The 72,089-nt window shown below is 46.7% G+C and overlaps 1 long non-coding RNA gene across 2 annotated transcripts; it reads right to left on the reverse strand.

The window, feature by feature from the left end:
- Positions 1-29,905: 29,905 nt before the first annotated feature.
- LOC109741742 (uncharacterized) lies at positions 29,906-32,792 on the reverse strand. 2 transcript variants are annotated; one of them, XR_002227675.4, is made up of 2 exons: positions 30,368-32,792; positions 29,906-30,219 (listed from the first exon to the last, which is right to left on the reverse strand). It is a non-coding gene; the product is annotated as an uncharacterized lncRNA (long non-coding RNA). The 2 variants fall into 2 exon arrangements; XR_002227676.4 differs by having other exon boundaries at positions 30,310-32,792.
- Between the last annotated feature and the right edge of the window lie 39,297 nt (positions 32,793-72,089).

A 72,089-nucleotide genomic window follows, 5' to 3' on the forward strand; every position in this document is an offset into this window, starting at 1 on the left:
CCACGCGGATGTGATCCGGAAGTCCACCGACGAAGAGGCTGGCCCGCTGCTGCGCCGTCACGCCCGACGCGTGGCATGCCAGGGCCTGGAAATGGTCGGTGAAGTCCTGAACCGTGGAGGTGAAGGGAAGGCGGCCTAGCTCTGCCAGGCGGCTCCCGCGGATCGGTGGCCCAAAACGAAGGAGGCAGAGCTCGCGGAAGCGCTCCCAAGGGGGCATGCTGCCCTCGTCCTGCTCGAGGGCGTAGTACCAGGTCTGTGCCGCGCCGCAGAGGTGGTAAGAGGCGAGCCAGGTACGCTCCGAGACGAGGGTGCGCTGCCCGCGAAAGAACTGCTCGCACTGGTTGAGCCAGTTGAGGGGGTCCTCCGTGCCATCATAAGTGGCGAAGTCCAGTTTGGCAAACCGCGGTGGTGTCTGAGTCGGAGCACCGTGGCCGACTGGCTTGGAGGTGCGAAGCAACGAGGATTGGGGCACCCGGTCAGCATGGCCACGGCCCGTGGAGTACCCCGCCGAGCCGGAGGGATCGCCGAACTCCAGAGTGGGTGCCGGTGGGTATCCAGCCGACGTGTAGACGGGTGGCGGCCATGGTCCGGTCAGCCAGGCTGGTATGGGGGACGGTGGCGGTGGGAAGCGCACTTGCTGGACCGGTAACACCTCCCTGCGAGGGTGACCCAGGCCCCGTGCTGGGCGGTGGCGGGGCCGGCAGCTGCGGCGGTATGGACCCGGGTGGCGTGGGGGGCGCAGCGAGGGCCGGGGCCGGCCACTATGGCCATTGAGGCGCGGCAGCGGGCGGCGGTGAGACCGGCAGCTGGGGCTGCGGCTGCCCGGACCCGGGAGGCGTCGGGGGCGCATTGAGGGCCGGGGCCGGCCACTGTGGACATTGAGGCGCGGCAGTGGGCGGCGGTGGGGCCGGCAGCTGGGGCTGCGGCTGCCCGTACCCGGGAGGCGTCAGGGGCATGGCGATCGCCGGAGCCGGCCACTGCGGCTAGTGAGGGGTGATGGCGGGCGGTGGCTGACCAGGCCAGTGGTGGTGTAGAGGCCCGATTGGCGCCGTGGTGGCCGCGTACCAGGGCAGGGCGGCTGGCCCAGTCGCGGCGGCCGGTTACAAGGGCGGCGGTTGCCCGTAGGGCCCGGCCAGGTAGAGGCGTATGCCCTGGACGGCGGTGACGAGGTCGTTGAGGACCCCGGTCATCTCCGCCGGTGAGTAGATGGCGACGACCGGAGTGGTGGAGGGCGGCGGCGTCTGGCCGGCGGAGGCACCGGCGGTGGAGTTCAGCGGCGCGATGGGGAGAGCCAGCGGCGTGGTGGAGAGAGGTAGCGGCGCGATGGTGACGGGCAGCGGCGGGTTAGGTGGTGGTGCAGACATGATTGGAACCGAGCTACCTGATATCAAATTGGTAGGAGCTAGGATCCTACCTGGTCTAGGGCGTAGGTTGTACGGGAAGGGGGAGGGTTGACGGAGATGCGATCGCGGCTGCCGGCGGTGGGGCGCCGTGGCGCGATGAAGAAGAGGTGGCGGCGGCTAGGGTTAGGTCTCCCGGCTCCCTTCAGGAAGCCGAGCAAATAATGATTGCTTCTTGCTTGATTAGATTGATACATCTCCTCTCCTTATATAGAGAGGTTTACTTGACTCCTAAGCAAACGATCCTAATAACGATAAGATAATTGGGCTAAGCCCCTAATAACAATAAGATAACTTGGGTCACAACCCACTGGGCTAAGCCCCTAATAGCGACCTCTTCGTCGATGGACTTCAAAGGACCTCGATCTTGTCCGCTGCGTCGGGGATCTTGGGCATGATGTTTTCCCCGCGGGCAGCGACCTCAAAGTCTGCGACATCGGCGGTTGGGGGGGCGCACCCCTCCTCGTCATTCTCCATTGGAAGCCCTCCACTCTTCTCTGTGCGGTGCAGACCAACAGCCGTCCGGCGGGGAGAAGGCAGGGTGTCACCAACAGGAGCGCACCGCGTAGCACCACTGCATTCCGCCGGCCGCCGCGAGGGCGTCTCTGCTGGTCGCTCTTGCAACCACTTACAGGTAGCCATACACATGCACTCCTTTTGTCCAGATGGTGTCCATTGGATCCAGGTGGCTGTACACATGCACGTCCGACGTGTGGATGGTGTCCACTTTTGTTAAAGGGTCCAAAATAAATCGTCACAGTCCATTTCAGGTTGAGAGTAATGAAACAAGCCGAGATGTAAAAGGCTTGTTTTTAGGTGTTAGGTTTGTGTTGCGTCGAGTCATGGTTATAAGTTGGTTAGGCTACAGCTCGAGGACAAGCTGCATGTCCAAGTGGGGTGTAGTGTTAAGAGTATGTAATGGGCCTAATGGCCTGGGCTGGCGGTATAGCCCGTTAGTCTTAGGGTTAATTAGAGATAAGGGTCGCTTACTTAGGGGTCAAGTAAGCCTTGCTTGGGAGTCAAGTAAACCTCTCTATATAAAGAGAGGAGATGTATCAATCTAATCAAATAAGAATTAAGAAGGAAATCTCTTCCCTCTTGCCCGGCCGTGGGCAAAAAGGCCCCCGTCCGGCCCTCTCGCGCCCTCCTTCTAGCAGCGCCATAACAGACTACATACGGAGCAAAATGGATGAATCTACCCTCTAAAATATGTCTACATATATCCGTATATTGTATTCCATTTGAAATGTCTAAAAATACTTATATTTAGAAACGGGGGGAGTACATGACACAGCTAGCCTCTAGATTGTCTATAAGCTAGAATTAGGCATGAATCATCATAAAGAGAGTTTTAAGAACCCAACAAATGTTTGAATATTGTAGAACAAAAGCAATTTGCATGTAAAGAATGGGGGCACAACACAACAGATGCATCATAATTAGCCAACGCCTTATCTTTTATTTAAGTGCACCTTCAAGTCTCTTTTTCTATGACAACGAGTATAACTAATTTTCAGAGAATATTTCCATGGTTGCAAATATTCATATACACTACTGGAATCAGCTAATTTGCCATCTGCCAGCTCTTTGCCGTCTGCTAGCTGATGGCAAAGAAGCTCTTTGCCATCAGCTACCAAAAAGCGGACGGCAAAGAAATGGCAGACGGCAAAGAAACTCTTTGCCATCTGCCAGCTCTTTGCCGTCTGCTAGCAGACGGCAAAGAATCTTTGTCGTCCGCTGGCGGACGGCAAAGAGGGAGGTGGCCCCCACCCCCCGCCCGTTTGAAAAAAACATAACGCCCCACCTCTTTGCCGTCCGCCAGCGGACGGCAAAGAGGCAAAAAGGCGGACGGCAAAGATTGGCGGACGGCAAAGAGCCGACTACCTAACGGCCCGTACCCCCCCTCCCCGCCCGTTACTCTCTGTTCTCTCCTCTCTCTCCTCCCCGACGCGCCCCGCCACCGTGCACATCCCGCCCGCCCGCCGCCGCCCCGTCGCCCCGCCACCCGCCGCCCCCCCCCACCCCTCCGCCCCCCCCCCCACCCCTCCGCCCCGTCGCCCCCCCACCCGCCGCCCGGCGCCGCCCCGTCACCCCCTCCGCCCCCACCCCTCCGCCCCGTCGCCCCCTCCGCCCCGTCGCCCCCCACCCCTCCGCCCCGTCGCCCCCTCCGCCCGGCCAGCGCCACCCAGCCGCCCCTCCGTCGGCGGCGCCCCCGCCGCCCCTCCGTCGGCGAGCGCCCCACCCCTGCCGCAGGTGAGCCCCACATTTTGCATCTCCTTTTTTTCTGTTTTTTTAGTTTAGTTTAGTTTTTTAGTTTTAGATTACTTTTAGTTTAGTTTTAGATTACTTTTAGTTTAGTTTTAGATTTAGTTTAGTTTAGTTTTTTAGTTTTAGATTTTTTTTTCTGTTTTTTACTTTAGATTACTTTTAGTTTAGTTTTAGTTTTGTTTTAGGTTACTTGGTGGTAGGTTTAAGAAGAAGAAGAAGAAGAAGAAGAAGAAGAAGAAGAAGAAGAAGAAGAAGAAGAAGAAGAAGAAGAAGAAGAAGAAGAAGAAGAAGAAGAAGAAGAAGAAGAAGAAGGAGAAGAAGAAGGAGAAGGAGAAGAGAAGGAGAAGCAGAAGGAGAAGGAGAAGGAGAAGCAGAAGGAGAAGGAGAAGGAGAAGGAGAAGGAGAAGGAGAAGGAGAAGGAGAAGGAGGAGAAGGAGAAGGAGAAGGAGAAGGAGGAGGAGGAGGAGAAGGAGCAGGAGGAGGAGGAGGAGGAGGAGGAGGAGGAGGAGGAAGGAGGAGGAGGAGGAGGAGGAGGAGGAGGAGGAGAAGGAGAAGGAGAAGGAGAAGGAGAAGGAGAAGGAGGAGGAGAAGAAGAAGAAGCAGAAGAAGAAGAAGAAGAAGAAGAAGAAGAAGAAGAAGAAGAAGAAGAAGAAGAAGAAGAAGAAGAAGAAGAAGAAGAAGAAGAAAGAGGAGAGGAGGAGGAGGAGGCGAAAGCTAGAGGAGAGGAGGAGAACAAGAAAGAGAAGAAGAAATAGGAGAGGAGGAGGAGGAGGCGAAAGCTAGAGGAGAGGAGGAGGAGAAGAAGAAGAAGACCACCGACACCCTGACCCCGACCACCGACACCCCGACCCCGACCACCGACACCCCGACACCTGACACCCCGACCACCGACACCCCGACCTCGACGTTCGACACCCCCACCCCGACGCGACACCCCCACCCCGACATGACACCCCGGCACGACACCCCGACAGGACACGACACGACACGACACCCCGACCCCGACACCGACACCCTGACACCACACCCACCCTTACCCCGACACCGACACGGCACCCCGACCCCGACCCGGCACCCCGACCCCGAGACCCCGACCCCGAGCCTGACCCGACACCCCGACCCCGACACCGACACGGCACCCCAACGCCGACCCGGCACCCCGACCCCGAGACCCCGACCCCGACCCCGACCCCGACCCCGAGACCCCGACCCCGAGCCTGACCCGACACCCCGACCCCGACACCGACACGGCACCCCGACCCCGACCCGACACCCCGACCCCGAGACCCCGACCCTGACCCCGAGACCCCGAGCCTGACCCGACACCCCGACCCCGACACCGACACGGCACCCCGACCCCGACCCGGCACCCCGACCTGGCACCCCGACCCCGAGACCCCGACCCCGACCCCGAGCCTGACCCGACACCCCGACCCCGACACCGACACGGCACCCCGACCCGACACCCCGACCCCGAGACCCCGACCCCGACCCCGACACGGCACCCCGAGACCGACACGACACCCCGACCCCCGCACCTCCCGAAAAGGTGTTCTTTGGCCTTCCAGAAGCCGACGGGGTCATATATTTGTGAATTATTAGTTAGGTCATATATCTTTCGATTTTGTTATGAAAAACATCATATATAATTGTGTTGATCGGGTAGTTTTAAATGTGCAGTTGTTTCATCACTGCGAGGTTTGGTGTTCGACGACCTTCTTCGTCAGCGCGTGGTCTGAGGTCTTCGATTCCAGACGCACCTCTCCGCCGAGCGTTGCTGGACAGTATGTCCACACCGCCGGGCCCTTCTTCGTCGACCGCGGTGCCCATCAGGGGACGAGGTAGGAAGAGAGGAGGTGGGGCACGTGGTCGCGGGAGAGGAGGTAGGGTGACTGCTACGGCGCCTTCCTCGCCGCCACCCCCAGCTGTTTCACCCGAGCACGTGACTGCTAGGGTGGACTCGTCCGAGGAGGAGGCTACACGGACTCCGGTCCACGAGCCTCCGGTCCACGGGTCTTGGGCCCACGAGCCTCGGGTCGACTGGCCTTCGGCCCACGAGAGTTCGGCCCACGAGACCCCGGAGGAGCACACGTCCGGATGGGGTACCTGGCCGAATCAGCCCGAGGAGCCGAGTGGCCATGCTGATGATGGCGGGGAGCCGACTGATCTTGAGGAGGAGGGTGGCACCGTCTACCAGCGTGGTGCTACACGGCTCCCGTCCGTGCCGGCGACCCGCGAGCAGAGGTGGTTGATCTTCCCTGATGGGGAGAGGTACGTAAGTGCATTTAATATTTTTGTACCTTCTGCATTCACGTTTCTTCAAATAACTAATGCGTTGGCCTTGTCATGCTGCAGGGGTTGGGACCACCATCATAGTGTCCACCGGCCCAACTCCGTCCTTGGAGTTCTTTGCCGGCAAAACTTCCCGGGGTTTGTCACGTTGCCTGGTGAGGGTCGGCTTCTAGAGCTTGGGTTGAGCTGGGAGCACTACGTGGCTGCCCCGGCCCCGCCGGATGTCATTATTGACAGTGTCGTGTGCGACACGAGGGCAGACATGGTGATCAGGACGTTCTGGGTAATTTCTCCTTTACACATTTCAAAACCTTCAACTAGCTAGTTATTAATTGTACTAATCAATATTGTCTCATTTGATTGCAGACATTCTACAGGTGTGAGGAGGGATACGAGGTGGACGCGGCAAATGTTATCCAGAACGTCTGCAAGCGCCTACTCCAGAACTTACGGCACGAGGCTCGGGTGCAGGCTGTTCGAGACTACTACGCCTTGCGTGGTATCAAGAAGACCAAGCCGGCGTGCCGCGATAAGTTCCTGAGTAAGGAGCAGTACATGAAGGTAATTCTTAAGGCCTTCTACTTAAGTTCCTTCATTTAGTAATTCTTAGCCGTAGCGCTCAAGTTTCTATTTGCTAACTTAGGCGCCTCCGAGATGGTGTGCGGATCGGATGGATCGTTGGGAGGTGTTGATCGATGAGTGGTGCTCACAAGAATGGCTAGCCCTCCACAACCAGGCCAAGGACAAACGTGCCCAAATGGAAGGTGTGCCACACCATCAAGGCAGCTCCAACTTATATCAGTTCGGGCGCAACTGGGTATGTGGTTTGCTTCATGATTCATGCAATTCATTCATCATGCTAGCTTGACCCTTTAATTACTAATTTTCATTGTTTCTCTCTTTCAGGCACGCTACAATAAGGCGGATAAGGTGCCAGAGGTGTACGACCTGTATGCCATGGCCCACACTGGCTCTTTCAAGAAAGTCAAGGCTTTCTCTCAGTCTGACCTCGATGATGCAAACAACTTCACCAACATCTCCTCCCACAACAAGCTCGTGAGATATAGAGATGAGGGGAAGGCGAGGAAAGGGGAGGACTTTAACCCGAGCCAGGGTCCCATTGATCCAGAGCTGGTGATGATATCTGGTGGCGGGAGGTCACATGGCTCCATAGCCATTGGAGATGGACTTATCCGTTGTCCTAGCACTCTCCCGGAGATCAAGGCGCGCCAGTCGAGCTCCGCTCCTGAGATAAGGCCTCGTGAACGGCCAGTGCAACTCGCCATCAAGGTTAGTGATACGTACTCAGTTATCTTTCTCCATTACATTGTGTGCGCTTCCATCAATGATTACAAATGGTCATGTGAGTGGTGTTGCAGGCTGCTATACAGACTGAGAGAGATAGAACGGAGAAACTTCTGGCGGAGGCGGCGGAGAGGCAGCGGGAGATGGAGGAGAGGACGAGAAAGATGATGGAGGAGGAGAGGGCACAGAATGACATGCAGGCAAGGGCCATGTACGAGCTCCTTGTGGTAAGTTTCTTCTGCAGATTACTTGCTAGTCTTAACATTTGAGTCTCATTACTAACTAGTATGACTCTGTTCTGAAAACCAAATGTGCAGTCTGTGTGCGAGAAGTCCGGTCAGCCCGCTCCGCCGATGCAAGTGATCGCTCCTGGGAGCACGGTGAGTTTAATTTGAATGGACATTACTTGCTAGTCTTAACATTTGAGTGTCGTAATGCTAACGAGACATTGGAAATGATCTTTGGTGCAGCTTAACTCCCGAAACGCATCGCACGATCCTTCTCCAGGTAGCGGCACTAGCCACCCCGCTCCTACACCTCCCTGATCACGGTAAGTTTCTCTAGTGTTTTGCTTAACAAATGCATAAAGACCTAGACTTAGCTTTATTTCCTCCAATATGCTTACCATAATGACCTAGAGTTAGCTTCTTTTCCTCCAAAATGACCCATTTTACCTAGGTTAGCTTATAAATGATGCAGTTCATCCAAGTTAGCTCAAAAATGACCCATTTTACATAGATTAGCTCCTAAATGATCCATTTTACCTACGTTAGCTTTAAAATGGCCCATTTCACCTAGGTTAACTCCAAAATGACCCATCTTACCTAGGTTATCTCATAAACGATCCATTTCAACTAATTTAGCTCATAAACGATCTATTTGACCTAAGTGAGCTAAAAAACGATCCATTTCACCTAAATTAGCTCTTAAATGATCCATTTCACCTAAGTTAGCTCAAAAAGATCCATTTCAACTAAATTAGCTCATAAATGATCCATTTCACCTAAGTTAGCTCAAAAACGATCCATTTCAACTAAATTAGCTCAAAAATGATCCATTTCAACAAAGTTAGCTCAAAAAGATCCATTTCAACTAAGTTAGCTCAAAAACGATCCATTTGACCTAAGTGTGCTAAAAAATGATCCATTTCACCTTAGTTACCTCAAAAACGATCCATTTCACCTTAGCTAGCTCATAAACGACCCATTTCAACTTAGTTAGCTCATATATGATCCATTTCACGTAAGTTAGCTCATAAATGACATACTCTTCTTGTTCTAGTCTTCTTCTTGTTCTACTCTTCTTGTTCTAGTTTTCTTCTTGTTCTACTCTTATTGTTCTAGTCTTCTTATTCTAGTCACCTATTTCTAACTTTCTTATTTTGCCATTTTGCAGATTTCATTATGTGCTGGATGGAGTGCTTGTTCTACTCTTCTTGTTCTTGTCTTCTCATTCTAGTCACCTTAGCTATGGAGTGCTTGTTTATGTATGGATGGAACTTGTTTATGTATGAATTGATGGATGGAACTTGCTTATGTAATATGTACGGATGGAACTTGCTTATGGACTTGCTTATGAATGCCTGTGAAATACATGAACTTGCTTATGAATGCCTGTGAAATATATCTATATGTCATATATATTTGCTGTGAAAATTGTTGGATTTAATAAAAAACAGAAAAAAGAGCCAATATGCAGGCTCTTTGCCGTCTGCCACCGACGGCAACGGGCTCTTTGCCGTCTGCCGCGGACGGCAAAGAAGCCACGTGGCAGCCAACTGTGCTTCCTGGGAGCTGGCCCATTTGGTCAGTTTGCCTACAGTGGCAGACGGCAAAGACTTTGCCATCAGTGGCAGACGGCAAAGAACCTGCACTTTGCCATCAGCGGCAGACGGCAAAGAACCTGCCATCTAGTGACGTGTAGATGACATCATACGGCGAACGGCAAAGACCAGAGAAATTTTGCCGTCAGCGGCGGACGGCAAAGGTCTGCCGTTAGCCACTTAACGGACTGACAGCGCAATTATTGCCGTCTGCTCTCTTTGCCGTCCGCCGCAGACGGCAAAGAGCCTTTGCCGTCCGCCGCCAGGAAGCAGACGACAAAGCAGCTGTTTACCGTGGCCTACTTTGCCGGAGCCTTTTGCCGTCCGCAGCTGACGGCAAAGGCCTTTGCCGTCCGCCGTTCGAGCCTTTGCCGTCCGCCGTGGCAGACGGCAAAATAGCTGTTTCCTGTAGTGATAGAACTAATTGTCAGTTAGAAGAACATATAACCATAGTTGGCAGTAAGAAACAAAATAACATTCAAATATGTCAATCAACAACAGTCACAACTAGCAAGATATAAACCCTGAAACACGGAAAGCCCTTGGATAAAAACAAAGAGCATCAGGCTACACTTTCAATGGTAATTCAACACTATAGCCCTAATTATTTAGAAATATATAAGTGCAATCACTGCTAATTCATGCAACTGCAATCACTGGCCGCCAAAAAATAGTTCATACAATTTCAATAAGAAGCAATAATTCAGTTAATAGAGTGTAAAAACAACTCATTGGCTAAAATTTCTAGAGAAAAAAGGCCCACTAGTAGAAAACAGGGCTTTGGTTCGGGTAGGGCAAGCCCATTAGTCCCGGTTCAGTCATGAACCGGGACCCATGGGGGCATTCGTCCCGGTTCGTTAGCCCAGGGGGCCGGCCGGGGCCTCGTGGGCATTGGTCCCGGTTCGTGGGGAACCATTTGTCCCAGTTCTAGGCACGAACCGGGACCAATGGGCCTCGCTCCTGGCCCACAACCATTGGTCCCGGTTCGTGGCCAGAACCGGGACAGAAGGTGGAGCTTTAGTCCCGGTTATAGCCACGAACCGGGACAAATGAGTTGCCTATATATACCCCATCGCCATGGCAGAGCACTCCACAGTGCTCTGTTTTTTCTGGCCGGCGTGGGGAGGGCATTTGGGTGCTCTAGCTCACCTCCTATGCACATGAGGTGTTCGATGAAATGTCTGAGCCACACTAGTTAATCTTTCTCCTCTCGAAACTCGACCTTCGAGCTCCATTTTCCCTGAGATTTGTCTAGGTTTAGCGGTCCGTCACGTCCCGTCCCCGTATTCACCGCCGTCGATCGCCCGCGCCGATCTCGTCGCCGGCAGCACCGTCGTGAGCCTCTTGTTCTTATCTTCTTTCTAAAAGAAAAAAATTCTTACTTCAGATAGATACTTGTCTAATTTTCTTACTTTTATTATTCCTTGTTATTATATAGTGCGATGGTTTTGGTATCCGCACCCGTCGGCCCTCGTCCTGTCTATGATTCGGATGTGGTATATATTATCTTTTGATAACTATTTGGTTCATTTATTGTTTATGACAATTATGCCGACCAACGTGACATAGATTTTATTTATCTAGGAGGTGGTTGAACCGGAAATTCCAACCGACCCTATTGTCGAGAGGTTAAATTTAGTTGAAGAAGAAAACAATTACTTGAAGGAAAAAATAAAAAAAATTGAGGAGGAGAAGATGATATTGGAGTTGCATGTTGCGGATGTCGTCGATGATCACAAGATCAAGATGGATGCAATGCGGTTGAATATTAGAAAGATTAGAAAATATGCCATTCATACCGAGGCTTGGTATCATTATGCCGTTGGATCAGTTGTTACCTTGGTTGCGATTATGATCGCATTTGTTGTTGCATTGAAATGTTTTACATAATTTCAATGTATGGTTTAATAGATGCTCTGGAGAGCTATATGTTGTTCAATGATAACTATGTATGTACTTTGGTTTTAATGTGATGATGAACTTCTATTAATTTGGTCACTTATCTATTCATGAGAGGGTTGAAAAACTATGGAGTTCAAATAAGTTCAAAAAAATGAAATCCCTTTGTAACAGACGAGTTTCCATATGAAACCCTGATACTTCGAAAGAGATTGTCCGTTTTGTACACGAAGTGCATCCAGTTTTTGCCGTAACCCTCTCTACTTTCTTGCACATGCTATGTGGGTGAAATGATGATACCATGCCAACTTTCAACCTTTTCAGAGTTCATTTCAAATGCTTTTCAATTTCATGGTCTTATAGCTCAAAATAATCAGTAAATGCATGAAAAATAACAAATGAAGTCAGAAAGGGTTGGAAATTGATGATGTGGCTTTGAATGGTGCATTTTGAACACAGAAAAACTATGGAGTTCAAATAAGTTCAAAAAAATGAAATCCATTTATAACAGATGAGTTTCCGTATGAAACCCTGATACTTCGAAAGAGATTGTCCGTTTTGTACACGAAGTGCATCCAGTTTTTGCCGTAACCCTCTCTACTTTCTTGCACATGCTATGTGGGTGAAATGATGATACCATGCCAACTTTCAACCTTTTCAGAGTTCATTTCAAATGCTTTTCAATTTCATGGTCTTATAGCTCAAAATAATCAGTAAATGCATGAAAAATAACAAATGAAGTCAGAAAGGGTTGAAAATTGATGATGTGGCTTTGAATGGTGCATTTTGAACACAGAAAAACTATGGAGTTCAAATAAGTTCAAAAAAATGAAATCCCTTTGTAACAGACGAGTTTCCGTATGAAACCCTGATAACAAAAATGAAATCCCTTTGTAACAGACGAGTTTCCGTATGAAATCCCTTTGTTTCAGAGTTCATAAATAACTTTTTTGTTACAAACTTTAATAGCAAAAAGAATATTCATAAAATAAAATAAATAAGTAATTTGAAACAAAATAATATAAACTGTAAAAAAATAAGTAGAAACAAAATAAAATAAACTTTAATAACATAAATAAAATTTATGAAACTAAAATTATCAAAGTATTTTCTGTTCAAAATCATTAAAAGCAAAAAGAATTTTCATAAAGAACTTTTTTTGTTAGAAACTTTAATAGCAAAAAGAATTATCATAAAATAAATAAGTAATTATAAACAAAATAAGATAAAATAAATAAGTATTTTGTTGTAAGTAGAAACAAAACAAAATAAATAAAGCAAAAAAGAAAACAAAAAAGTGGAAAAAAATAAAAAAAATGCCACCTACTGGGACACCACGGCCTGAATACGACTAGAAACCCATCCATGGGCCAGGATTCAGGCCCGCAGAAGGCCCAGCAGGCCCACAGGCATAGCGGTGTGAGATTTGGCCCATAGGCCTGCAGTACTGAGGAGTTCAATGGAGATGGCGCGGCGGCGCTTATAAACAGGTGCGGCCGCTCCTCAGCTAGCGAGGTGGGACTAAACATCCCACCGCACCGCGCCAGCGCAAGGCCTTTGGTCCCGGTTAGTGGCATAAACCGGGACTAAAGGGGTGCATTGGTATCGGTTCTTGGCACCAACCGGGACCAATGCCCCCCCTTTAGTCCCGGTTGGTGCCACCAACCGGGGCCAAAAGCACCCGCTTCCCGCCCTTTGGGCTGTTGAAAACTGACCTTTGGTCACAGTTGGTGGCACCAACCGGGACTAAAGGGTGCATTGGTCCCGGTTTGTGCTACGAACCGGAACCAATGCTCTGGGTATATAAGCAGGACTTGTGAAAACTTTCACTTCTCATCTCGCAGTTGCCGCCCCGACGACGCCGACGACATCGACGCCGCCAGGCGGCCGCCCCCGTCCGCCGTCTCCGTCGTCGCCGCCGCCCCTGCCCCGACGTCGACGCGCCCTGCCCCAACCTCGCCGTCGCCGAGCCCTGCCCCGACCTCGCCGCGCGCTGCCCCGACCTCGCCGTCGCGCACGCCGAGTGCCCTGCCCCGACCTCGCCGCCGCTCGCCTGCACTATGAATAATAAAAAAGAGGAGAAGAAGAAAAAATAGAAAATAATATTCTATTTTTTCTTCTTCTCCTCTATTCCTTTCTTCTTCTCCTCTTTTTTTCTTCTTTTTTCTTCTTCTTCCTTTTCTTATTTTTTATCGCGTATGTCGTTATTGATATACCCCCTCCCCGATAATTAACTTCGACATGAGGGGGGAGGGGGAGGGGTCGCCGAGGGTTCGAGGGGCGAGGGTCGGGAACTAGCTAGGGTAGAGGGTCGAGGGTCACCGAGGGGTCGAGGGGTCATCGTATGTCGTCGTTGTCGATATAACCCCCTCTCGACCGTGATAACTTATACCACGGGAGCACCCCCCGGCCCTCTCGCTCGACCAAAACTCTCGAGGACACCCAAACCCTAGAAAAAAACGATGTCGGTCTCGTACCCCCTCCCGCCGCGCCCCTACACGACAAACTCTCTCGAGGCCACCCAAATTTACCAAGTTAAAAGAGCGTTGTCGTCGAGGTCACCCCAAACCCTTGAAGCGTTGTCGAGGCCACCCCAAACCCTTGAAGCGTTGCCGAGGCCACCCCAAACCCTAGAGAAGCAGCGTCGAGGCCACTAATATGATTCCTTATTGTGATTAGCTAGCTAGTTCTACGTTTGCCACTAATATATCCATCTGTCATGTTTGAATAATAATTGCCATGTTGTAAATATTTGCAAAAACTATGGACCCTCGAGACGAAGCAACAGAAGCGATGTTGGGGGACATAATCGCAAAAGGAAGTGATGCCGTCTTGTCGTATCTCAACGACACCGATGGTCTGGAAGGACAGGGTGAAGAAGAAGACTATGATTATGATGGCTCCGGTGACCCAATGCCGGTACAAGAAGGAGACCGTGATGACGGCTCCGGTGACCGAACCGATTCCGGCTAGGTATATATATATTGGTTAAGCCTGTGCTGACTAGCTAAGTGATGCATTCATTGTTTTCGTATGTACACATATTAATTAACTCTCGTCTTTCTTCTTTTTTCTAGCCCTCCGGATCGAGCACAACTTCGGTAAGGAGACGAGGCCCGAAGAAAACGTTGCGCTCGGATGAAAGGTTTGAGATCACAGTAATCGCGTGCGATGGCCAGCCGATTGAACCCATCCGGACAAAGGATGCATTTGCTGCTCAGTGCGGGGTTCTTGTTAGGGACAAGATCCCGATCAGTATCCACCAATGGTTAAAGCCTAAGAATGAAGACCCTGAGGTGTCTTATGTCTCCGATATGCAGAAAGAAGATCTTTGGAAAACGCTTAAGGCAAATTTCACCCTGCCGCCAGAGGAGGATCCGGAGAAGCCAGTTAAAGAGCAATTGATCAAGTCTCATGCTCTTAAGAAGATGGCAGAACTATTCACGAGGTGGAAGAATGAGCTGAAAACATCGTTTGTCGACCAAGAAAAGACACTAGAATTCAGAGGAAAGTATGAGAAGATCAGAGATCACTGGCCCGCATTTGTGGCCCACAAGACATCGGACAAGAGTAAGAAGATGTCAGCGACAAACAAGAAAAATGCTGCGAAGAAGAAGCATCACCATCGCACGGGGTCAGGTGGCTACCTCAAAGCCCGACCTTTGTGGGACAAGGCTGAGAATGACCTGATTGCTAAAGGGGTCGAACCAGAGACATTGAACTGGCCAGACCATTGCCGGACTTGGTTCTTCGGGGTTGGCGGAACCTTGGACCCTGTAACAGGGAAGTGCGTTTGGACGGACGAGCAACTGCGAATACCCGTCACGAGGCTTCAGGAGTATATCGAGGCGGCACAGCAAGGGACGTTCATTCCAGACAGAGAGAAGGACGAGCTCACAATGGCCCTCGGGAATCCTGAGCACCCTGGGCGGACACGAGGCACGCCAGGCTCCGTCCCGTGGAAGGCTGGGTTTCCGGACGTAGGGGGTTACAAATGCCAGGAGAGGAGGAAGAAAGTGGAGCATAGCCAACTGCAGGCGCTGCACGCAAGGGTACAAGGGCTAGAGGAACGAGAAGCAAATCGCAGCAAACGACCTGCCGAAGCTTCCCCTGAAGCTACCCCGCCATCTCAGCGGAGAAGCAGTGTGGCTTCCACCGAGCAGCTTCAGCTGGAGCCTGTCTTCATGGCTCCTGCTAGCTACCCCGTGGATGCTATCACAGAGTCTCAACATTGCCACCTTATGACACAATGGATGAATTTGAAAGTCAAGGCGGCTGTTGGCTCTGTTTTACCTACTGAACCTGGCGCAACCTACCACTGCCGGTCAATTCCAGAAGGATATGCTAGGGTGATAGTGGATGAAATAACATGGATTTGAGGACCTCCAGCTTGACCACCCTACGGGTGAAGGGGAGATTCGGCTGGGTTCGGCTCTGAAGACTCCATGCCTATGGCGGAAGGAGCTCATCAACCTTCCGAACTGGACGCCTCCGCCTCCTCCTCCTCCTCCGACGAGTCAGGGCACTCCGCCTCCTCCTCCGGCGAGTGATCAGGGCACTCAGCCTCCTTCTCCGGCGCGTGGCGGCACTCTGCCTGCGCCGGCGCGCCCGAGCAGCCAGCCTCCTCCTTCTCCGCCTCGTCAACAAGGGCGGAAGAGACCCGCCGCCGCTCCGGCTGCTCCGGCGCGTTGTCCTTCTCCTCCGCCTCGTAAGAAAGGAAAGACAGTCGCAGCCGCTCCGTCTGCTCCTTCGTCTAGCAGTACAGCCAGAGGCGGGAGGCAATACAGATTTGGTCCTTCTCTGAAGAGTCCAGATAAGTTACCATACGAGAGGAGCCTGGAGGAAAACACGAAGATCATGCGAGCCGAAGTGAAGAACTTCTTTGAAGGGGTGAAAGCACAAAAACATCCACCTCCAGAGGAGAAGATAGATCCGGTGAAAGCGAAGCGTACTCTGGCTGCCCTGAAGAAACCACCAAAGTCTCCGCCGGAAGGCAACTATGAGCGCATTATTAAAAAGTCATTTGTCGAAGCGGAGCGGTCGGGAAGTACTGTCAGTGATCAAAGGTTAGCAGAACGACGAGCTGGGAAAAAAATTGCCCAGCTCGGCGAACAAGCGAACCAATCGCTCCCCCCGCTCCAGGTGTCTAGCGATATCGTCGCTAATGATCCGGGTGGGATGGTGCCCGGTTGTAACAATCTTGGAGATTACCTGCCCGACGATGTACATTATGATTTCTTGGAGGTGGACGAACACAAATACGTGTACGGGAAGCCTCTCGTCAAAGATGAAAGATCTCTAACAACGATGATGCGAAGATTCCATGATTGGTACATGAAAACCTGCAGAGAGTCTGAGGGGAGGAATATTTTGACGCTGGGAGTTAGAGAGGAGCATGACCTCGTTGGAATTGAACTGTTGAATGTTCCATTTGAGGAGTTCTTCGCGTTTTTCAATCAAAAGGCCCTAGATAAATTAACGATCACTTGCTACTGCCTGTAAGTAGTACTACTTCTGTCATTAAGTCTCTATATATAGGTCAGCTCTTTCATTGCATGTATTTTTAATTATCCTCACTATATTATGCAGATTGAAGATCGCCGAATTGAAGAAAAGACAAATCGGTGATATTGGGTTCATTAACACAAATCTCATAGATGCATATATGGTTGAATTTCAGCCCAGAGATACCGAGGCCAAGCTGCTACAATCGTTTGTATTAAATCAAAACAAAGCTATAATACTCTTTCCTTACAACTTCAAGTGAGTGTTACGTCTTGTGCATATTCGGTTTCCCTTATTAGTCGAGGTTATAGTAATGTAATTGATGAGTTATACATGTGTGCGCAGCTTCCACTATATTCTCCTAGAGATTAAGCTTGAGCAGGGACTAGTAACCGTCTTAGACTCGAGACGAAAAGATCCCCAGGAGTATGCGGACATGATTGAAATTCTAGAGAAGTAAGTTAAATCGATCATTATCGCACCATATCGGCAACTTCGTTCATTTCCTGATATCAAGTAATTGTTTTCTTTGTCTGGCAGGGTTTGGAAAAAATTCACCTCAAAAACTCTGGGACTGCCGAAGAAGCTGCAATTTAGACACCCGAAAGTAAGTACTATAGTAGCATGTTCCGCGCATCTCCTAGTGATTCAAGCGCTAGTTTCCTCGATACCATTTAGCATGCTTGCTAATTATCAGTTTGATTGACCTCTATTTCTTGTAAAGTGGTTGTGGCAGGAACAAGGGAATGATTACTGTGGATACTACATTTGCGAGTCCATCCGCCACACGACCTGTGAGCGGGGCTACTCTGACAAACAATATGAAATGCGTAAATAATAATATTCACAATTTTATTTTATTACCATCATTTGTGTTGAGTTTCATTTATATATATGTATTGACCCCCTTCTTCAAATTAGATATTTCGGATGCGGGATGAACTCCTACCACCAGATCGTATGCGAGCAATTCAAGAGGAATTGGCGGCATTCTTTCTTGACCACGTGATTGCTAAAGACGGAGAATACCATGTGGACCCTGAGTTCATTTGGAATTAGGAGATTATATTGTAAGAGATAATTATATTGTATATATGTAGCAGTAGCGTCGGATAGATATACGAGAACTTGTTGTTCTACCAATCTCTCAGAGAAGGAGAGGTGGTCGATATCACTTCTCTCTGTATGCATATGTTCATGACGATCTTCTGTTTCCTTCATTTGCTTACTAGCTAGCGTGTCTAGTCCTCTCTATACGTATAGTACGTAGCGTCGACCAAGCACGGAGATAAGAGAGGACACTTCTCTCTATTAATTAGCTAGCTAACACAATAAATGAAACACCTAAATTAACCCCTCAAAACCCCGTAAACCCCCCCTTTCAAAAAAACAAAAACCCCAGCCCCTAAAATGCTGACGCGTGGATGCCACCAACCGGGACCAAAGGGCCTCCTGCCTGGGCTCGCCGCACCGGCCATGTGGAGGCCCATCTGTCCCGGTTTGTGTAAGAACTGGGACTAAAGGTCTAGGGCATTAGTACCGACACTTTAGTCCCGGTTCAAAAACCGGGACAAATGGCCCTTACGAACCGGGACAATAGGCCCTTTTTCTACTAGTGGCCCCTCGTCGGCTGTTCCGTGGTATATGCTTAACCACTGCGGTTGCCTAACAATGTTATACATGTGACACATGTCCTGGGCACCCTGTGGCGCGTCCGGTCAGCCGGCCTTCGGGGCCTTTTCTCGACTGGGCCAGGAAGAGATTCTTCTTAGTGCAAAAGCGTGGGGGCTGTCTTCCCCCCACCAGACGAGTTTTTAAAAACAAATCATTGGCTACACTCATCTGCATGGAGGAGGGGAAGAAGTCGCAAGATCACCAAATCATATCATGAACCACCATATCATGAGCCACGACAGTTACCTAGAAGCAAACATTACCAACAAACCACAGGTATAAGAGAATTGTAAATATCAACCTCCATTTAGGTGAAATACATGCAATTCGCATGGTTACATTGTAATGGTAGAAGAAATTGCTTTATGACTGTCAAATGATATGATATTACCCAATACGATATGAATTATATTACCTAACATAGACAAAGAGAATGAACAAAATAGAATTATATAACTAAAAAATACTGATACCCAATTAAAAGGAGCATGATGATACCCAACATACAGACCAAAATATATTTATTAATTTGATCACCAAATACAATTTAAAAAGAAGTGTAACTTTGGTGGTATAGGACCGTGAAAACATTGTGCTACCACTAGAAGTTCATTGCAAAAAGAAGAAAATACAAATTACTTCCTCCGATCCATATTAATTGTCACAGCTTTAATACAACTTTAGTACAAAGTTGTAGCAAAGCTGCGACAATTAATTTAGATCGGAGGGAGTACTAAATTTCACAGACTAAAACACAAACAAAAGGTAGGTAACTTAAGAAGGATATGAATGTAAAAACATTATGCTATGAGTAGAAGCTGAAGGTGCCAAAAAGCCATAAAGCCCACACAACAATCAAACGAGATAAAATCCAGCCTAACATAAAAATTCCAACAAACGAATAGACCAATATATAGAACATAATTATAACAAATAGACGAACGTAACTCTTGATAGTACAAAAACTGTAACTCAACTAATCTAACCTAGTTACTCCACACTACAAAATAATACACACAAAAAAAAAAGATTACATCAAGCTCTAGATCTTTATAAGTCTGCAACTCGGGTGCTTTCTATCTCAAAATATTATACTCTAACAATAGTGAACATTGCTTGCATCATAATTACAACACACAAGCTTCACGGATTACATGAAAGAAGAGAACAAATTATGGAGGAAAAAAGGTAAAACAGAAATAAAAGGTTGTAATTGCTTATTCGTTACAGTATAACCGATGAATAATTGATAGCGTCCACATGTCAAAAGGAAAATATAGTATCCCGGAACTTTACTGATAATCATAGTCTACAACAAAACTAGGAGCAAATTTACAGCAAAGCTTCCAGCACAAAAGACTGCAATACTACTGAACTGTAAAGCACTATGAGATACCATGTAACTGATCATGAGTTACATGATCAGGAGTTACATAGTAAGTCATAACTAGTTACGGCACAAAGGCTGGACCATTACACTCTAATTGATAATGACTTATAGTGAGAATTGATGGATAAATGCGTATATCTATGAACCTTAATACAAAATATATCTTTGTGCCAAAAAATAAAGCAAATTACAATAAGGCTTCCAACACAAAATACATGAAAGTAAGCAGGCCACTCTGAAACTCCTACAATTTCAAGATACCAGATGGGCTAGTTCAAAAGTCCGGTGCCTTGCAAGGGGGAAGACTGAACTAAGATCAAGAACTAAAAGCTACACGGTAATCCAAGTGGGAGCATATAAGCTACACCAAAAACTAAGAATGATGAGTAACAACATTCACTCAGGACTAATGCCAACCCTAAGAGGACATAGCACGCATGAACTCCATTCTCTACATCATCAGCGAAAAAAACAGGTTAACGATCCCCCAAAATACAGAGCACAACCACGTACCCTAAATGAACAGCAAATTAACCATTCACTGGGAAATCTCACACCTACATCTACAGGACAGGAGATCTACAAAATTTAACAGCTACATCAAAAGAGAAAAAGTGGGCAGCCACAAGACAGAAACTCAATAGAGAGCTCGACAGCTCCCAAGGAAGAAGTCCTTAGGCAGAGGATGAGAGAGAGCTTGTTGTTGCTGGGCCACTCAGGGTCATGTGGATAGACTGTCAAAACTTATGCTTGTTAGACTGAGGGTTTGAGGCCAGTTCCTACAAATTGACATATGTTTATTGGGCATAACTAAACCAGTTTTAATACATGTACCTAGTGTAGACCATATATCAAAATTCAGTTTTGCTAAAGCATTAAAATTTGGGTGTAGAGAAGTACTGTACTACTTTCAAAACAAATTGGGAATATACTCAAGTCAAAGAATCTCTTTTGCAAAATACCACCAACATTGCCTTTTGCATAAACTGTAAAGAGTGGATTTACATAAACTGTAAACAACACGATCTCCAGTGATTTATTTATGCTACCACGGACGAATACGCAATACCCTAAGTGAAATTTTAGGGGAAAGAAATTGGGAGTGAATCAAGTAAAATTACCTGGGTGCAGCTTGCACGGATTCAGGGGGAGGTGCAGAGGATCATATTCAGAGAAAGAGGTGCGCCGACGGCTTGCCGCTGCTAGCTGCGTGCGGTTGTGGGGCCGCGTGGTGCGGGGCCGTGGGTCGGCTGAGTTGACGTCGTCGTGTTGCTTTGTGCCGGTGGGAAGGCCGGCGGTGGAGGGCGGCCGATGTGTGCCGCTGGCCGGCGGCTGTTGTGCCCTCTGTGACGGTCTGTCGGGGGCGGCGGCGGTGGCTGCGTGCTTTTTCTTTTTCTGAGAAAAACGAGGGCTGCTGCTTGCGCAGGAGTAGTTTTTATGGGAGGTGCTTATCTAGGAAATTCCTAATTGACGCTCGTTGCGTCAAGTTGTCCATCCAACGCATAAACGCTTTTTTTTTGAGACAAACGCATAAACACATAGGAACGAGCGAGCCAGCAACGTAGTGGCCCGGCCCATTTAGCAGCCTTAGCGTAGGTTTTTCGGTACTGATTTCTGGAAATCCCTATCCGCCGCTCGCTGCGGCAAACTGTCGGGCTACCGCACAGGGCAGCGATGCGAGGGACAAACATGGGCCGGCCCACTTGGAGATTGACACAGGTGCGGCCGACCGGTTTTACGAACCTTCTAGAAGATTCCCTAAACCGGTTTTTTTTTCTGTGTTCTTTCCTTTTCAGTTTTATGGCTTTCTATTGTGTTTTATTTTTCGTTTGTCCTTTTCCTTCTTTTTCGTCTTTCCATTTTCTTTCTTCTGTTTCTGATATTTTTTTCTTTCCTTTACTTTTCCTTTCTCTTTTTTTCAAGTTTATTTCCTTCACAAAACTGTACACAAAAATGAAAAAAAGATAGCATTTTTTAAAAGTTTGTTCAAAGTTTCAAAAACTATGCCTTTTTTCAATTTTTTGTTGTAATTAGAATTCAAAATTTGTTCGCATGTTTGAAAATTTGTCCACAAACTTAAATATTGTTCTGGTTGTCAAATTTGTACACAAATTAAAATATTGTTCAATCTTTTAAAAAATGTAATTTCCAAATTTTGTTCAATCTTTCAGAAATTTTCCTCATTTTCAAATTTTTGTTCAGAAATTTCATAAAAGTTTATAATTTCAAAAATCATTCGCTTAATTTTGAAACATGTTCTAAATTTCAAAAAGTGTTCGCTTTTTAAAATTTTGTTCACAAACTAAGAAATGTTCGGTTTCAAAAACATGTTCCGTTTTCAAAATTTGTTAAAATTGTTGAAAATATTAATATTTTAAAATTTGTTCACAAATTAAAAATGTGTTCGCGTTTTCAAAAATTTCCATTTTCGATATTGTCCACAAAATTTGAAAAAAATTCCCGTTTTCATAATTTGTTCACAAATTCAGAAAACTTCCACGTTTTATTTTTTTTGCACAAATTCAAATAAATTGGGAATTCTAAAAATTCGTTCCTCTTTTTCTAAATATGTTCACAAATTCAACAAATGCTCAGGTTTCCAAAATTTCTTCACAAATTAAAATAATTTCAGGAATTTCATAAAATGACCATGTTTTCCAAAAAAATTCAGAAGTTCAGAAAATGTTCCTGTTTTTAAAAATGTCAGTTTTCAAAAAATTGTGTTCAATAAACAACTCAGGTTTTTTTAGAAAAAATTTACTTTCAAAATTTTAAATATATGTTGGATGTGTGCTTGATGTTGGTTCTAAACCATTTACACTGCTTCTTGGTAGCTCAACCGGTTAGAGTGCGTGATCTGTTGCGTTAGATCGTGTGTTCGATCCCATCGTATGGTGTCTTCCTTTTTAGCTACTACTAGTACAATGCCCGTGCGTTGCACCGGGCGGTAAAATGGGCATAACCTGCTTCATGTGCCATTGTGCATCATTTTTATATCCATTTCAAATACATGTTGATAATATGGTTAAACGTGGGAATTTCCTTATTTTTAATAAAAGTTAACGATTTAGCAAAAGAGCCCGTGCCTTGCAACAGGTATGAAATAAATTTCAGTGTTTGCGTGATATTTAAGAGTTTATCTATCATGGTCAAATACTGAACTCTATCTCTCAATCTGTTATATTCTTCCTCGTCTTATCATGAATTCATATTTTATACTTGACCACTTCAAAGATAAGACGACCCATTAGTAAAGAGTTATGGCTACTTCCCTTGCACCATCATCAGGGCTCGAATAGGATCAAGATTAGGACATGCAGAGTTGCGGGTGAGATGATATGACGGAGGTGGAGATGATATGACACGAAATAGGACGCAGCCCCTCCTCCAGACCCAGGTCCAGTAGGATGCATCATTGTCATACTCTCGGTTAAACGTGGTAATTTCCTTATTTTTAATAAAAGTTAACAATTTAGCAAAAGAGCCCGTGCCTTGCAACAGGTATGAAATAAATTTCAGGGTTTGCGTGATATTTAAGAGTTTATCTATCATGGTCAAATACTAAACTCTATCTCTCAATCTGTTATATTCTTCCTTGTCTTATCATGAATTCATATTTTATACTTGACCACTTCAAAGATAAGACAACCCATTAGTAAAGAGTTATGGCTACTTCCCTTGCACCATCATCAGGGCTCGAATAGGATCAGGATTAGGACATGCAAAGCTGCGGGTGAGATGATATGACGGAGGTGGAGATGATATGACACGAAATAGGACGCAGCCCCTCCTCCAGACCCAGGTCCAGTAGGATGCATCATTGTCATACTCTCTCAACTCTTCCTCCCTCCCTCCTCTCTATCTCATCAACGGCATGAGGAACATCCAGACTCTAGGAATATATTGATGACCAAGTAGTCCATAGGTGAGCCCAAAATATGTTTTCCCTTAAGAAATAGTATTTCTTTTCAATGTTTTTTTGAACAAATCTTTCCAATATTTCAGTCACACATCTTTTAAGTACTGAAACTACTAATGTATTCATAATTAAGATTAAGATATGGCAGGCTTAAACAGCAGCCAAGTAAATTGTATGCTAGCAGAGATCGACATCTAGCTCTACGCAAAAAAAGAAAAAAGAAAAAAAAAAAGAGAGATTGACATCTAGCAGCAGTGACATCGCATCATTTAAGAAAAGCAGTAGCAACAGGCACTCAATCCCACCGAGAATTCCCTTTCCACCACTCAGTTCTTATCTTCTCCATACATCGACCCAGCACTCTGCCTCCATCTTCCTTCTCATGCGCCCAACAGCCACCACCCAACACCAAAGTTGCAATGGGAGAAAAAACATCACACGCTTCTGACCCAGTAAGCGTGACATAAGACCACCTTGCACACTCGGTCTACATTCTCTATTTCAATATGGCATCCCACCCGTGTCGCGACTTATATTCTATGTCCCTCCATGCGTGTGTGATGTAGTTGCAATGAATGACAACACATTAAGAGCTAAAGTGATGAAGATTATAAATCTTATTTGCGATACAAATACCAATGTTATGATATATAAATTTGCTCATACATTTTTTGTTTTGAGAGCTCCTAGTGCATATTAGATCTGTTCAAATGAGCGTCCCAGTATAATCATTAGTGAATAAGAGAATAATATAAATTTGCATAAAAGTTTACTAACATAGCCATGGAAAACAACCATATATCAGCCGTTGCATCAAGAAAGAAGTATTGAACTGGCCATGAGACATGATAAAAATTTGGAGGTTGCTAATAATGTATTCTAATTATATTCCTCTATATATTCATTTCCCTCTCATTTGAATATCACAGATTGAAGAGGCAACCCTACCTCAACTTAGAAAAGAACCTGACCACCTGATATTATCAAGCGCACTTCTCAAGGAATCTGTCTCAGTCTGGTGCTTGAAGAATTCTTCATGTTTTTTTTCTGGAAGTCAGTCTTTTCGCCCTTTTTTTGCCGAGTAGGATGCTGAAGAATGTGGTTTTGATCCTTTTGCTGCTGCTTCAGAGGTGCTGGTGCTACTCCTTGAACCTTTTTTTTTTTTGCGGGAAGCTACTCCTTGACCTGATATGATTTCAGATTAAAGCAAGATGAGCTAGGCCTAAGACGGTAAGACCTGACAGACACCTTCTACCACTGGACTAAGAATTCGGTATTTCTCTATAAATAATCAAAAGATAAACATTAATCAACATCAATTGAACATAAACATCAACTGTGCTCAATTCTGAAGATGTATGAAAATAACTAAATTTACCTTGGCAAAGTACCATACATCAGATGGAGACTCGTTCAGAGCAGGCCGTGGTTCCAAGCTTCCGGCTGTGACTGGCGAGAGCGACGGTATGGGGGCAGGAACTTGAGGGACATGCAGAAACCTTGTGCACCCTCACCGAAGTCGCGCACTTGCTGCGTATTGGAAACAACGTCGCCGCTGATGTTGTCCACAGTGACGAACCTCTTCCACCATGTAGATGGCGATGCCTCAGGGTGGACGTACCGAGCGGGCCTTACAAATAAAGTTAAACCTCCATTTCAAAACACCCGATTCAGAACATTTTGCTTTCTTTATGAAGGTCGGGTTTCAAAATCCTCAACAATGATCGATTAAGTGTTGTCATCCATTTTCTGCACACAAAAAAAGTTAAACCTCACACTGTTAGTTTGTTGAAACAACGTTGCAAATTGTGTGAACGTGTAATCAAATATGGACTTCAATCAAACAGTATGTATTAATCTTGACAGAAACTATCTATTAATTTGGAAAAGCTAATTATAAATGCACATGAGTGAGGCACTCTTGCTCAATTGATCTACCAGCTTCAGGCTCCTCCTCTGCTGCCATCTTCCGTCCTTTAATCTCCTCTTTAACAGCTGTTACGTCGTCCATCATCAGTTCTCAACCTGAAGAATGCATCAAAAAAAGTTATGAGTTTCGCACATTACAAAACTATAAGGATGGCTTGACTGAATTAATCAAAAAAAGTTATGTTTAGTGTTTTGACAGCAAGCCGTACACAAAGAATTAAGAAGCGCATGATTTATTAACATTTAACAAAGTAGCAACAACATGATTTAATAATGATAAATAGGAATTTTCAGGTTTCGATTCAATAGGGCGCGAATTAACAAAAGAGCATTGTGCAGCACACTTTTAGAACTACAATGAAAGCTATTCGACACCATTTCAACTGCTGTCTTCTAAGGATATTTCCCTTTTCTGGATGTAGGAAATAATCCTGCACACACTATTAGCTTTACTACGTCTCATTCACTCTGCTGGATTTTGGTTCTAGTGATGTAGGAACTGTTCACAAACAAGTATATGAGAAGCAAGCTCGGCTTTAGCAAAGAATATTAAAAACTTTAAAAAGCAAACAATACTGCATCACAGGAAGTGGTACTGGAACTTATCAGCCACATCTGTCAAACTGCAAACAACATTGCTGGTTACCTATTACTTATTCTCGAAATATCAAACAAAAATTATATGATGATACTCATATCTATTAGTCAAACTTTGGGCTATTGCGTAGTATCATGGTTCAGTTTAGCCGCTTCAGATCACAGGAGAACAAACTGATTGAATTTTGGCTGCTGTGTCGTAGCATGGTTCAGTTTTGACTGAATTTTGGCTACTGTGCAGTAGCATGGTCAAGATTAGACGCTTGACCAAAACAACTCCAAAACAATATTGCTTGAGCAGTTTGAACCACGTACCTTGGCTACACAGGCGGACGTAATTCCGGCGAAGTCGGCAATACGGAGAAATTCAGAATCAGCATACCCACAATAACATAATACAAAATATATGATGCAGGCAAGATGCTGCTGCAGCTGAAGCTGGCAAGAGAAAATAATTCTTATGAATTAGTGAAGTAAACACATATCACTCAGCCATGCTAAACCATTCGCAGAAAACAAACTCTTAGCTAGACTGATAAACTGAAGCAATCAGCGAATTACGACAGAACCAATTTCAGTCACCAGCAACATATGGCTCTACTCCACAGTGTTATCTGGTACAAGAGAAGTAATTGTAAGTTTAGCAAGGTTCTTTTGCGAGGATTGACAGGTCAAAAAAGTTGCTGAATATAACTGGCCAGACAAAAACCAGCATGTGTCTTTCGACCTGCACTCCAGAACCGAATATTCATGCTCACCCAATCAGATTCAATCCAGATCAAGATGCATATGATTCTACTCCATACTATTATCTTGTACAAGAGGGAGGTAATTATGAGTTTAGCTTAGCAAGGTTCTTTGCGAGGATTGAAAATTCAACAAGGTTCCTGAATATAATTGGCTAGACATTCCTGCACTTAACCAAGTAAGTTTGTTTAACACAAATCGATCTAGTAGACGCGCTCATGGCGGTTAAAAATTATGCTTATTCTGCAGACAAAAGCCAGCTTGTGTGGCTTATTTTTACCTGGACTGTAGAACTGAATAATTCATGCTCATCCAATCAGATTCAATCGAGATCAAGATGCACAGGGCCTATCTATACGATCCACGGCAACCAAATCGTCTCATCCTTGGCGACGAATAATTAGGTAGGATCAGGGACGCGTACAGGCGCGCGGGCAACAACAGTAGCCGCGCAAGGGCTCGCCAGCAAGACAGGGGACAGAAAAATAACTGAAACAGGGGTCAAGGGGATAGCTAAAAAATAAGGCCTGAACAATGTCGGCTTATTGATATTGATATAATATAATCCGTTGAGCAAACAGCAAAGTACATATATACTACAGCACAAAATTAAGTATTGTCCCTTAATTCAGTCAGGCTAAACTAAAGTCGCCATTAATTAATTCTTGCAAAACATAAATCTGCTTGGACTGAAAATCCTAGAACAGCAGAACTGTTATTTGGCGATATCTTCATAATCATTATGCTGAATTGCACAAACTTAGTACCTTTGGAAAGCTATCAACAGCCTCTAAAACTTTCACCACATAAAACTACAAAGCTATTTCATAACTGAAGAAAGAACAGAATCGGATTCCATCCAGTGAATACCAAGGGGATACAAACCTCTAGTGTAGCCGAGTCAGGCGACATTGGACGGATGGACGGATGTTCTTGTTCCTCCGGCGAACTCAGCGCTTCTTCCTCCGGTGAACTCGGCAACGACATTGGACGTTTCGTCAAAAATTGCAACGGGCTTTGATGGAGCTTATGGTACAAGGACGCAACCTGATGGAGATTTTGGCCGAGGACCCCTCCTTCTTATAGCAGGCAACTGAAATCCGGGTCGGGCACTCCATTGCTTGGTGTTGGACAAGGACACAACCTCCAATTGTCCATCCAAATCACGACACGGGAGAAAAACATCGGAGATTGAGAAGGATACGCCGAAGGAGGCCGGAGAGGACTGGCGGCGGCGGACAGCCACCAGCGCCAGCGCCTCCCCGTACCTAGCTGCGGCACCTCCTCGGTCTCCGTCTCCGCCGCCGGCCCCGGCAGCCGCTATGACTTCGAGCCGCTGCTCGCCTACCTCTCCGACCCCTCCTCCATCGCCTCGCTCACCTCGCCGTCTCCTCCGCCCTCTGTTCCAGCCCCCGAGCGCCGCCTCGCCGCGTCCTACTACGCCGTGCCGTCGCACCTCGCACGAGTGGCACGCTCTGCTCCGGGGCCTCGCCGCCAGCGACGCGTCCCTGCTGCTCGCCTTCGCGCTGCTCCCCTTCCTCCAGCGCCACCGCCTCTGCTTCCCGCTCGACCTGCTCCTCTCCTCGCTCTCCGTCTCCGAGCGCCTGCTCCCGCACTCGCTGCTGCTCTCCTTCTCGCCCTCCCCGCTCCTGCTCTGCCCCCAACTTCTCCTGCTCCGCCGTGGCCGGAAAGGAAGGGGGAGTGTGTGGATAAGATGAAACAGAGGAAGGAATCGCGGGTTGAATTCTTACAAAAGCAGGGTGTTTTTTGTAAAAAACGAAACGTTTCCTCACATCCACTTAAAGAGGGACTGCGGGTTCAATTACTAAACAATACAGGGACTTTTTGGAAAAAAGTCCGGCGACGTACGACCAGCAGCACTCGTTGGTGCGTTGCAACGGCCCGATAAATATGGCTCAAGACCCCATAATTCAACGTCCTCTATTTCAACACAGTGTCTCAGCCATGTTACCATTTATCTTAGTCCCTCGCCGACACGTGTCACCACTTATCTTAGTCCCTCACCACCGACGATTACTGCAGTGTCCTCTAATCACAACATCTCTGGACTTCGTCAATCCCAGCCATTGCATGACACACACGTCATTAACATGCAATCACAATGGAATGTTTAAAACATTTAAAACTAATCTTGTCGAGCTCGACATGAGGACCGCTCTCCGCAAGCTATTCCCTACACTTGGTCCCACGCATCCCACTACAGTGACAACAGGGAGGCCGTCGAGAAAAGTAGCACCCTGAGTAGGGTGTCATTGGCGGCCATCGCAGTGCTACACTACCGTGAGCGGGATCAAGGAACTGGGTCGTGGAGGGTCACTCAAAGTCTGATCCGCCGTGCATTGTTGATGGGTGCCAACGGCCAAACCGGGGATTGGTCATCACACTCTAGCACGCGGCTTTCGTGAACCCCTCCCTCCACCGACTTGTAATTATGAAAATTTATAATGATGGTGGGCTTCGCCCCTGTCTCATCTAGTAGGAGGCCCTTGTGTTGCTTTCGGCAAAAGGTGAAAAATACCTCCGCATGCACCATCGAAAGCGTCAAAATCATCTACTTGTTGCCTCTTTGTTGACCATTATGCGGTTCACCGATCTGTCAGCTCCGTCCTGCGGAGACACGATGTTGAGTGAGAGGATGCATCAATGTCGACGGCCGGGCATGCACCTCTCGCAAAAGTGAATTGGAAGTAGATGGCATGCAAGGGCAGGTTGACGACAGCCGCTGGCAGAAAATTCGAATATGGAGCAAGGATAAATAGACAATCAAGTCATGGTCTCCTTTTCTCTATTATTACTAACTAACTAATTCATTTTCTTTTTTACATTTATCAAAAAAACTTCTTAAGAAACAAATACCATTTCCTATTGATTTTAGCTCTAAAGCTTTTTGCTGCCTCAAACTCACTGACCTATATTGAACCATTCAATATATAGCACACCCTTTTTTTGGAGCCGATATATACTCCTAGAGTCGGTGCCTCCATTTTTCTATGGTTCTCATTGACTGATAACTACACATCAAGTGCACCTTGATACTGGTAGCAACTGGTCGCGCCCTCCCACACTCGCTTTTTTATTATAGGGCCAAGATGATACGACCGAAAATAATTCAAGCCCTATATCTGCACAACAAGATGTAACAGAACATCCTTTCATTTCATTGATCAAAGCATATTTGTAGTCACTCAATTCATAGTTTTGAACATGCCAATGGCAGGACTGACACGTCCAACAATCATACATATGTTGTCAACTCTCCGCTTCGATGGCGGTGGCTAGGTCAACCTAGGTGCTAGGTGAGGAGGCCATCATACGCAGTGCCAGTTCCTAGAGGGCATCCGAGGAGACCGGAGAGGCTTGCCTCAGGCAGGAGCCTAGAGACGTCGTCCCATGCCCGGCAACGCCAGCCACTGCAGCACCTCGCTTGACAACTCAGCATTCTTTAAACAGCCTGAAATAATTCGTAGTGTCATTATAGACTGAAGTGAAGTTTGATTTAAAAGTTTCTTCAGTGCTATATTTATCACTGGTATGAGGAAACCTTAGCAATAAATTAGTATGGTCGGTAAGATGCATATGGTTTTTCAGTAAGAATTCACCCTTCCAAAGCACGAAACTTGCAGATTGCCACCCATCTTCAGTCACACTTGAGACCAGAGAGACTGAAATTGGAGGCGCTGGAATAGACCTCATCTTCCTGGAAGTAAGAGTTATTCAAGAGCTCACTTGCAGGAAGTCTTTCATCTACAGGAGCTAGACAAATTTCTCTAAGTTATACTGAAGTATTTTAGCAGTAAACATTATGTTAGCGTCAGACTTACATAGTTGCTTTGGAAGAGCAAAAAGTTTAACGCAGCTGTATTAGCAGGTCAAAAGTAACACCCGTTAACTCCATAATCCTAAATCTCAAGAAAAGACTCACCAAAAAAAAAGAAATAACATGTAATAAACTGTTACCAGGAGTCCAGCATCGAGGACATCGCCTTTTGAAGAACAAATGCCAAGTGTATGTGAGCTAAATATACTTATACAGATCTAGGGGATACGATGAGACTATGCTTCCAAGCACAGAAAGAAGTACATGATTAGCAATGGCACAAACAAATCTGCACATAGTAAATAACCTGATACAGTATAGACTATACACCAAGGGAAACCGGAACAAAGCGATTCACAAAATGTACAAACTTAAATCTACAGACTCTGCAGGCTATAAAATCAGAACATATATACTCAAGTGTAGGTTCTTCAAAATAACTTCAATTGGTTGCACCTTTGCTCAGATCAAATACAAGTAGCTGCATTTGTTCAGAACAAAGAATTGAAGCATTCATAGCTTAGCTGCCCTTTGCTTCAGTTAAACAATACATGCTAGCTTGCTTGATGGTTGTGCCGAAAAATCCAGAGTGAACAACTCTGAACCTGGCTCTAGCTAAAAGAACAAAATCATTGGCTTAGGTAAGCTTTACTCAGGTTGCTTGATGGTTGTGCCCAAAAAATCCAGTCAACAACTCTGAACCTGACTCTGGCTAAATTACAGACCAGAGCAGTAACTATCAATCAGATTTATACCAAAGTGAATCCCTACTACCCCCTAACTGAAAAAGGTAATGATATTGGCATCTATATTACTGAAAGTACAGTACAGTATATATACTTTCAGTTTTGCTACTTTATGTTCAGTAAGTAACCATGGGTTCAGGAGATAAACTCATATGTTCAGAATACATCCAACTGCGAAAGGCTGGTTACACTTCAAATATATGTTGAGATATCTATTCATGTGTATGCCACTGCAAAGCTAATAGATGAGTAAGCAATTGGATTTCATTAGTACCACTATAACAGAAGAATAACCAAGCAGATTTCAGTATGCAATTGGATTTCATTAGTACTATATGAGTAAGGCTATCACAGATTATCAAATCCATCAAGCACTATAACTGAGGAATAACCAATTCAAACAGTGACAAGCAAGCAAATCTTTTCAGAAGAACAAACCGATCTTTCAAGCATTCAGTTCAGAAGATTCAGAACACACCCGTTTGGTTCACAGCTTCAGAGTGATTTCGGCTAGCTAGACAGGAAACTAACGGAAGGAAAAGGCACGAGCGAGCAGCGGCAGCAGCAGGGACACGCACGAGCGCGAGAGCAGCAGCAGTCGCCGCGCACGGGCTCGCCAGCGAGCAGTGGCAGCAGCAGGGACGCGCACGGGCTCGCCAGCGCGACAGGGGACAGGAAAATAAATCAAACAGGGGTCAAACATACCTCTGGTGTAGCCGCTGCTGGCGACATTGGAGTGCTCGACGTCTATTCTTGTAGCTCCGGCGAACTCGACGTTTCTTCCTCCGGCGAACTCGGCGAATACATTGGATGTTTCGTCCAAATCAAAAATTGATCTCATGGAGATTCTGGCCGACTACCCTTCCTTCTTATAGCAGAAAATAACAATCCGGGTTGGGCACTCCATTGAACTGTGTTCGACAAGGACACGGCCTGCAATCCGATCCAAATCAGGCACGGGTCTCGTGCACGAGCACGGCGCCGCTCACGTCCCGCAGCCCCTGAAGCAAGCTGTTGACGCTTGCATCGTCAAGCTGCAGCCGCCGTTGCTGGCTCCAGGACAACACCTCCTCCTCGTCGCCCGTCAAACCACCGGCCCGGCCCCGGCGCCATCGGCAACGGCCCAACGTCGTGCTGCCGCGCCCGAGCCCCGGCGAGGCGGCCTCCATCCTCCCAAGCGAGCACGCCGGCCGCCGCCAATCCCTCGCGACCGCTGTAGCCCTCGCGAAGCCCCCGCCGGAGCGCCACCGGCCTGCGTCCTCCTGCGCCTCCTCGACCCCGCCTCCTCGCGCCCGCGCGCCGCCGCCTCGGCCTCGCCTCTTCGGCGACAAGCCCCCTCCGGAGCTTCCCGAGCTCGCTCGCCTCCTCGCCGGAAGCCGCCGCCGCCGGGAATGGATTCGCCAACTCCAGCTGCGACGCCTCGACCCGTTCCGGGAATGGATAAGTGGTGGAGCTGGCCGGTGGTGGCAGGGTTTTTTTTGCAAAAAAAGAAACGTTTTCCATCACTTTAAGTAGGACGGCGGGTTAATTTCTCAGAAATAGAGGGACGTTTTTGCAAAACGACTAACGACGGACGACGCGAAGCAATCGCTGGTTTATTAGTAGGTAAAAAGATATATAGGAGATACTACAGTACGTGCTCGCTACCGATTTGTTTCCTTTTCATGGGCCTGCCCAGGCAGACACCTGCCTTTGCGAAACTGCAGCTATTTGCCGCAGAGAGCGGCGTATAGGAGCTCCCCTGATATCTGGCGGTTTTGGAACCTTCTAGAAGGTTCCTAAATTGCTTTGGTTTTTTATTATTTATTATTCTTTTCTTTTTTTGATTTTACTTTCTCGTTTATTTTTTAATTTCTAAATTTAATTTCTATTTTTCAAAATAAATTGCATTTTCGAAAATTATTCAGAATTCCAAAAACCTTTCATGTTTTAAAAAAATTGTTCAATTTTCAATAAATGTACCATTTTTCTGTTCACATTTAAAAATTTCGCATTTTCAAAAATGGTTCGGATTTTAAAAAAATGTTTGTGTCTTTTAGTAATTGTTCAGAATGTAGAAAATTATTTATGTTTTTGAATTTTGTTCATAAACTAAAAAATTGTTTGCATTTTCAAAAAATATCAGAATGTCAAAAAATGTTCCTGTTTTAAACTGTTTTTCATAACTTAAAAAATGTTCGTGTCTTTTTTTTTCAGGAATTTCCAGAAATGTTCAAGCTTTTAAAAAAATGTTAAGCATTTCAAAAAATGCTCCCATTATCAAATTTTCTTCATATAGTTTAAAAATATAATTTGATGGGAAACATTTGAGAATTTTCAAAGAATATTCATGTGCCAAAAATTGTCCCCTTTATAAAAAAAATGTCCATGTTTCAAAATTATTCACTTAAAAACGCGTTTGAAACTTCAAACAATGTTTAGAGCCTTTTGGGCGGCTTAAAAAAATAAGTTGCATCTCTTCATCTTAAAAAATAAGCCGCCCTCTAAATTTGTTGAGAATTCTAAATTACTTATCCCATAACTAGTTGGGAAGCCTAGGGTTTTCCTTGATGCTCGAAGAGGGGCGGAGATAACAGCCATGGAAGCGCCTCCAAGAAGGCGATTACCCCCGTGGGTGTCGCCATTGCCAGCATAGAATGCTAAAAAATGGGATTTCACCTTGGCCAGAGTCTGAGCAATCCCAAGCCGTCAGAGCACGAATCGTATAGGAGGAGTCAAGGCATAGGCTGGAATCGCAAACGTGGGAAGGGAAGCCATGCCCACCACCGAAGGAGGCACCGAGCGCAACCAGACGTGGAAGCTGTTGGGGAACGCAGTAATTCAAAAAATTTCCTACGATCACGCAAGATCTATCTAGGAGAAGCATAGCAACGAGACGGGAGAGTGTGTCCACGTACCCTCGTAGACCGAAGCGGAAGCGTTATGTAACGCGGTTGATGTAGTCGAACATCTTCACGATCCAACCGATCCAAGTACTGAACGTACGTCACCTCCGTGTTCAGCACACATTCAGCACGATGACATCCCTCGAGCTCTTGATCCAGTAGAGGGTCGAGGGAGAGTTCCATCAGCACGGCGGCGTGGCGACGGTGTTGGTGATGTGATCCGCGCAGGGACTTCGCTAAGCACTACGACAATATGACCGAGGTGGTAAACTGTGGAGGGGGCACCGCACACGGCTAAGACAAATCTTGGTGTGTCTTTGGGGTGCCCCCCGCCCCCGTATATAAAGGAGGAGGGGAGGAGGCGGCCGGCCTAGGGGGCGCGCCAAAGGGGGGAGTCCAACTAGAACTCCCAATCCTAATTGGACTCCCTTTCCTTTTCCAGAGGTAGGAAAGTGTTGGGGAACGTAGTATTTCAGAATTTCCTACGATTACACAAGATCTATCTAGGAGAAGCATAGCAACGAGCGGGGAGAGTGTGTCCACGTACCCTCGTAGACCGAAAGCGGAAGCGTTTAGTAACGCGGTTGATGTAGTCGAACGCTTTCGCGGTCCAACCGATCCAAGCACCGAACGTACGGCACCTCCGCGTCCAGCACACGTTCAGCTCGATGACGTCCCTCGATCTCTTGATTCAGTTGAGGCCGAGGGAGAGTTCCATCAGCACGACGGCGTGGCGACGGTGATGATGAAGTTACCGGTGCAGGGCTTCGCCCAAGCACTATAGCGATATGAGCGAGGTGTGTAACTGTGGAGGCGGGCACCACACTCGGCTAAGAGAAGGCTTGGTGTGCCTTTGGGGTACCCCCTCCCACGTATATAAAGGGGGAGGAGAGGTGGCCGGCCCAAGTAAGGCCCACCAGGCGTGGGGAGTCGTCCAAGTAGGAATCCCCTCTCCCACTACACCATGAACCCCTCTATAGCTACGCATGTGCTCCAACGAAATAACCATGCGTTGCTGATTGAAGCCCCATTTCCCACGATTATCTTTTCCACGACCAGTTCCCTACGAATAAGTACATAGATTAAGTAACTTCCCCTTAAACTCGCCCTGAGATCATCCCTCACCGCTATTAACAAGTGCACGCCGCCGCCGCCGCCGATGCCGCCGTCAGATCACACCACGCTACCGCAGCCGTCGCCATATCACACCACGCAGCCGTTCATGACTTCCGGCAAGCCCCGATCCGGATTCCTTCGGTTCCCATATCACACGACGCCGCCGCCGCCGCCACCATATCACACCACGCCGCCGCTGCCGTCGCCATATCACACTACGCAGCCGTTCATGACTTCCGGCAAGCCCCGATCCGGATTCCCTCGGTTCCCATATCACACGACGACGCCGTCGCCGCCACCATATCACACCATGCCGCCGCTGTCGTGCAGCCATTCATGAGTTTGGGAAAACCCAATTTGGATTCCCTTGGATCCCCTCCATCCTCCACACTTGGGCCGCCTCAAGCCCCGCGATGCCGACGCGCTGGGTTTTGCCATCACTCCGCACTGACCAGGGATGAACGCCCCTGCATCGCCGACCACGGATGGACACCATGCTTCTTCTACATCTCCAGAGCAGCCGCCATTTTCTTCGGTTATTTAGGTGTTTCAATCTCTCGTACTACTTTCAATTTCTTGATTTATTTGATCTGTTATTTCTTCGTTGAATCTCTGCCCGCGTCGGCCATTCCTCAACTATAGCCACTCTTGCCAGGGTACAATGACATAGGTTCCAGTCAACCCCCGCCTCGCCTGTATGCGGCCCCCTCACTGAAGGTAACTGATCCCTTTTCCCAAAGTAAACTGCATGTACCCCCGATTTCTACAACACTATTGACACTTCGGTGCTCCTAGATGTTTTTGCAAATTCGAGCATCCCCTTTAGCTCATGCGAGAATTAATTAATTTTTGATTGGCGAGTATGTCCATCTCTATTGATTCCAGTGAATTCATAAATATTAGTACTGCCATGGTTACTTTTTGGCTAGTGTTCCTCTAATTAGTCCTGTAGAGTACAAATTTATATGCAAACCTGGATGATTGTTTTTTATGTCAACTGTATGCAACATTTGGGCCTGATTAGGGGTGTAGCTAAGTGTTTTAAAGCAAATCGGGAGGAGAGGACCCTACTTTGATATTAACATTAAATAGAGTCAACCTCCGGGAAGAGCTTGCATTACATGCAGCCCATTCAACTGTTGTGCAGAAGCAGAAACAATAGGAAGTCAGGTACAGTAAACATGATACAAAATAATGGGGAAAAAAGGAGAACTGGGACTGAAGTAGCTTGCCAATCTCCTTGTCCATTTCTGATTGAACTAAGCTCTTTCTTTTTTGCTCTGAACGCCCAGATTTTCACCAGGTCCGTACATTGATATACAACGATTTATATAGGGACTCTAATGTTGTCTAACACTGTTCGGTTCCGAGTCGGCCAAACAGTCTATATAATAACAATAATCACCATATCCCACGACTCTTTGTTTATGTTGAGGGAGCTGCTTCGTGAAGTTGCAAAAGATGTCGATCAGATCCGAAATTCCCCTAAACTGTTTATGTTGAGGAAGTAGCTGAATTGTTGTTTGGTCATAGAAACAAGGGTGGTTGTGCAACATCAGTTTATTTCTTTGGCAAAACCATTCCTGGTCCATGAGGCAGTAAGATTTTTAATTTCCCTACTCTCACACTGTTGCACGATTTGTGTTCATGTGTTCCCATGAAGTTGCCTGTTTCCTCCCATGAGGATAAGTTGCAGGTGCAGGCAGCTAAGAGGTGTTTGCTTCTTCCGAAAGATGACATTCCCATCTTAACAATCTAGATTTTGTTCGCTCTTCATCATGCATCTTTACATTGAAGTGGTGCGGCATTCTAGCAGCAGCATGTCGTGGTAGGGCACGGCAAAGGCTGTTCACGCCTGCAGCGTGTCCTCTAGCTCCATCACGTTATATATTTCTACAATGCACGTATTGACCACATCTTTGGCACAATATCTCTATTGGATCGACTTTACTTCATGACTCTGTAAATTATATGTTATCTACCATGTTATGTTGTCCTTAAATATTTAGAATCTGTAGTTCATAATCTAAAAGAGCAGAGCTCGAAAGTTAAATTTTCCTCAGATTTGCAGAATACTGAACCATGACCTTGGATGCTTAGACTGCGGTGGCAGCGGCAACCTTCAGGACAAGTAATGAATTGATACACCAATTACTCTATTATGGTGTCCGTACATATCTCTTTAACCATAAAAACTTGGAAAATTTCTAAAATTTAACCGAGCAAGGGAGATTTTTCTAATACCATTGCTACGATGGGGGATGGAGGCAAATCGGTTATAAATCGAATCCATTTTAACATCTGCGTTTGGGAGTACTGCAGGGCAGTATTTCTTTTCATCTGAGGAAAACATAACTAAAGCTGGCAGCACTCTTAGTAAGATGATATACTTTTTGAATGTGAAGATGTAATGGCTCTAAATTTTGAAATTCCTCATTCTTTTTGTCCTTCTCGTACCATCGTAGGACATTTTGTATTGTTTTTTTAGGGAAACAGCAGGACTGTGCTGCGTATTTTTATTGATTTTCAAATAAATGAGTACAAACAAGTAAAAGTTCGAATAGGAAAAAAACATCTATATAGAAGAAACTGCACATCTTGTATTGTAATTGAAATTTATGATATTTGGTACCAAACTAACACAATGCATGCACATGTTAACAGTGAATGACTAATGATCAGGCTATCTTCTTAGTTTGTTGTCAGTTCTATTTTATGCAATAATAATACAGTGCACATTGTATCAGGTCATTCATTCGATATACAACGTGAAAAATTGCTGATGATTTAGAACATGCCACTTAATATATGCAACATTATCAATTGTTGCATGGCCATCAACCTTTGTATGCCGCTCCTCTAAATTTTACTGCCTTATTAACTTGATTATGTCTACCTTAAGTTACTGATCTCATTTCCTTGTTGTTGTAGATCGCCAAGATAAAATCATGATGCATGGCTTGGATGTTGATTGCAAGGCCGTGAATGGGCTACTACTAGATAGTTTCACATTATCTTCCAGAATGTTATTCTTCAGGTCAATGTTTCAAACAATATGTTTTAGAATGTCGGAGATGGTAATTGCAAGGTTGAGAATTAGCCTACTACTAGATTGTTTCACATCTTGTAATCTTTGGATTGTGCTCAATGTAATGCAACTGAATCAATATAATATATGAGACCTTTGGGTTTATTATATTGCGGTCTTATGCACTGTCGATATTGACCTAACAATTTTCATGCTATGAAGCAATGCTTCAGCGTTGTAATGACCATTTATGTCCATTTGATATCCAATTGTGGTGGGTAGCCACCAACGGAAATTAAGTGTTGTTAGGTTCTAAGTTTGTGTGTTGCTATCTTACAACACTTATTCGTGTCGTTTACCAACGCATGTATATACGTTGTTGTAGACCCTTCCAATGCCACCAACGGCAACACATAATAATCCGTTGGTGTAGACCTTAGCAACGGTTATATGGACCTATGACAACGCATCGATGCGTTGGTAAAGGGGGGTTCTCGTTGTAGTGTCCTTTTTTCCTTTTTCGGAATAGCAAAGAGGGAAAGAGAGGAGGAGTAGGAGAGGGAAAGGGGGGGCGCCGCCCCCACCCCTTGTCTAATTCGGACTGGGCAAGGGGGGCGCGCGCCACCTCCCTGGCCGGCCCTCTCTCCTCCACTAAGGCCCATGTATGGCCCATTAACTTCCGGGGGGGGGGGGGTTCCGGTAACCCCCGGTACTCCGAAACTCATCCGATACGACCCGAACCATTCCGGTGTCCGAATGTAACCTTCAATATATGAATCTTTACCTCTCGACCATTTCGAGACTCCTCGTCATGTCCGTGATCTCATCCGGGACCCTGAACAAACTTCGGTTCATCAAATCACATAACTCATAATACAAATCGTCATCGAACGTTAAGCGTGCGGACCCTACGGGTTCGAGAACTATGTAGACATGACCGAGACACATCTCCGGTCAATAACCAATAGCGGAACCTGGATGCTCATATTGGTTCCTACATATTCTACGAAGATCTTTATCGGTTAAACCGCATAACAACATACGTTGTTCCCTTTGTCATCGTATGTTACTTGCCCGAGATTCGATCGTCGGTATCATCATACCTAGTTCAATCTCGTTACCGGCAAGTCTCTTTACTCGTTCCGTAATGCATCATCCCATAACTAACTCATTAGTCACATTGCTTGCAAGGCTCATAGTGATGTGCATTACCGAGAGGGCCCAGAGATACCTCTCCGATACATGGAGTGACAAATCCTAATCTCGATCTATGCCAACTCAACAAACACCATCGGAGACACCTCTAGAGCATCTTTATAATCACCCAGTTACGTTGTGACATTTGATATCACACAAGGTGTTCCTCCGGTATTCGGGAGTTGCATAATCTCATAGTCTGAGAAACATGTATAAGTCATGAAGAAGACAATAGCAGAAAAACTAAACAATCATTATGCTAAGCTAACGGATGGGTCTTGTCCATCACATCATTCTCCTAATGATGTGATCCCGTTCATCAAATGACAACACATGTCTATGGTTAGGAAACTTAACCATCTTTGATTAACGAGCTAGTCAAGTAGAGGCATACTAGGGACACTTTGTTTTGTCTATGTATTCACACATGTATCAAGTTTCCGGTTAATACAATTCTAGCATGAATAATAAACATTTATGATGATATAAGGAAATATAAAATAACAACTTTATTATTGCCTCTAGGGCATATTTCCTTCAGTCTCCCACTTGCAGTAGAGTCAATAATCTAGTTCACATCGCCATGTGATTTAACACCAATAGTTCACATCACCATGTGATTAACACCCATAGTTCACATCGCTATGTGATCAACACCCAAAGGGTTTACTAGAGTCAGTAATCTAGTTTATATCGCCATGTGATTAACACCCAAAGAGTACTAAGGTGTGATCATGTTTTTCTTGTGAGAGAGGTTTAGTCAATGGGTCTCCATATTCAGATCCGTATGTATTTGGCAAATTTCTGTGTCTACAATGCTCTGCATGGAGCTACTCTAGCTAAATGCTCCCACTTTCAATATGTATCCAGATCGAGACTCAGAGTCATCCAGATCGGTGTCAAAGCTTGCATCGACGTAACTCTTTATCACCTCCATAACCGAGAAAAATCTCCTTAGTTCTCTAAGGATAGTTTTGACCGCTGTCCAGTGATCTACTCCTAGATCACTATTGTACTCCCTTGCCAAACTCAAGGCAGGGTATACAATAGGTCTAGTACACAGCATGGCATACTTTATAGAACCTATGGCTGAGGCATAGGGAATGACTTTCATTCTCTCTCTATCTTCTGCCGTGGTCGGGCTTTGAGTCTTACTCAACTTCACACCTTGCAACACAGGCAAGAACTCCTTCTTTGACTATTCCATTTTGAACTTACTTCAAAAACTTGTGAAGGTATGTACTCATTGAAAAACTTATCAAGCGTCTTGATCTATCTCTATAGATCTTGATGCTCAATATGTAAGTAGCTTCATCGAGGTCTTTCTTTGAAAAATTCCTTTCAAACACTCCTTTATGCTTTCCAGAAAATTCTACATCTTTCCGATCAACAATATGTCATTCACATATACTTATCAGAAAGGCTGTAGTGCTCCCACTCACTTTCTTGTAAATACAGGCTTCACCGCAAGTCTGTATAAAACTATATGCTTTGATCAACTCATCAAAGCGTATATTCCAACTCCGAGATGCTTGCACCAGTCCATAGATTGATCGCTGGAGCTTTGTACACTTTGTTAGCACCTTTAGGATCGACAAAACCTTCTGGTTGCATCATATACAATTCTTCTTTTAAGAAATCCATTAAGGAATGCAGTTTTTGACATCCATTTGCCAGATTTCATAAAATGTGGCAATTGCTAACATGATTCGGACAGACTTAAGCATCGCTATGAGTGAGAAAATCTCATCATAGTCAACACCTTGAACTTGTCAAAAACCTTTTTCGACAAGTCGAGCTTTGTAGATAGTAACACTACCATCACCGTCCGTCTTCCTCTTGAAGATCCATTTATTCTCTATGGCTTGCCGATCATCGGGCAAGTCAACCAAAGTCCATACTTTGTTCTCATACATGGATCGTATCTCAGATTTTATGGCCTTAAGCCATTTCGCGGAATCTGGGCTCATCATCGCTTCCTCATAGTTCGTATGTTCGTCATGGTCTAGTAACATGATTTTCAGAACAGGATTACCGTACCACTCTCGTGCGGAACGTACTCTGGTTGACCTACGAGGTTTGGTAGTAACTTGATCTGAAGTTTCATGATCATCATCATTAACTTCCTCGCTAATTGGTGTAGGCATCACTGGAACTGATTTCTGTGATGAACTACTTTCCAATTCGGGAGAAGGTACAATTACCTCATCAAGTTCTACTTTCCTCCCATTCACTTCTTTCGAGAGAAACTTCTTCTCTAGAAAGGATCCATTCTTAGCTACAAAGATCTTGCCTTCGGATCTGTGATAGAAGGTGTACCCAACATTTTCTTTTGGGTATCTTATGAAGGCGCTCTTCTCCGATTTGGGTTCGAGCTTATTAGGTTGAAACTTTTTCACATAAGCATCGCAACCCCAAACTTTAAGAAACGACAGCTTAGGTTTGTTGCCAAACCAAAGTTCATACGGTGTCGTCTCAACGGATTTAGACGGCGCCCTATTTAACGTGAATGTAGCTGTCTCTAATGCATAACCCCAAAATGATAGTGGTAAATCGGTAAGATACATCATAGATTGCACTATATCCAATAAAGTACGGTTATGACGTTAGGACACACCATTATGCTGTGGTGTTCCAGGTGGCATGAGTTTGTGAAACTATTCCACATTGTTTTAATTGAAGGCCAAACTCGTAACTCAAATTTTCGCCTCTGCGATCAAATCGTAGAAACTTTATTTTCTTTTTACGATGATTCTCTACTTCACTCTGAAATTCTTTGAACTTTTCAAATGTTTCAGACTTGTGTTTCATCAAGTAGATATACCCATATCTGCTCAAATCATCTGTGAAGGTCAGGAAACAACGATACTCGCCGTGAGCCTCAACACTCATCAGACCGGATACATCAGTATGTATTATATCCAATAAGTTAGTGGCTCGCTGCATTGTTCCGGAGAACGGAGTCTTAGTCATCTTGCCCATGAGGCATGGTTCGCGAGCATCAAATGATTCATAATCAAGTGATTCCAAAAGTCCATCCGCATGGAGTTTCTTCATGCGCTTTACACCAATATGACCTAAACGGCAGTGCCACAAGTATGTTGCACTATCATTATCAACTTTGCATCTTTTGGCATCAATATTATGTGTATCACTACGATCGAGATTCAATAAACCATTTATATTAAGTGTATGACCATAGAAGGTTTTATTCATGTAAACAGAACAACAATTATTCTTTGACTTAAATGAATAACTGTATTGCAATAAACATGATCCAATCATATTCATGCTCAACGCAAACACCAAATAACATTTATTTTAGGTTCAACACTAATCCCAAAGGTAAAAGGAGTGTGCGATGGTGATCTTATCAACCTTGGAATTATTTCCAACACACATCGTCACCTTGTCCTTAACTAGTCTCCGTTCATTTTGCAACTCCTGTTTCGAGTTACTACTCTTAGTAACTGAACCAGTATCAAATACCGAGGGGTTGCTATAAACACTAGTAAAGTACATCAATAACATGTGTATCAAATATACCTTTGTTCACTTTGCCATCCTTCTTATCCGCCAAGTATCTAGGGCAGTTCCACCTCCAGTGACCGTTCCCTTTGCAGTAGAAGCACTCAGTTTCAGGCTTAGGTCTAGATTTGGGCTTCTTCACGGGAGTGGCAACTTGCTTGCCATTCATCTTGAAGTTCTCTTTCTTTCCCTTGCCCTTTTACTTGAAACTAGTGGTCTTGACAACCATCAACACTTGATGTTTTTTCTTGATTTCTACCTTCGCCAATTTCAGCATCGCGAAGAGCTTGGGAATCATTTTTGTTATCCCTTGCATATTATAGTTCATCACGAAGTTCTAGTAACTTGGTGATAGTGACTAGAGAACTCTGTCAATCACTATCTTATCTGGAAGATTAACTCCCACTTGATTCAAGCAATTGTAGTACCCAGACAATCTGAGCACATGCTCACTGGTTGAGCTATTCTCCTCCATCTTGTAGGCAAAGTACTGTCAGAGGTCTCATACCTCTTGACACGGGCATGAGTATGAAATAGCAATTTCAACTCTTGGAACATCTCATATGCTCCGTGGCGTTGAAAACGTTTTTGAAGTCCCGGTTCTAAGCCGTAAAGCATGGTGCACAAAACTATCAAGTAGTCATCATACCGAGCATTGTCAAACGTTAATAATGTCTGCATCTGCTCCTGCAATAGGTCTGTCACCTAGCGGTGCATTAAGGACATAATTCTTGTGTGCAGCAATGAGGATAATCCTCAGATCACGGACCCAGTCCGCATCATTGCTACTATCATCTTTGAACTTAGTTTTCTCTAGGAACATATCAAAAATATAGGGGAGCTACAACGCGAGCTATTGATCTACAACATAATTTGTAAATACTATCAAGACTAAGTTCATGATAAATTAAAGTTCAATTAATCATATTACTTAAGAACTCCCACTTAGATAGACATCCCTCGAGTCATCTAAATGATCACGTGATCCTTATCAACTAAACCATGTCCGATCATCACGTGAGATGGAGTAGTTTTCAATGGTGAACATCACTATGTTGATCATATCTACTATATGATTCACGTTCGATCTTTCGATCTCAGTGTTCCGAGGCCATATCTGCATATGCTAGGCTCGTCAAGTTTAACCCGAGTATTCTGCGTGCGCAAAACTGGCTTGCACCCGTTGTATGTGAACGTAGAGCTTATCACACCCGATCATCACATGGTGTCTCGACACGATGAACTGTCGCAACGGTGCATACTCAGGGAGAACACTTATACCTTGAAATTTAGTGAGAGATCATCTTATAATGCTACCACCGTACTAAGCAAAATAAGATGCATAACAGATAAACATCACATGCAATCAAATAAGTGATATGATATGGCCATCATCATCTTGTGCCTTTGATCTCCATCTCCAAAGCACCGTCATGATCACCATCATCACCGGCTTGACACCTTGATCTCCATCGTAGCATCGTTGTCGTCTTGCCAACTATTGCTTCTACGACTATCGCTACCGCTTAGTGATAAAGTAAAGCAATTACATAGCGATTGCATTTCATACAATAAAGCGACAACCATAAGGCTCCTGCCAGTTGCCGATAACTTTTACAAAACATGATCATCTCATACAACAATTTATATAACATCATGTCTTGACCATATCACATCACAACAAGCCCTGCAGAAACAAGTTAGACGTCCTCTACTTTGTTGTTGCAAGTTTTACGTGGCTGCTACAGGCTTCTAGCAAGAACCATTCTTACCTACACATCAAAACCACAACGATTTTTCGTCAAGTGTGCTGTTTTAACCTTCAACAAGGACCGGGCGTAGTCAAACTCGATTCAACTAAAGCTGGAGAAACATACACCCGCTAGCCACCTGTGTGCGAAGCACGTCGGTAGAACCGGTCTCATGAACGTGGTCATGTAATGTCGGTCCGGGCCGCTTCATCCATCAATACCACCAAATCAAAGTAAGACGTTGCTGGTAAGCAGTATGACTATTATCGCCCACAACTCTTTGTGTTCTACTCGTGCATATAACATCTACGCATAGACCTGGCTCGGATTCCACTGTTGGGGAACATAGTATTTCAAAATTTCCTACGATCACGCAAGATCTATCTAGGAGAAACATAGCAACGAGCGGGGAGAGTGTGTCCACGTACCCTCGTAGAGCGAAAGCGGAAGGGTTTAGTAACGCGGTTGATGTAGTCGAACGTCTTCGCGATCCAAATGATCCAAGCACCGAACGTACGACACCTCCGCGTTCAGCACACGTTCAGCTCGATGACGTCCCTCGGTCTCATGATCCAGTTGAGGCCGAGGGAGAGTTCCGTCAGCATGACGGCGTGGCGACGGTGATGATGAAGTAACTGTGGAGGGGGGCACCGCACTCGGCTAAGAGAAGGCTTTGTGTGCCTTTGGGGTGCCCCCCTCCCCACGTATATAAAGGGGGAGGAGAGGTGGCCGGCCCAAGGGGGCGCGCCAGGTGTGGGAAGTCCTACTAGGACTCCCTAGTCCATGTCGGATCACTTCCGGCAAAACCCTCAAGGTTCGAACACTGGGGTGCGCGTGAAGATCTCCTCCCTACCGATCCACGTCCTAGTTTGGCTATGATCTCAAGGTCTAACTTGACGAACTCGCAACACAGGGGACACAAGGTTTATACTGGTTCGGGCCACCGTTGTGGTGTAATACCCCAATCCAGTGTGGTCGTGGTGGATTGCCTCTTGGGCTATGGATGAACAGTACAAGGGGAAGAACAGCCTCCTGAGGTTGAGGTGTTCTTGTGCTTGGCGAGCTAGTGAGTGCAAGGGTGGTCTCAATGATCCGTCCCCTGCTATGGAGGTGGCTAGTCCTATTTATAGGAGCCCTGGTCCTCTTCCCAAATATTGAGCGGGAAGGGAGCCAACAACGGCCAATTTGAAAGGGGACAGCTAGTACAGCTTATCCTGACAAAAGCAGTCTTCGCCTGCAAAAGGCTCTGGTGGTGACGCCGCCTTGGGCTCCATGGTGACCGCCGTCTTGCCGTCCTTCCAGTCCTGGTCTTGTTGCACTGATATGGAAACCTTTGCTTGACGCCTCGGTACTCCGCGCCTGCGCTTGCCGCCTTAGCACCAAAGAGGAAACAAGGACACTGTGCGTGCTGGTGCCCGCCTGGCGGCTGTCTGGTCTCGATCGTCATGGATCACGTCATGAGAACCTCGCGAGGTTTGCTTTGCCTTGATCTCTCCGCCCCTCGCGAGCCAACCTGGTGAGGCCGCTCCCGAGAAGGTCTCGTGTCATCCACCTCGCGAGGCTTGGCCCCTCGCGAGGGTCTTGAATGCTTGTTGGTGAAGATGGGTCGTACGGGCCCGCTAGCAGCGCCACGCCGCGGGGCGCAGGCAGGCAAGTCTGGGGATCCCCGTTCCCAAAACGCCGACAGTAGCCCCCGGGCCCAAGGCGCACTCGGGCTTGGCTCCGAGGCGAAGCCAAAGGGCGAGTGCGGAGCGCCGTGGGCCCCCACAGCGTACAGCCTTGGTCGACGCGTGGCGGTTGATTGGATGTGGGCGTCTTCGCTTCCCCACGCTGCCTCGACAACTGCCCGACTTGACAAGTCCCTGCGACATGCAAGGAAAAACCATCATTACCTGTGATCGTGGGAGGCGCTGGTTGACCTTCTCCTGCTATAAATGGGGAGGGGGGGCAGTGCCCCCGTCGCCCATCTCTTCCCATCCGCTTGCTTCTCTTCCTCTGCTCCATTGCCGACACCAATGGAGCCTATCCGAAGGTTTTCTTCTGCGGAGAAGGGAAAACCCCCCCTCGACGGGCCGGTGCCGCTCCCGCCAAAGAAGAGGCTGGTCCACCGCCACGGCGCGGTGACGATGCAGGTGGTGACGAGGCCTTGGTGCGAGCGGCCTCCTCCTGGGTATCCGTTACCCCTGTACGCCCAAGCCGGGGGCTCAGGAGGAAGAAGCGACAAGCGTCGGCGCGCGAGCCGCGGTCATGGCCGACGGGCCACGGTGGCGCGCGTCGCCGCCCCTGGAGTCCATGCCGCAGACTCCTCGCGTGAGCTCGTGCTGTGGGCGGTGATGCCCCCGAGCACTTGGATCCGCTTCCCTTCCTTCTTCTCAGCCGAGATGCCGCCGAGGGGGCCTCTTGAGCTTTGGTTGCAGCACGCCGACTGCAGCACGCCGGCGACTCGAGCGGAGGTTGAGGCTGTCTCCTCGGGGAAGATCTTCATGACCCGAGGCTGGGGTGAGGTCGCCCGGGTGTGTCGCGTGGAGGCCGCCCTCGCGATCCATTTCGCGTTCGACGGCGCCTCCACGCTGTTCTTCATGGTCTTCGACGCTGAAGGCCGCCGTCTTGAGTGTTGCCCCAGGTGGAGTCATCAGGCTGGCGCTACAGCTAGGGCAGGGTCTGCTGCCCGCGTCGCCAGCGGCTCCTCTGGAAGCCGCAGCGACACTTGGGAGTCTAGCGATTCTTCCGAGCTCTATGAGACTCCGGAGACGAGCGACGACAGCTACGTGCCCCCAAGCTCTCGCCGAGTCCGGAGCAAGGTTGCTACATCCGGCCGCCACTGCCGCTGATCTGGATGAGGTTGGCGCCGGCCTACGGCAGCCCACTGTTGATGATGGCGTCGTCCGCGGGGGCACGTGTAGATAGGATTCCCTAAGCTCTTTCCTTTTGTTCCCTGCGAGGAATCAAGAAGTGCCCCGTGGGGGTGTGTAAAGGGTTTGTAATGCCTCATGTCAATATTGTCCTCATTATGAACTTGCGCGAGCGCGAGTCCTGCTTCAGCTCGGTCTCCCCTTTCCAACCTCGCGACGGCTTGATGCTCTACACTGACAGGTCCCGGTCCCCAGGCAGGCTGCAGCCATCGCTGGTATGCCAGGTCGCATGCCGTGGTCAAGGCTAGGAGGTGAGCGGCCCGAGGTCCAGTAAGAGCCCCTGAGGCGCGATGCTCAGGAGGTACCCTTTAGCGCTCAAGCGGCCGTTGAGAGGTAGGAAAGGGCGGCGACGTTGCTGCAGCAGGGCTGCGGTTTAAGTGGTTCGTAACCCTTAGCGGTTTAGCCAACCCGGGCTCGGGACTTATCTTGATGGTTCGTAGTCGATTCCTCACGATGCGCCAGATTCGTGCATCGGCGTTCGAAGCACTGCTGGGCCAGGCCCATACGAGCCACCCCCTCTTCTTCACGTTCTCCTTTGTGTTCTACGTCCTCAGGTCCCGGCCCTTGAGCGAGCTCAGCCGCCGCTGGTATGCCAGGTCACGTGCCGTGGAAAAGGCCAGGGGGTGAGGGTTGGAGAGCCAGTAAGAGCTCCTGAGTTGCGATGCTCAGGAGCCCCTCTTTTAACGTGCAAGCGGATTGCATGAGAGAAGAGGGAGCCCGCGGTGCTGCCTGCCATCATCCTCAGGCGATTCCTGGTTCTGTTGATGCAGAGATGTTGAGGCAGCTGAAGATGCGCGGTGAAGGGGTCGCTCCTCACGAGCCACCGGGGTCCTGAGCCTCAGGAGGCTCTGGGGGGCTAGACGGTTCCTTGAGGACCGTCTCCATCTCTGTCAGGATGGCGTGATGCCTGGCCTCCTGAGCCGCCAGGGCGCGCTGCAAGTTGCGCTGATAGGCGGACGACACGCTCGGCAGGCCAAAAGGCATGCGAACGTAGATGTAAGGTGGGCCCTCACAGCGTCCCACGCGCGAAGGCCAGAAACGCTCCTGAGATGCGGCTCGGTTGAGCCCTGGGACGTCGATGCAGACGCGCAGCCCAGCATCCTCGCCTGGATGGGGAGCTGCGCCTGGTGAGCGGCAATCGCCGCGCATGGCCCTTGCATCTTGCAGCTTCTGAGTGGTCTTGGTGATGAATTCTCGAGTGGTGGGCGCTCCTCGCCCTGTGTTCTCCTGAGGGAAACGTGCCGCGAAGCACGCCACTAGGTGGTGCCCGAGCGCCTCCCTCGTGATGTCGGCAAGGTCTGAGGCCCTCCAGAAGAGAGCCCCCGAGCCCTGCCCGAGAAGGGCACCGGGCACGCTTTCCTATGCGATGGAGGGAGGCGCCCCACCTGAGGGCGCTGATCCTGACGAGGTACCACTCGCGACGCGACCCTCCTGAGGCCCTACATAGAGTAGCTGCTTCTTCTTGGGGACTGCCTCAGGAGGGTATAGGATTCCTTCGTTGTCGGGGTCTTCAATCGCTGCAGCTTGGAAGGCACGCTCGAGGGAGCACACCGCGTCTCTTTATTCGCAAGGGACTATGATGATCCCGCCGCTTCCTGGCATCTTGAGGACATTGTAGCCATGGTGCGTCACCGCCATGAACTTGGCTAGGGCTGGGTACCCGAGGATGGGATTGTATGGCAGACGGATGTGCGCGACGTCGAAGTCGATAAGCTCGGTGATGTAGTTGTTGCGTTCTCCGAAGGTGACGGGAAGGCGGACCTGCCCAATCGGGGTAGTGGAGCCGTCGGTCACTCCAGAGAAAGGCTTGGTGGGTTGAAGCTGGTCATACGACACTTGGAGGTTGTCGAACGTGTCGACGGACAGGACGTTGAGCCCCGCTCCGCCATCGATGAGTGTCTTGGTGACTTGCACGTTGCTGATGATTGGTGAACAAAGCATCGGGAGGACGCCAGTGGTAGCCGCGCACTTGAGCTGATCTGCCGGGCTGAATGTGATGGCGCACTTGGACCACCTGAGCGGGCGCGTGGCCTCGAGCTTGGGGAGGATTGCATTCACTTCACGAGCAAACTGTTTGAAGATATGCTGCGAGGCTGGGGCTTGAGCTCCGCCCAAGATGCAGGCGACGGCGCGCGGCTCCTGGAAGCCCCCAGCCCCTTCGTCTTGATGGTGGTCGTCATTCCTTCTTGGTGGTGGCGGTAGTGGAGGAAGACCGGCGTTGCCCTGAGGACGATCCTCACGAGGCTGGTCGCTCCAGGCGCTCTCGCGAGGCTGATCCTGCCAGCGGTCCTCACGAGGCCAGTCGTGCCACTCCTGGCGCGGGCCACGGTCATCCCAGCGTCCGCCACCACGTCCTCCTCCTTGGCCGTAGCCCCGGTTGTTGCGCTCGGGGCGTCGATCGAAGCGTCCTTCTCGAATGGCTCTGAGCTCTTGACACTCACTGGTGTTGCGGGTATGCGGGTTGTGGAAGGAGCAGAAGGGTCGGATGCTCTTGGATGACTCGGGCTGGTCCCTACCGCGCTTGGTGTCTGGTTCCGTCGTGAGTACGACTGCTCCCTTGCGCTTCACGTCCTTGGCCTTGGCTTTCTTCTCCTCCAGGTCCGCAGCCGGGAGCTCGAGGAGGGAGAGGTGCCCCTCCTCAGCCCTTGCGCACTTGGTCGCCAGGTTGAACAGCTCCAGAGACGTGCACAACTCCTCGTGGATGGCGAGCTCCTCCTTCATCTTGACGTTGCGGACACCATCAGAGAACGCGGAGATGATGGCCTCGTCCGTCACCTTGAGGATCTTTAGGCGGACGTTGTTGAAGCGCTGGATGTACTTCTGGAGGGTCTCTCCTGGTTGTTGCTTGACGCGGCGCAGGTCACCCGCGGTCGGGGGGCGGTCGCGAGTGCCCCGGAAGTTGGCGACGAAGCGGTCGCGCATCTCGTCCCAAGAGGAGATCGAGCCTGGAGGCAGGTTCAGGAGCCACGAACGTGCGCCGTCTTTGAGCGCCATGGGAAACCAGTTCTCCATGACTTTCTCGTCACCGTTGGCCGCCTCGATGCTCAGCTCGTAGATATGCAAGAACTCCACGGGGTCGGGGGTGCCGTCGTAACGAGGAGGCAGATCCGGCTTGAACTTACCCGGCCAGGCGACGCTACGCAGCTCGGGGGTGAAGGCGCGGCAACCGGCAGTGGTCACCGGGGCCCGCCTTGGAGGTGGAGCTTGGTATTGACGCCCGCGCGCCACCACGGCGAGCGGCGCAGGGCCCTGCCGCAGCAGGCGATCCTGACGTGGCGGTGCAGGGAGAGGTGGAGCGTTCTCTTGCGGGCGAGGGACTTCTTGGCAGCTTCTTTCTTCTTACGCAGGCGCCGGCCACGGCAGGTCACGCCATGGGAGCGCGCGTCTTGGCGCCAAGGCTCCGTCTTGGGGCAGAGGTGGTGGAGGCGCTCCATGGGCCTCGCCGCCCGCGGCGGGCGGAGGGCAAGGCAGCGAGAGGGACGGCCCAGGGGAGCCCCCGGCGGCGCTGACAAGCTCGGCGATGCGGTCGAGCCAGTCCTCGTAGAGGTCGTTGACGGGGCGGTAGCGCAGGAGCTCGTTCTCCATGAGGAGCGCGGCCCGTGCATCCGTGGGAGCATGACGCGCGTGGGATGATGAACCGGCCGGGGTCAGCGACGGAGTGGCGGTGCGGCCGTCCCGCCGCACCGAAGGATGCAGTGAGGATGCTTGCTACTCGTTCCCCGCCGGGCCGGTGGCGGCGTTGGCGGCAGGCGATGGAGAACAGTGAGGTGGCCCGCCGACGGGGGCCGTCTGAGCAACGCGGGTGGCGAGGGCAGCCCGGCGCTCAGCACGAGCGCGGCGTGCATTCGCCATGGAGACGACGAAGCAACAAGACGCGGAGCGACGAAAAGGAAGCTTCGGCGCACCCCTACGTGGCGCGCCAAATGTCGGATCACGGGTTCCGGCAAAACCCTCAAGGTTCGAACACTGGGGTGCGCGCGAAGATCTCCTCCCTACCGATCCTATGATCTCAAGGGCTAACTCGACGAACTCGCAACACAGGGGACACAAGGTTTATACTGGTTCGGGCCACCGTTGTGGTGTAATACCCTAATCCAGTGTGGTGGTGGTGGATTGCCTCTTGGGCTATGGATGAACAGTACAAGGGGAAGAACGGCCTCCTGAGGTTGAGGTGTTCTTGTGCTTGGCGAGCTAGTGAGTGCAAGGGTGGTCTCAATGATCCGTCCCCTGCTATGGAGGTGGCTAGTCCTATTTATAGGGGCCCTGGTCCTCTTCCCAAATATTGAGCGGGAAGGGAGCCAACAACGGCCAATTTGAAAGGGGACAGCTAGTACAGCTTATCCTGACAAGAGCAGTCTTCGCCTGCAAAAGGCTCTGGTGGTGACGCCGCCTTGGGCTCCATGGTGACCGCCGTCTTGCCGTCCTTCCAGTCCTGGTCTTGTTGCACTGATATGGAAACCTTTGCTTGACGCCTCGGTACTCCGTGCCTGCGCTTGCCGCCTTAGCACCAAAGAGGAAACAAGGACACTGTGCGTGCTGGTGCCCGCCTGGCGCCCGTCTGGTCTCGATCGTCATGGCTCACGTCATGAGAACCTCGCGAGGTTTGCTTTGCCTTGATCTCTCCGCCCCTCGCGAGCCAACCTGGTGACGCCGCTCCCGAGAAGGTCTCGTGTCGTCCGCCTCGCGAGGCTTGGCCCCTCGCGAGGGTCTTGAATGCTTGTTGGTGAAGATGGGCCGTACGGGCCCGCTAGCAGCGCCACGCCGCGGGCCGCAGGCAGGCAAGTCTGGGGATCCCCGTTGCCAAAACACTGACAGTCCAAGTAGGATTCCCCTCTCATTTTTCCTTTTTCGAAATAGAAATGAGGGAAAGAGAGGAGGAGTTGGAGAGGGAAAGGGGGCGCCGCCCCCACCCCTTGTCCAATTCGGACTGGGCAAGGGGGGGCGCGCGCCACCTCCCTGGCCGGCCCTCTCTCCTCCACTAAGGCCCATGTATGGCCCATTAACTTCCCGGGGGGGGGGGGTCCGGTAAACCCCGGTACTCCGAAACTCATCCGATATGACCCGAACCATTCTGGTGTCCGAATGTAACCTTCCAATATATGAATCTTTACCTCTCAACCATTTCGAGACTCCTCGTAATGTCCATGATCTCATCCGGGACTCCGAACAAACTTCGGTTCATCAAATCACATAACTCATAATACGAATCGTCATCGAACGTTAAGCGTGCGGACCCTACGGGTTCGAGAACTATGTAGACATGACCGAGACACATCTCCGGTCAATAACCAATAGTGGAACCTGTATGCTCATATTGGTTCCTACATATTCTACGAAGATCTTTATCGGTCAAACCGCATAACAACATACGTTGTTCCCTTTGTCATCAGTATGTTACTTGCCCGAGATTCTATCGTCGGTATCATCATACCTAGTTCAATCTCGTTACCGGCAAGTCTCTTTACTCGTTCCGTAATGCATCATCCCATAACTAACTCATTAGTTACATTGCTTGCAAGGCTCATAGTGATGTGCATTACCGAGAGGGCCCAGAGGCACCTCTCCGATACACGGAGTGACAAATCCTAATCTCGATCTATGCCAACTCAACAAACACCATCGGAAACACCTGTAGGCCTCGTTTGGATTCAAGCGATCCCGGGGGATCCCCGGTATTTCCCGCGGTCAAAGAGCAACGGGCCGAGTTGGCCCACGGAAATCCACCACGTCATTTGGACTCCATCGTTATCGGGGTTACCCTGCCCGACCCACGTCCTTTCCACGGGAATGAAAGCCACAACCCCAGAGCTCGGGGAGGAAACCCACGGCTCGAGCGAGACAAGGTGCAAGACGAGCGAACGACAGCGCCGTCGACCAAGATCCAGTGTCCCCGACCGCCTCCGAGCTCCACCGCCGGCGACAGAAGCGACGCCCCCGACCCCCTCCTTCCAGTGCTGAGGATCCAAGCTCCGCCCCTCCAGCTACGGCGACGGACCGTGGCCGTAACCGTTCTGCTTCCCCGGATCTCCCCTCCACCTCCAAGCTCAGATCCCCTCCGGCGACGGCGACGACGACGGTTTCGCGGACGTATTCATCTCATCTGATCAAGGGTTAGCCCCCCCAAATACCCCAAATACATTTTTCTTCAGTTTATGCCTTCACCGTCCCTGATCTTGAACCACCAATTCCATAGCATCTTGTATTTTTCTTGTGTAGCTGCTCTGCACTTGTTTTAGAGCAAAGCTTGCATCAATATTTTTACCTATTTTTGACCTCTCATTCTGAAATACATCTAGCAGGTGCGGCCAGTACTCTGTTATTCTCCTACATATAGCTGTATACGCATCTGAAAGGGCAAGTACTTGGATGTCCTTGACAACATCATACTGATTGTAATAACTTGCATAAGACTCTGTATTTGAAGATGTTCCAGTCCTGCATTATTTAACAGAATTACCATTAAAGAAAATCGAGGACAGAAATATATTTCCAGGACAGGCTAGAGAAAAAGCTGGTATTTATGGGGTAGCACTCAAACAACCGCTATGCACTAAATTCAGATCAGAACTACATTGCTAGTATATCAAGTGACGTTGAATTGTGAGGAACCAGCCTATATAGTAAAAATACAAATTCTTGATTAGAGCATGCAGTTTGATGATATTTTTCATGTAACTTACTAAGTTTGCTACCCCTTTTTATATCTGTATTCAAGTTTGGTTATTGGTCATGCATGTAGCTATGGGGTGTATCTTACAAATTTTAATTATTTAAGATAATCTTCAGTCCAACCAAATAATCCCGTGAGCTGGCTGATCCAGTCTTCTAGTTTGATTTCGTTGATTGTTTAGTTCATCAAAGGTGATAGTTTCCTTGTCCAGGGAAGCCACTGAAGAAGCTTGCTCTGTTTCTTGTGTATGTGTCCTGCATTTTCACACTTCAACCGATTAAGCCGCTCTTGTTTTGTTAGTTTTGGTAGTGAAGCTCAACCAAACATGGTTTTGTAATGGGCTTAAAGACTTGATCCTCACTCAAATTTCAGACTTGATTATTAACCTAATATATATTCCTCTGTTTGCTTTATTAAATAAATGGTCCAAAAGGTAGTGAAGCTTGCACTAATGATTGAGACAAACAATGTTGCTACTACATGCATGAGAGGTAAGGTGTGTTTCTTGAGAAAGGAGTGAAAATACCTGTAGAAAATATGTGGAGGCGTTGGCAGCGTTAATGTGCTATTGAGGTTCTCTTCTAACTTATGCCTAACAAAAAAAATCTATATAGCTTCTTCCAAAATATATAGTCAAGGTTTGTCATAATAATAATATAGTGTATATATATGCTCCTCGTGATCATTGTCACATAGTAGCAGTAGTAATATCATATTCATCTTGTAATATGTTTTTTGTTCTGTTCTGCTGACCAAATGCCTCCCTATCTTTTCTTCTTCTTTGAGTGCCTAAGTTTATCCCAGATTGCATCATTTTCCTTACCTATGGAAATGAAATTGAACTTGTTGCTTGAGTGCTTGACTAATTTGGAGTTGATTGGTTTTCTTATAGCCAACTATAGGAGAGGTATAATCTCATGCATGTGCAGGTACTACTTCCTATTAATCCCTTTATTGGAGATGCATGTTAATCCCTTTATTGGAGATGCATGTTAATCCCTTTATTGGAGATGCATGTTATGTTACCACTACAGCAGATTAAAGGTCGTACATAGTATCAATGTATTTTTCTCGGTCTTTATAAAGTATAATTCTACATTTTGCTGTGGAAAAACCTACCTTGCCTATTGTGCCAAAAAGTCTGCCTAGTGATGCTTTATTTGCTAACTTACATGAGTCCATTGTCACCATTTGGTTTATGTTAATTAATATGCAGTTACAGCTCTAATCTAAATAGGCTGGGTTGAACTGTAGGTAGATTGGTGATGTCCATAACCAATTGGACCTTTCCATGCTCGATTTATCTTGTGCAGATGATATGTGTAACTTCCTTGTCATCCAGTAGAGAGGTTTCAGCTTTGTGTAACCACTTGTATAGAAAAATCATGCTTACTTTTGATGTGAAATCGATTATGTTATTAAGAAGTGAGAAAAAACCATGCTTATAAAAATCATGATTATTTTTTCTCTACAGGTTCCTTGCTGCAAGTCGATGGAAATGTTTGATAAGTTGATGATCGAAGTTTCCAAGTTTAGTATGGAGAGTTTACATGGCTGATTTTTTTTAAAATGGAACAAAATATTGTATCATGTTTGGACTTGTAACTATAATTAGCATTTTCACTTTTGAAGCATGATCAACATACTATGCTTGTCCTCGATGACGCATAATTTGTTTGATGTGACATGTAAGTCCGATACACATGTGTTGATGTGAGTTGAATATTTTGTTGTTTTTCTAACTATCTGTGTGTTCTTATTTTCCTCCAAATTTCTATATTAACTTTATTCTCAAATTTCCTCAATTCCTGAGAAATTGGGCAGTTTATATTCTGGGATTAGCACTATTATTAAAAAAAATGAAGTTACGTGTTGTCAGTTTTGATTATAATGATCCGTTTTTGAACTTTCCAAATTGCCCCCCTTTTCCCTTGGTGCCCGAACAACAACGGGGTGATTTCCCGTGGTGGTCCATGGGGTTCCCAGGTGAGCAGGGAAAACCCCCATGGGGGTCTACTGCCCAGGGTTAATTATCCCCAACAACCAAATGAGGCCGTAGAGCATCTTTATAATCACCCAGTTACGTTGTGACGTTTGATAGCACACAAGGTGTTCCTCCGGTATTCGGGAGTTGCATAATCTCATAGTCTGAGGAACATGTATAAGTCATGAAAAGCAATAGCACAAAAACTAAACGATCATTATGCTAAGCTAACGGATGGGTCTTGTCCATCACATCATTCTCCTAATGATGTGACCCCGTTCATCAAATGACAACACATGTCTATGGTTAAGAAACTTAACCATCTTTGATTAACGAGCTAGTCAAGTAGAGGCATACTAGGGACACTTTGTTTTGTCTATGTCGGATCACGGGTTCCGGCAAAACCCTCAAGGCTCGAGCACTGGGGTGCGCACGAAGATCTCTCCCCCCCAAGCTCACACGCTCCACGATCTCACGGCCTAGCTCGACGAACCCAAAGAAAAAAGGGCCACAAGATGTATACTGGTTTGGGCCACCGATGTGGTGTAATACCCTACTCCAGTGTGGTGTGGTGGATTGCCTCTTGTGCTGGGGACGAATAGTTACAAGGGAAGAACAGCCTCCTGAGGAGAGGTGTTCTTGTGCCTGGTGAGCTGGGGAGTGCAAGGGCGGTCCGAATGATCCGTCCCAAGATGAGTTCTCCCTCACTAAGGTGGTGGCTAGCCCTATTTATAGAGGCCTTGGTCCACTTCGCAAATATTGAGCGGGAAGGGATCCCACAACGGCCAAGTTTGAAGGGGAACATCTAGTACAAGCTATCCTGACAAAAGTAGTCTTCGCCTGCCAAAGGCTCTGGTGGTGACGCCGTCTTGGGCTCCATGGTGACCTCCGTCCTGCCGTCCTGTTGGTCTTGGTCTTGTTGCACCAATATGGAAACCTTTGCCTGATGCCTCGGGACTCTTCGCATGCGCTTGCCTCTTTAGCACCAAAGAGGAAACGAGTACTCTGCGCCCGCTACTGCCCGCCTGGCACCCGCCTGGCGCCGGTCGTCATGGCATGCGTCACGGGAACCTCGCGAGGTGTCCCTTGCCTTGATCTCTCCGCTCCTCGCGAGAACAGCCTGGTGAGGCCGCCCCTGAGGAGGTCTTGTGTCGTCCACCTCGCGAGGCTTGGCTCCTCGCGAGGGTCTTGAATGTTTGCTGGTGAAGATGGGTAAGACGGGGCCGCTGGTGGAGCCACGCTGTGGGCCGCAGGCAAGCAAGTCTGGGGACCCCCGTTCCTAGAACGCCGACAGTCTATGTATTCACACATGTATCAAGTTTCCGGTTAATAAAATTCTAGCATGAATAATAAACATTTATAATGATATAAGGAAATATAAAATAACAACTTTATTATTGCCTCTAGGGCATATTTCCTTCAGAAAGAGGGGAGAGGAAGAGGAGAAGGAAAGGGGGGGGGGCGCCCCCCTCCCTAGTCCAATTCGGACTCCCTATAGGGAGGGGGGCGTCCACCCCTTGTGGGCTGCCTCTCCTCTCCCCTATGGCCCATGTAGGCCCAATATTCCCCTGGGGGGTTCCGGTAACCCCTCGATACTCCGGTAAAATACCCGAATCACTCGGAACCATTTCGATGTCCGAATACAACCTTCCAATACATGAATATTTACCTCTCGACCATTTCGAGACTCCTCGTCATGTCCGTGATCTCATCCGGGACCCTGAACAAACTTCGGTTCATCAAATCACATAACTCATAATACAAATCGTCATCGAACGTTAAGCGTGCGGACCCTACGGGTTCGAGAACTATGTAGACATGACCGAGACACATCTCCGGTCAATAACCAATAGCGGAACCTGGATGCTCATATTGGTTCCTACATATTCTACGAAGATCTTTATCGGTTAAACCGCATAACAACATACGTTGTTCCCTTTGTCATCGTATGTTACTTGCCCGAGATTCGATCGTCGGTATCATCATACCTAGTTCAATCTCGTTACCGGCAAGTCTCTTTACTCATTCCGTAATGCATCATCCCATAACTAACTCATTAGTCACATTGCTTGCAAGGCTCATAGTGATGTGCATTACCGAGAGGGCCCAGAGATACCTCTCCGATACATGGAGTGACAAATCCTAATCTCGATCTATGCCAACTCAACAAACACCATCGGAGACACCTCTAGAGCATCTTTATAATCACCCAGTTACGTTGTGACATTTGATATCACACAAGGTGTTCCTCCGGTATTCGGGAGTTGCATAATCTCATAGTCTGAGAAACATGTATAAGTCATGAAGAAGACAATAGCAGAAAAACTAAACAATCATTATGCTAAGCTAACGGATGGGTCTTGTCCATCACATCATCCGGGACTCCAAACAAACTTCGGTCACCAAAACACATAACTCATAATACAAATCGTCATCTAACGTTAAGCGTGCGGACCCTACGGGTTCGAGAACTATGTAGACATGACCGAGACACATCTCCGGTCAATAATCAATAGCAGAACCTGGATGCTCATATTGGTTCCTACATATTCTACGAAGATCTTTATCGGTCAAACCGCATAACAACATACGGCATTCCCTTTGTCATCGGTATGTTACTTGCCCGAGATTCGATCATCGGTATCATCATACCTAGTTCAATCTCGTTACCGGCAAGTCACTTTACTCGTTTTGTAATGCATCATCTCGTAACTAACTCATTAGTCACATTGCTTGCAAGGCTTATAGTGATGTGCATTACCGAGAGGGCCCAGAGATACCTCTTCGATACTCAGAGTTACAAATCCTAATCTCGATCTATGCCAACTCAACAAACACCTTGGGAGACACCTGTAGATCATCTTTATAATCACCCAGTTACGTTGTGATGTTTGATAGCACATAAGGTGTTCCTCCGATATTCGGGAGTTTCATAATCTCATAGTCAGAGGGATATGTATAAGTCATGAAGAAAGCAATAGCAATAAAACTAAACGATCATTATGCTAAGCTAACGGATGGGTCTTGTCCATCACATCATTCTCTAATGATGTGATCCCGTTCATCAAATGACAACAGATGTCTATGGTTAGGGAACTTAACCATCTTTGATTAACGAGCTAGTCAAGTAGAGGCATACTAGGGACACTTTGTTTGTCTATGTATTCACACATGTACTAAGTTTCCGGTTAATACAATTCTAGCATGAATAATAAACATTTATCATGATATAAGGAAATATAAATAACAACTGTATTATTGCCTCTAGGGCATATTTCCTTCACCAATCGGATTGTAATGAATCTCTTCTTCTTCCGCGCAGGCATCATCTTGAGCAGTAGCATTATCATCAACACTAGCAATAGCATCTTCATCAACATGAGCAATAGCATCATCATCAACATGAGCAATAGCATCACCACGAACTACTATGGTTCTATCATTGATCTCCTCTTCATTTGGTTGGCTACTTGGTGGTTGGCTAGAAGAATTGTGGACACACCTCAACACTACCATCATGTATTTGGGAGGACATATTCCGGTTCAAGTTGAGTTGTAGCCGAGAAACTTCAACCTTTGTAACAAATAATTCATGTGACTTGTCTTGTGACCCCTCAACTTTATCCTTGTACACATTCCAATGTAATTCGGAGGTGATGGGCATACTGTTTAACCGGGTCTTTACTCCCACTCCAACATCATACCTCCCAATAAGCTTCACCTCATCACTTGGGTTAATCCAATATAAGACATTTCTCACTTTCACTACAATATTCTCATAGCTTGGGCTTGTGTCAAAAACCATGGAATCCTCTCTTCCATCGGCATTTTCATTCATAAATACCGCCTTGTCCAAGTAATGCACATTAACGACGATCCATCTAAGAACAATGAAAAAAATCAAGTCATCCATGAGCCGACCAATTCATATGGATGAACTAACTACAATATTCAAACTTTGAATCAAGGAACTTGTATGCATTGCATTCAAAGAACAAGAAAAACTTGGTCAAATTAAATCCATAGCCTTAATTATAGCCTTAACCCTAACCTTAATCCTAACCCTAACCCTAATCCTTTCCTAACAAAGCCACTAACCCTAGCACAAGATTGCTACCCCAACAATGCTAGGCACACAATACATAGGCAAAGCACAAACATAACCATAAATGCATCATATTGTTTGGTTTCACAATAACAAGACAAAGAACTAGGGTTTGCAACAATGTGAGCAATGCAACCAAAATTGGTGATTCCAACCAACCAAAAGAAGGGGGAGTGGGAGAGGTACCTTGGGTGATGCAAATACTCCTGATCCACCAGACAAATCTCTAGTAATGGAGAGGAATTTAGTGGGTGCTTTGGTGGGGAAGAGATGGGGGGAAAGAGATTGAGCTCGGGGGGAAGAAGGAGATTGGGGGTGAGTGGGTGGGTGGGGCCCACCCATTCACCCCAACTCCGGGCCTACCACCAAGCTCCCCCGCGGTAGGCCCTTTTGCCACGTCAGCTTATGTTAACGACCGTCAAGGGTCTGCCGTAACCCTACCGCCAGGTCGGGTGGTGGTAGAAAAAGTGGTCAAATTCTATTTTTTAAGCTAGGGTCAGATCCAGCTGAAGTTTGGGAAAATGGTCGAAACACCAAATTTGGCCGCTCAGATATAGATGCTCTTAGAGCATCTACAGCCGCGATGGGAAAATCCGACGCCCCAAACGCCCACGGACGCACCCGGGCGCGTTCGCGCACAGTGACCGGTCACGCCTCAAATAATGCAATCCTAATCCGGATACCTGAAATTAGAAACCTCAAATCCATATTATTACATGCAACGTAGCGATCTTTAAGCGGAGCTCGTCCGATCGCCGTGGCCATGTCCGGCGTCCGGCTGCGCTCCCAGAGTGTTGGTCCGGTCGCCAGCAAGGTAGAGTAGGGCATGGGACACAAGCCGACTCACGGGACTCAAGGTGCCGTCGTCTCCCATGCCTTACAGTTCCTCATCAAAGCCCGGAACCCGTTGGGTGCCTGTGCGGCACCAGGAGTGGTGCACCATATGGGGTGTCGGAGAATGTGACTCTGCCTTGCCGACGTCCACTACCACCGCCTTCCGTGCTCGTTGCCTCGCACGGCATGCACACCGTGCCATGGTTGTGTCGAACGACACCCACAGTGTGTCCATGACCTCGGCGCACCAACAGAGGGATTGCGCGTCCACCACCGTGATAACCCACAAGTATAGGGGATCGCAACAGTTTTTGAGGGTAGAGTATTCAACCCAAATTTATTGATTTGACACAGGGGGAGCCAAAGAATATTCTCAAGTATTAGCAATTGAGTTGTCAATTCAACCACACCAGGATAACTTAATATCTGTAGCAAAGTAATATGGAAGTAACGGTAACGGTGGCAACGGTAACAATAGCAGTTCTGTAGTAGTTGTAACAGTGGCAACGGAAAAGTAACTAAGCAAAGGACAGTATATGAAAAGCTCGTAGGCATTGGATCGGTGATGGATAATTATGTCGGATGCGGTTCATCATGTAACAGTTATAACATAGGGTGACACAGAACTAGCTCCAATTCATCAATGTAATGTAGGCATGTATTCCGAATATAGTCATACGTGCTTATGGAAAAGAACTTGCATGACATCTTTTGTCCTACCCTCCCGTGGCAGCGGGGTCCTATTTGAAACTAAGGGATATTAAGGCCTCCTTTTAATAGAGTACCGGACCAAAGCATTAACACATAGTGAATACACGAACTCCTCAAACTACGGTCATCACCGGGAGTGGTCCCGATTATTGTCACTTCGGGGTTTCCAGATCATAACACATAGTAGGTGACTATTAACTTGCAAGATAGGATCAAAAACTCACATATATTCATGAAAACATAATAGGTTCAGATCTGAAATCATGGCACTCGGGCCCTAGTGACAAGCATTAAGCATAGCAAAGTCATAGCAACATCAATCTCAGAACATAGTGGATACTAGGGATCAAACCCTAACAAAACTAACTCGATTACATGATAAATCTCATCCAACCCATCACCGTCCAGCAAGCCTACGATGGAATTACTCACGCATGGCGGTGAGCATCATAAAATTGGTGATGGAGGATGGTTGATGATGACGACGGCGACGGATTCCCCTCTCCGGAGCCCCGAACGGACTCCAGATCAGCCCTCCCGAGAGAGTTTAGGGCTTGGCGTCGGCTCCGTATCATAAAACGCGATGAATCCTTCTCTCTGATTTTTTTTCTCCCCGAACGTGAATATATAGAGTTGGAGTTGAGGTCGGTGGAGCTCCAGGGGGCCCACAAGGCAGGGGGCGCGCCCAGGGGGGCAGGCGCGCCTCCCACCCTTGTGGACAGGTTGTGGGCCCCCTGGTCTTGATTCTTTCGCCAATATTTTTATTATTTCCAAAAATATTCTCCGTGAAGTTTCAGGTCATTCCGAGAACTTTTGTTTCTGCACAAAGATAACACCATGGCAATTCTGCTGAAAACAGAGTCAGTCCGGGTTAGTTCCATTCCAATCATGCAAGTTAGAGTCCAAAACAAGGGCAAAAGTGTTTGGAAAAGTAGATACGACGGAGATGTATCAACTCCCCCAAGCTTAAACCTTTGCTTGTCCTCAAGCAATTCAATTAATAAACTGAAAGTGATAAAGAAAAACTTTTACAAACTCTGTTTGCTCTTGTTGTTGTAAATATGTAAAGCCAGCATTCAAGTTTTTAGCAAAGATTATGAACTAACCACATTCACAATAACACTTAGGTCTCATGTTTACTCATATCAATGGCATAATCAACTAGAGAGTAATAACAATAAATCTCGGATGACAACACTTTCTCAAAAACAATCATAATATGATATAAAAAGATGGTATCTCGCTAGCCCTTTCTGAGACCGTAAAACATAAATGCAGAGCACCTCTGAAGATCAAGGACTGACTAGACATTGTAATTCATGGTAAAAGAGATCCAGTCATAGTCATACCCAATATAAATTAATAGTAATGGATGCAAATGACAGCAGTGCTCTCTAACTGGTGCTTTTTAATAAGAGGGTGATGACTCAACATAAAAGTAAATAGATAGGCCCTTCGCAGAGGGAAGCAGGGATTTGTAGAGGTGCCAGAGCTCGATTTTTGAAATAGAGATAAATAATATTTTGAGCGGCATACTTTCATTGTCGACATAACAACCGAGAGATCTCAATATCTTCCATGCAACACACATTATAGGCGGTTCCCAAACAGAATGGTAAAGTTTATACTCCCCCACCACCAACAAGCATCAATCCATGGCTTGCTCGAAACAACGAGTGCCTCCAACTAGCAACAGCCCTGGGGAGTTTTGTTTGCCATTATTTCGATTTGATTTGCTTAGAGCATGGGACTAGGCATCCCGGTTACCAGCCATGTTCTCGTGAATGATGAGCGGAGTCCACTCATCTTGAGAATAACCCACCTAGCATGGAAGATATAGACAGCTAGTTGATACATGAGCTATTCGAGCATACAAAACAGAATTTCATTTGAAGGTTTAGAGTTTGGCACATACAAATTTACTTGGAACGGCAGGTAAATACCGCATATAGGAAGGTATGGTGGACTCATATGGCATAACTTTGGGGTTTAAGGGATTGGATGCACAAGCAGTATTCCCGCTTAGTACAAGTGAAGGCTAGCAAAAGACTGGGAAGCGACCAACTAGAGAGCGACAACAGTCATGAACATGCATTAAAATTAATAAACATTGAGTGCAAGCATGAGTAGGATATAACCCACCATGAACATAAATATCGTGGAGGCTATGTTGATTTTGTTTCAACTACATGCGTGAACATGTGCCAAGTCAAGCCACTCAAATCATTCAAAGGAGGATACCACCCTACTATACCACATCACAACCATTTTAATAGCATGTTGGCACGCAAGGTAAACCATTATAGACTCCTAGCTAATTAAGCATGGCATGAGCAACTATAATCTCTAATTGTCATTGCAGACATGTTTATTCATAATAGGCTGAATCAGGAACGATGAACTAATCATATTTACAAAAACAAGAGAGGTCGAGTTCATACCAGCTTCTCTTATCTCAATCAGTCCATCATATATCATCATTATTGCCTTTCACTTGCACGACCGAACGGTGTGTAAAATAATAATAGTGCACGTGCATTGGACTAAGCTGGAATCTGCAAGCATTTAATTCAGAGGAGAAGGCAAGGTAATATGGGCTCTTGGTTAAATTAACAATGATGCATATAAGAGCCACTTAACATTTTCATCATGGTCTTCTCCTATCAACCCCCACAGAAAAGAAAAGAAATAAAACTATTTACACGGGAAAGCTCCCAACAAGCAAAAAGAAGAACGAGAAATCTTTTTGGGTTTTCTTTTAATTACTACTACTACAGGCATGAAAAGTAAACTAGCTAAAAGCTAAAACTATTTTTTTTGTTTTTCATAAGGTTTTTCAAACACACAAGAAGAAAACAGGAAGAAGAAAATAAACTAGCATGGATAGTACAATGAAAAAGTATGAGCACCGACAGCTAGAATGAGTGTGTGAACATGAATGTAATGTCGGTGAGAAATACGTACTCCCCCAAGCTTAGGCTTTTGGCCTAAGTTGGTCTATGGCCACGGCTGGCCTGGCGGATATCCGAAGTTATAGTTGGGGTCGTACTGAGATGGAGCCTCGGGTTGCCACCGGTTGGCAATCTCCTCCGGATCCCACCGGTAAATAGACTGTCGTGAAGGATCTAATTGTGGTTTCGGCTCTGGCTCTGTAGCTGGTGTGGGGTTTTTGTAGGCGTGAATGGCCTCCGGCGGAACAAGGTACTTGCCTGTAGATAAGTCAAACAAGGAAGGCGCAGGCAAAGTAATAATTTCAGGGTGATTTTTATCAAATATCAGCTTGTACTTAAGCGTCTTTTCCTTATTCTTAACAATAAAATCATGTGCTACCATACTCTTATAGTCTAGGAAAATAGGAGGCAACAACTTTTCTTCTTTCTCATAATGCCTAATAGGTATGTTAAAATACGCAGCCAGACGCGAGGCGAAGATACCTCCCCAGATGGGGCCCTTCGTACGGTTAAGATTTAACCGCTTTGCAACAATAGCACCCATACAAAATGTGTCATCACGAAACAAGGCATGACACAAAATAACAATATCAGGGGCACTAAGGTTGCCATAGTTTCCGCGACCAATTAAGCATCTACTAGCAAATATTGCAAAATAACGTAGAACAGGGAAGTGTATGCTAGTAATTTCTTGCGTCGGAAACTTTCCTTGTTTCCCCTACAGCAATCATATCAATAAATCCCTCCACATCATTACGATGTGGTTCCTCCACGCTGCCCTTAAAGGGTATCTTGCAAACTCGACAAAATTCACTAAGTGGCATCTCCTTATACTCATCATATAAATAAAAATCCACCGAAGGTGGTGATCTCTTAGCATGAAAATGAAAGTTTCGCACAAAAATATTAGTGAGTAGGAGATACTGTTCGCGTTGGTCGTGGAGGAAGTCGGTGAGGCCTGCATTCTCAGCCAACTCATAAAAATCATCATAAATCCCGGCTGTTCTCAAGAAATCATCACAAGGCCATTCACACGGCCGAACCTCCGCGGTGCGAGGGAGATTATATTTGGGCCTCTTATCTTCTTCGCTTTGCTTATCCTTCGAGCTTCGACTCGAAGAGCCCCTCAAAAATCTCTTCATCATTTTCTGAAAATTTCTGAAATTTTTAGTAACTTCAAAAGAAAAGTGAACCAAACTCAACAAGATTGATAGCAACTACTCCCACAAGTGCCTAGAGACTACATCATGCATTAAAACTACTTGGGACCAAATAAATTTGACATGCAAGCTCAAGAACAGGGTCACCTAAGCAGCCAAAATTTGCAATGAATAAAGCACTAGAACAAAAGCTAATTGGACCATTGGAGGAGTCACATACTGAAGAACAATCCCCCAAAGCAGTTTTGTGAATGGAGCCTTGAGCAAAGAGATCGAAAATCGTAGCAAAATGAGCTAGAACTCGTGCTTGAGCTGGTTGGTGATTTTTTTGGGAGGAAGAAGGAGTGTGTGGGTGCAAGAATAAGTGGAGGGGAGCCACTAGAGGCCCACGAGGTAGGGGGCGCGCCCTGGACCCTCGTGGCCAGGTGCTTGCTCCCCCTGATGTGTTCTCAGTGCCAGATATTCTTAAATAATCTAGAAAAAATCATATTTCATTTTCGGGGCATTTGGAGAACTTTTATTTTCGGGGTATTTATATATTGCAAGGATAATTCGAAAACAGACAGAAAATACTATTTTTGCTTTATTAATTCTAAATAACAGAAAGTAAAAGGAGGGTACAGAAAGTTGTGCTTTCTAACTTCATCCATCTTATGCTTGTCAGAAGGAATCCACTAACAAGGTTGATCAAGTCTTGTTAACAAACTCATTCCGAATCGCATGAAACCGGAGAATTTTTGAATAGCACTAGGTTACCTCAACGGGGATATGAACGTCCCCAACAATAAGAATATCATATTTCTTCTTGACAGTAGGAAGAGGAAATTCAAAACCTCCAATAGTGATAGTTGGCATTTTTCCAATAAAATTGATATTGTGGACTTGAGGTTGTTTCCTCGGAAAGTGTACCGTATGCTCATTACCATTAACATGAAAAGTGGCATTGCCTTTGTTGCAATCAATAACAGCCCCTGCAGTATTCAAAAAGGGTCTACCAAGGATAATCGACATACTGTCATCCTCGGAAATATCAAGAATAACAAAGTCCGTTAAGATAGTAATGTTTGCAACCACAACAGGCACATCCTCACAAATACCGACAGGTATAGCAGTTGATTTATCAGCCATTTGCAAAGATATTTCAGTAGGTGTCAACTTATTCAATTCAAGTCTACGATATAAAGAGAGAGGCATGACACTAACACCGGCTCCAAGATCACATAAAGCAGTTTTAACATAGTCTCTTTTAATGGAGCATGGTATAGTTGGTACTCCTAGATCTCCTAGTTTCTTAGGTATTCCACCTTTACAAGTATAATGAGCAAGCATGGTGGAAATTTCAGCATCAGGTATCTTTCTCTTATTTGTAACAACTTCCTTCATATACTTAGCATAAGGATTCATTTTAAGCATATCAGTCAAACGCATACGCAAAAAGATAGGTCTAATCATTTCAGCAAAGCGCTCAAAATCCTCATCATCCTTTTTCTTGGATGGTTTAGGAGGGAAAGGCATGGGTTTCTGAACCCATGGTTCTCTTTCTTTATCGTGCTTCCTAGCAACAAAGTCTCTCTTATCATAACGTTGATTCTTTGATTGTGGGTTATCAAGATCAACAGCAGGTTCAATTTCTACATCATTGTTATTGCTAGGTTGAGCGTCAATATGAACATCATCATTAACATTGTCACTAGGTTCATGTTCATTACCAGATTGTGTTTCAGCATCAGAGATAGAAATATCATTGGGATTCTTAGGTGTGTCTATAACAGGTTCACTAGAAGCATGCAAAGTCCTATCATTTTTATTTTTCTTCCTCTTAGAAGGACTAGGTACATCAACATTAGTTCTCTGAGAATCTTTCTCAATTCTCTTAGGGTGGCCTTCAGGATACAAAGGTTCTTGAGTCCTTTTACCTGTTCTAGTAGCAACTCTAACAGCATTATCGTTTCCCTTATTATTTAATTCATTGAGAAAATCATTTTGAGCCTTAAGTACTTGTTCTACTTGAGTGGTAACCATAGAAGCATGTTTACTAATGAGTTTAAGTTCACCTTTAACTCTAGACATATAATCACTCAAGTGTTCAATCATATAAGCATTGCATTGCAATTGTCTACCAACATAAGCATTGAAGTTTTCTTGCTTAACCATAAAATTGTCAAACTCATATAAGCATTGGCTAGCAAACTTAGTAGGCGGGATTTCAGCTTTATCATATCTATAGAGAGAATTCACCTTTACTACCTATGTCGGGTTATCAAGACCATGTATTTCTTCAACAGACGGTAAATTAAGACCATGTATTTCTTCAACAGGAGGTAAATTCTTAACATCTTCAGCTTTAATACCTTTTTCTTTCATAGATTTCTTTGTCTCTTGCATATCTTCAGGACTGAGAAATAGAGTACCCCTTTTCTTCGAAGTTGGCTTAGGAGTTGGCTCAGGAAGTGTCCAATTGTTTTCATTTGTCAACATATTATTCAATAGCAATTCATCTTGATCAACTGTTCTTTCCCTGAAAACACAACCAGCACAACTATCCAGGTGGTCTCTGGAAGCATCGGTTAATCCATTATAAAAGATATCAAGTATTTCATTTTTCTTGAGAGGATGATTAGGCAAAGCATTAAGTAATTGGAGAAGCCTCCCCCAAGCTTGTGGGAGACTCTCTTCTTCAATTTGCACAAAATTATATATTTCCCTTAAGGCAGCTTATTTCTTATGAGTGGGGAAATATTTAGCAGAGAAGTAATAAATCATATCCTGGGGACTACGCACACAACGAGGATCAAGAGAATTAAACCATGTCTTAGCATCACCCTTTAATGAGAATGGAAATAATTTGAGGATATAGTAGTAGCGAGTTTTCTCATCATTAGTGAATAGGGTGGCTATATCATTTAATGTAGTGAGATGTGCCACAACAGTTTCAGATTCATAGCCATAAAAAGGATCAGATTCAACCAAAGTAATTAGCAATCCAACCCGTCGGATTTCCTTTTCCTCTTCCCCTAGACCTAAACCAGGCTGATATTGAACAGAAGAGGAGTTCTTGTTACTACTTCTCGCTGGCACCAAAAGAAGTTTCGCCTGATTCGGACCTTTTGTGGTGGTCTGCCGCGATGCGAAGTTCAGTAGCAGACCAGAAACAAATATCGACTTCTACTCTCCAAAGCAGACCAGAAACTAGTATCGAAGCAGCAGGCACGAGTAGATCGACTGATAGCAATGGCGAATCAACGCCCGACCCGGCTCTTTTGTCCTTTTGTTCGCAGAAGGGAGATCATGTGCTAACGATTTAATAACTATCTTTGTAGCTCCAGAATGTTTCAGTTTATGTTGCTACCTATTGTCTGGATATACCAAGAGAGATCTACGGTCTAATGAGCTGCTTTCTTCTTGATTTATTGCAGCAGCTAGTCTCCCTTTTCCAAATTCGATTATAAGTGAAGTGAGTTATGTTTCAAGAAATTCCATCCATTTCATCGCACCGGGGGGGGGGGGCGAGATCCGGAGCAAGGACCCTAAGAATCTGGAAGATACCTCGAGAAAAGGTTTTAGCACCGGTCTCTCATATATGTACTCCAGTTTATCCGTGAGAAAGAGTTGCAAGAACACATTTCTAGTTACTATAAGAGACTATTTGGTTCAGAGCACAGGGGGGACATATCTCTTGGTGGAAGCCCCTTGGTCAACAGAGCACATGCTATCAGAACTAGACAATGCTAAGGTTCAACCGTTTCGCTACGGTTTTCTTCCAATTTCTTCTAAGGAATTCTGATCAAGAGAAAAAAATCTAAGCGCGCCTCACGGCCGGGAGGTCTTCTTAACAGAAGGGACATTTGGCGATAAGCTTGTGCCTGTTTGGAGAGATCATCATAAATTATTAAAGTATGCCGTTCGCGGTACATAAAATACTCAGCCCGGGCTGCTCCTGTATAAGGAGCGAGGTATTGTAATGTAGCAGGTGAATCCGCCATTTCAGCTACTACAATAGTGTATTCCATGGCCCCCTCCTCATGGAAAGTAGTTACTACTTGAGCTACGGAGGATGTTCAACAGCCCAAGGACTTTCCGCACATTTTTGGTTCTTTCCACTGCTTGAAGTGATTGCGGCAACTACGAAGAAACGACAAACCCCAACTACGGATATATATCACAACAGAAATATGGTCCCTCATAAATTCATTTCTTTCATCACTGTTCTTAAATCAATCCGTGTCAGGTTCAGAGCCAATCTTCACATCCCATAGGTAAAACAAGTCGCTTTATGGGCTCTCAGGATCGACAGAGAAATCATAATCCTTATCAGTAACAAAGATAGGTGAAGTAGCAAAAGCAGGGTCATATTTCATTCTAGCATTCAAAGACTTTTCTTTCAGCTTAGCTAATTATTTCTTAAGATCAGATCTATCGTTGCAAGCAAGAAAATCTCTAGCAGTTTCTTCATCCATAACATAACCCTCAGGAACAACAGGCAATTCATATTTAGGGGGAGAATCTTCATCATCACTTTCATCAATATTATCAGTTTCAATAATTTCATTCTCTCTAGCCCTAGCAAGTTGTTCATCAAGAAATTCACCTAGTGGCACAGTATTATCAAGCATAAAAGTAGTTTCATCATAAGTATCATGCATAGCAGAAGTGGCATCATCAATAACATGCGACATATTGGAATTAATAGCAGAAGCAGGTTTAGGTGTCGCAAGTTTACTCAAAACAGAAGGAGAATCAAGTGCAGAGCTAGATGGCAGTTCCTTACACTACTGGAATCAGCTAATTTGCCATCTGCCAGCTCTTTGCCGTCTGCTAGCTGACGGCAAAGAAATGGCAGACGGCAAAGAGAGAGGTGGCCCCCACCCCCCGCCCGTTTGGAAAAAACTTAACGGCCCACCTCTTTGCCGTCTGCCAGCAGACGACAAAGAGGCAAAAGGGCGGACGGCAAAGAGAGGCGGACGGCAAAGAGGAGACTACCTAACGGGCGGGGGGGGGGGGGGTACGGGCCGTTACTCTCTGTTCTCTCCTCGCCGCGCCCCGCCACCACTTCCCACCCCACCGCCGCCGCCGCCACCCAGTCGCCCCACCACCCCGCCGCCCCACCGGCCCCCCCGCCCCGTCGCCACTGCCGCCCCACCACCCGTCGCCCCCGCCGCCCCGGCGCCCCACCGCCCCTGCCCCCCGCCGCCCCGGGTCCCCGCCGCCCCACCGCCCCATCGCCACTGCCGCCCCGGCCCCCCGCCGCCCCACCACCCGTCGCCCCCGGCGCCCCGGCGCCCCACCGCCCCACCACCCGTCGCCCCCGCCGCCCCATCGCCCCCGCCACCCCGGCGCCCCACCGCCCCGACCCCCCGCCTCCCCGGCCCCCCGCCGCCCCACCGCCCCGTCGCCCCCCCCCCCCGCCCCGGCCCCCCGCCGCCCCGGCCCCCCAGGTGAGCTCTACCTCATTTTTTTCCTTTTTTTCTGTTTTTTTAGTTTTAGGTTTATGTTTAGTTTAGATTTAGTTTTAGGTTTAGATTTAGTTTTTTCCTTTTTTTTTTCTGTTTTATTAGTTTTAGGTTTATGTTTAGTTTAGTTTTAGTTTTAGTTTTAGTTTTAGATTTAGGTTTAGTTTTAGGTTTAGTTTAGTTTGAGGAAAGAAGAAGAAGAAGAGAAAAAGAGGAGAGGAGGAGAAGAAGAAGAGGAAAAAGGAAAGGAAGAAGAAGAAGAGGAGGAGGAGAAGAAAAAAGAAGAAGAGGAAGAAGAAGAAGAAGAAGAAGAAGAAGAAGAAGAAAAAGAAAAAAGAGGAGAGGAGGAGAAGAAGAAGAGGAAAAAGGAAAGGAGGAAGAAGAAGAAGAAGAAGGAAAAAAAAGGAAGAATAGGAAGAAGAAGAAAAGGAAAAAAGAGGAAAAAAAACCCGACCCGACACGGCACCCCGACCCGA

This window comes from Aegilops tauschii, chromosome 2, assembly GCF_002575655.3.
Source record: "Aegilops tauschii subsp. strangulata cultivar AL8/78 chromosome 2, Aet v6.0, whole genome shotgun sequence".
Classification (NCBI taxonomy): domain Eukaryota; kingdom Viridiplantae; phylum Streptophyta; class Magnoliopsida; order Poales; family Poaceae; genus Aegilops; species Aegilops tauschii.